General features: G+C 36.8%; 2 protein-coding genes across 2 annotated transcripts; both read left to right on the forward strand.

Moving 5' to 3' along the window:
• Nucleotides 1-17,786: 17,786 nt before the first annotated feature.
• NAP1L2 (nucleosome assembly protein 1 like 2) lies at nucleotides 17,787-20,648 on the forward strand. Its single transcript, XM_022580725.3, has one exon. The coding sequence runs from the start codon at nucleotides 18,491-18,493 to the stop codon at nucleotides 19,877-19,879; it is 1,389 nt and encodes a 462-aa protein (XP_022436433.1). The 5' UTR covers nucleotides 17,787-18,490; the 3' UTR covers nucleotides 19,880-20,648.
• A 24,035-nt stretch (nucleotides 20,649-44,683) lies between these two features.
• LOC111178190 (nucleosome assembly protein 1-like 2) lies at nucleotides 44,684-46,210 on the forward strand. The gene has a single exon (XM_022580726.2). It carries the CDS (start codon nucleotides 44,684-44,686, stop codon nucleotides 45,863-45,865), a length of 1,182 nt encoding a protein of 393 aa, XP_022436434.2. The 3' UTR covers nucleotides 45,866-46,210.
• Nucleotides 46,211-72,089: the final 25,879 nt, after the last annotated feature.

Raw genomic sequence — 72,089 nt, forward strand, 5'->3', positions numbered from 1 at the left:
GAAGATCTGTCCATTGGTGTAAGTGAGGTGTTAAATTCCCCCACTATTATTGTGTTGCTGTCGATTTCGTCTTTTATAGCTGTTAGCAGTTGTCTTATGTAGTGAGGTGCTCCTATGTTGGGTGCATATATATTTGTAATTGTTATATCTTCTTCTTGGATTGATCCCTTGATCATTATGTAGTGTCCTTCTTTGTCTTTTGTAACATTCTTTATTTTAAAGTCTATTTTATCTGATATGACTATTGCTACTCCAGCTTTCTTTTTATGCCCATTTGCATGGAATATCTTTTTCCATCCCCTCACTTTCAGTCTCTGTGTGTCCCTACGTTTGAGTTGGGTCTCTTGGAGACAGCATATATATGGGTCTTGTTTTTGTATCTACTCAGATAGTCTATTTCTTTTGGTTGGCTCATTTAATGCATTTACCTTTAAGGTAATTATTGATATGCATTGTTACTATTTTCATTTTCTTAACTGTTTTGTGTTTGTTTTTGTAGGCCTTTTTCTTCTATTGTGTTTCCAGCCTAGAGAAGTTCCTTTGTATTTGTTGCAAAGCTGGTCAGGTGGTGCTGAATTCTCTTAGCTTTTGCTTGTCTTAAATGCTTTTATCTCTCCATCAAATCTGAATGAGAGCCTTGCTGGTTAGAGTAGTGTTGGTTATAGGGTCTTCCCTTTCATCAGTTTAAAAATATTTACCACTCCCTTCTGGCTTGCAGTGTTTCTGCTGAGAAATCTGCTGATAACCTGATAGGAGTTCCCTTGTATGTTATTTGTCATTTTTCACTTGTTGCTTTTAATAATTTCTCTTTTTCTTTAATTTTTGTCAATTCGATAACTATGTGCCTCAGCATGTTACTCCTTGGGTTTATCCTGCCTGGGACTCTCTGCGCTTCCTGGACTTGGTTGACTGCTTCCTTTCCCATGTTTGGGAAGTTTTCAACTAGTATCTCTTCAAAATTTTTCTTGGGTCCTTTCTCTGTCTCTTCTTCTTCTGGGACCCCTATAATGCAAATGTTGATACGTTTAATGTTGTCCCAGAGGTCTCTCACGTTGTCTTCATTTCTTTTCAGTCGTCTTTCTTTATTCTGTTCCATGGCATTGATTTCCACCATTCTGTCTTCCAGGTCACTTTTCCGTTCTTCTACCTCAGTTATTCTGCTATTGATTCCTTCTAGTGTATTTCATTATTGTATTGTTCAGCTCTGTTTTTGTTCTTTAGTTATTCTATGTCTTTGTTAAACATTTCCTGGATCATCTCAATCTTTGCCTCCATTCTTTTTCTGAGATCCTGGATCATCTTCACTGTCATTATTCTGAAATATTTACTGGAAAGGTGCCTACCTCCTCTTCATGTAATTGTTTTTCTGGGGTTTTATCTTATTCCTTCATTTGGGACAGAACCCTTTGTCTTTTCATTTTGTCTAACTTTCTGTGATTGTGGTTTTCCTTCTACAGGCTTCAGGATTGTAGTTCTTCTTTTTCTGCTCTCTGCCCTCTGGTGGATGATCCTATCCAAGAGGCTTGTGCAAGCTTACTGATGGGAGGGATTGGTGGTAGGTAGAACCTTGTATTGCTCTGGTGGGCAGGGCTGTGCTCAGTAAAACTTTAATCCACTTGTCTGCTGAAGGGTGGGACTATTTTCCCTCCCTGTTAGTTGTTCGGCCTGAGGTGACCCAGCACTACAACCTACAGGCTATATGTTTGGGCTAGTGGCTGCCTCTGGGAGACTCACACCAATGGGTACTTCCAAGAACTACTGCTGCCTGTGCCTTTGTCCCTGTAGTGAGCCACAGCCACCCTCTGCCTCTGCAGGAAACCCTCCAACAGTAGTAGGTATTTCTGGGTCAGTCTCCTATGGGGTCACTGCTCCTTTCCCCAGGTTCTGGTGTGCACAGGACTTTGTGTGTGCCTTCCAAGAGTGGAGTATCTGTTTCCTCCAGTCCTGTGGAAGTCCTGCGGAAGTCCTGCAATCAAAGTCAGATTCACTGGAGATTCTTAGTCCTGATTCTTAGTCCTGTTGCTGGACCCCCAGGCTGGGGAGCCTGACATGGGGCTCAGAACCTTCACTCCAGCGGGAGAACTTCTGTGGTATATTTGTTCTCCAGTTTGTGGGTCACCCACCCAGTGGGTATGGGATTTGATTTTATCATGATTGAGCCCTTCCTATCATCTCATTGCAGCTTCTCCTTTGTCTTTGGATGTGGGGTATCTATTTTTGTGGGTACCATCATCTTCCTGTCAATGGTTGTTCAGCCATTAGTTGTGATTTTGGTGCTCTTGCAAGAGGAGGTGAGCTCACGTTCTTCTACTCTGCCATCTTGAACCAATCTCCTCCTGAATTCTTTATATATTTTTTATATAATCCCTTGTCAGATATATGGTTTGCAAATATTTTTTTCTTGTTCCATAGGTTGCCTTTTCCCTTTTTGATGGTTTCCTAGCTGTACAGATGCTTTTTAGTTTGATGAAGTCTCATTTGTTTATTTTTGCTCTTGTTTCTCTTGCCTGAGGAGAGATATCCAGAAAGGTATTGCTAAGAATGATGTCAAAGAGTGTACTGCCTATGTTTTCTTCTAAGGGTTTTATGGTTTCATGTCTTACATTCAAGTCTTTAATTCATTTTAAGTTGATTTTTGTGTATGGTGTAAGATAGGAGTCCAATTTTTTTCTTTTGCATATGGATATCAGTATTCTTCAACACCATTTATTGAAGAGATTATTCTTTCCCTATTGTGTATTCTTTGTGCCTTTCTCAAAAGTTAATTGATTGTATATACGCATGTATACCTTGTTCTTCTATTCTGTTCCATTGATCTATGTGTCTGTTTTTATGCCTACAGCACTGTTTTTATTAATGTAGTTTGAAATATAGTTTAAATTCCAGAAGTGTGATGCCTCCAGCTTTGCCCATTTTGCTTCAAGATTTCTTTAGCTATTCAGTATCTTTTATGGTTTCATACGAATTTTATGATTGCTTTCTTCTATGTAGGTGAAAAATGCCATTGAATTTTAACATATATAGCATTGAATCTGTAGATCACTTTGGATAGTATGAACATTTTAACCATATTAATTCTAATTCTTCCAGTACATGAACACAGGATATCTTTCCATTTATTCATATTTTCTTCAATTTCTTTCATTACTATTTTATAGTTTTCAGCATATAGACCTTTCACCTCCTTGGTTAAACGTATTCCTAATTAATTTATTTTTTGATGCTATTGTAAATGGGATTATTTTCTTAAATTCTCTTTCAAATAGTTCATCATTAATGTATAGGAACAATACTGATTTATGTATATTGATTTTGTATCCTGCAGCTTTACTGAATTTATTAGTTGTAACAGTTTTGTTTTCTTTTATTTTAGTGGAGTCTTTATTGTTTTCTATATGTATCATATCGTCTTGTAAACAGAGAAAGTTTTACTTTATTTTCTGATTTGGTTACCTTTTGTACCTTTTTCTTGCTAATTTCTCTGTATAGGACTTCTAGTCCTATGCTTAATAGAAGTGGTGAAAGTGGACATCCTTGTCTTGTTTGTGATCGTTGAGGAAAAGCTTTCTGTTTTCCACCGTGAATATGACATCAGCTGTGGGATTGTCATATATGATCTTTACTATGTTCCTCTATATTTTATTTTCTGAGAGTAAATAAATAACGTAAAAAATAAATAAAGTAAGGGGCTTCCCTGGTGGTCCAGTGGTAATGAATCTGCCTCCCAATGCAGGGGACGTGTGTTTGATCCCTGGTCAGGGAACTAAGATCCCATGTGCTGTGGGGCGACTAAGCCTGTGCGCCACAACTACTGAGCTCGTGCACCTCAGTGAGAGAGCCCGTGTGCCACAAACTACAGAGTCCATGCTCTCTGGAGCCTGCGCACCACAACAAAGTGCCCGTGCCACACTGAAAGTCCCTGCACGCCTCAACGAAGACCCAATGTGCCACAACTAAGACCCCTTGAAGCCAAAAAAACAAGCGATTTAGTTATACGTATATATATATATATATATATATTCTTAAAATAAATAAATAAAAATACAGTAAATATTTATTTATTTATAATATTTGCTTTATTTTTATCACAAAAGAGTGTTGAATTTTGTCAAATGCTTTTCCTGCATGTATTGAGGTGATCTTATTTTTTTATCCTTCAATTTTGTTTATGTGGTGGATCACATTTACTAATTTGTGTATGCTGAACCATCCCTGCATCCCAGGGATAAGTACTGCTTGTTTATGTTGTATGATATTTTTAATGTGCTGTTGAATTTGGTTTGTTAATTTGTTATTGAAGATTATATCTTTCGATGAATTGACCACATTTTCATTATGAAGTGACCTTCTTTGACTCTTAACATTTCTGACTTAAAGTCTCTTTTTTGTAATACAAGTATAGCTACCCATGCTTGTTTTCTGTTTTCACTTGCATGGAATATTTTTTCTACCTCTTCATTTTGAGCTTATGCACCTTGTTGAAGCTGAAGTGAGTCTCTGATAGTCAGTGTATTGTTAGGTTTTTTAAAAAAATCTATCTAGTCACTCCATGCCTTTTGATCAGTAAATTCAGTTCATTTACATTTAGAGTAATAATTGATAGGTAAGAACTTACTAATGCAACTTATTGTTTTCTGGCTGTTTTGTAGTTTCCTTGTTCCTTTCTGCCTCTCTTGCTGCAACTCTTATCTAATGTAAGCATTCAGTGCTATAAATTTGGTATTACTTTAGTCATTGCACAGAAGTTGATATGTAGTATTTTTTTTTCATTTAATACCACATGATTATAAATTTCCTTTGAGTCTCCCTTTTAACTGTGATTATTTAGAACTGTGCTGTTTATTTCAAAAGTTGTTGAGGTTTTACTGTTATATTTGTTATTTATTTGTACATTTATTCCATTATTATCAGGAAACATACTATGTATGGGTTCAAAACTTTTAAATTTGTGGAAGTTAATTTTATGACATGATGCATTCTGTACAGTTATTTTTCCACTTACAAAATGTTTTGCCACTTTCTTCTGGTATCCACAGTTTCAAGTTGGAAGTCTGCTACCTTTGTAATTGTTGTTTCCCTTTATGTAATGCATCATGTTTTTCTAGCTGTTTTCCAGAGTTTTTTTTGTCTTTAGTTTTTATAAGTTTGGTTATTATGTGTCTTGGTGTTGCTTTCTTTGGATTTCTTCTATTTGGGATTTGTTAATTTCCCTAAATCAGTATGTTTATGCCTATCATCAAATTTGGGAAATATTCAGCCATTATTTCTTCAAATATTTTTCAGCCTCACAATCTTCTTTCCTTGTGGGATTCTTATTACATGAATGTTATGTATTTTGTTATTTTTCCATGGTTCCTGTGTCTTTGTTTTTAGTTTATTTTTGGTATATTGTCCAGATTGGGTAATCTACTGATCTTTCTTTGAGCCTACTGATTTTTTCATCTGTTGTTTCCATCCTATTTTTTACTCCATTCATTGATCTTTAGTTTAAGTTACTGTATTTTTTCATTTATAGAATTCCCTTTGGTTCTTTTTATATATTGTATTTCTTTCCTGAGATTTTCTATATTTTTACTTGTTTCAAAAATACTCATAATTGCTTGTTGAAACACTTATATTATGGCTGATTTAATGTACCTGTCAGAAAATTCCTTCATCTTAATGATCTAGTTTTGGTATCTGTTTATTTTCTCATCTTATGTAAATTGTGGGGGATTTGGTTTTGTTTTGCTTTTTAGCATGCTGAGTCATTTTTTTATTGTATCCTGAACATTTTAAATTTTATTTTGTGTGACTCTGGTTTCTATTTAGTCTTTTTTAAAAATCATGAAATCACCCTGTTTTAGGTATGGAATACATGTCTAAATAGGGATGGATGTTCAACTCCGTGTTATGCCCCACTGTCATCACTCTTGCAAATGCAGAGTACAGACTCACACACCACCTTTTTGCTGGTGAGTAAAAATAGAACTTCAGCTTTCTTCTGAGCTTTACTTACACCTCCTTGGAAACAATAGATCACTTACTGGAACTGCCTTATTGCAGCTTCATGGGAGTGGAGGTTTAACTCTCTGCTAGGCACCACTGACAACAGATTGGGAGAAAGTACTATGTTGACTAGCACACCTTCTTACTGCCTTGCTTCAGCCATTGTTGTTGGGAGTGGAGAGGTATCTCCTCACTTGTCCTAGCTGACATAAGTGGAGAGGAAGATTAAATGCCAGCTAGTACCACCTCACACCATCTCCTTCTGTCTTGGTGCTGCTATGTGGAAGTGCAAAATCAGAGAAGGGGAAAGCAGCATGTTGTTTAACATTACCTTGTACTGCCTCATTCCACCTCTTTGTGGGCAGGTGGAGGTGGGTCTCATCTTCCTGCTGGTCCCTACTGACACCAGGACTGTGTAAAAGCAAAGTGCCAAGCAGCTCCACATCATACCACCTTGTTGTTTCCATGTGAGGGTGGAAGTTGAACTTTCTACTGAGCTTCACTGACACTACTCCTGTAAAAGAAGGACATCAACACACAGTGCTTTACACTAGCTCATTTTGGCCTCCTTGCCACCTCATTACTACTAAGTCAGGGTGGAAATTCTGCTCCCCACTGGGCTCCACTGACATTGAAGTGGGCGTGTGGACTGCCAACTAGCACCACCTCACACCACCTGGTGTTCCATGGTAAGAGTAGCAATTTAGCTTTCCACTGTGCCCTGCTGAAACCAGGAGTTGGGAAAGCAGTGTGCCAATCAGTGCTACCTGTTTGCTGTTGGTGGGAATGTAAGTTCAGATCCTTGCTGGGACCTGCTGACACTATCTCTGCAATAGCAGAGTTCTAATTCACACTGCCTGTTGCTTCTGGGTGGAAACAAGAGTTTAGCTCCTCACTGGGCCTTGCTGACACCAGGGGTTGCAAAGCAGTGTGTTGACTAGTAGCACTCCTTTGCTGTCTGGTGGGGTTGGAAGTTCAGCTTTCTACTGAGACCCACTGACACTACACTAGTGTGGAAATGAAAGTACTGACTAGCCCTGACCTTCATTGTTCATTCTGCTTTATTGATGCTGGGTGGGCATGGAAACCCAGCTCCTTGCTTGGCCCCACTGATACCACCCAGGTGGGTGAGTCCAAGCATCCTTTACTATTACCAAGAAGGGAGTGAAAGTTCAGTTCCTTGTTGAGACCCCCTAACACCATTTCTTGTGTCTGTCGATAATTCTGAGTTGCAGTTTTCTCCAATGCCCCATTCAGTAAATGGAAGGCAAAATAAAGACGCAGGCAACTCACCAAGTTCCTAAAGTTTCAAGGTACCGAAGCAGTCTATTACCTTCTTTCTACACTTCAGGGCTATTTTATGTTTTATAATATCCATGCTTTTGAATTGTTAAGAGAGGGAACTAGAGAAGATAGGGGCTACTCCATTCTGGCTAGAGCCCAGTAGTATATTTTTCAATTGTGTTTACTTCTTACTGTTAGAATATAAAGATAAAATTAATTTTTGCACACTGATTGTGGTTCAAGGTTCTTCCTAAGTTGACATGAATTTGCATAATTATTTGGACTTTACATGTACACAATTTTGTCATCTGTGAAAAGTAACAGCTTTTTCCCATTTATAACAATCATACCATTTATTACCTTTCACTGCTTATTGCAGTGCCTAAGATCTCCATTGCAATAATGAATTAATGCAGTGATGATGGACATTTCTTCTTTGTGCCGAAATCTAAAGGGAATTTATTAAATATTTCCCAATTAAATTTCTGTCATCTGTACGATTTTTGAATATGTTCTTCTATTAATGGAATCCTCTTCTATTCCAAATTTTCTGAGATTAAAAAAATTATACATCTGTATTGAATTTTATCAAATATATTTTCTCTGTATTTTTTTCCTTCTATGTGATTTACAATGATTTTTGAAGATTAAAGAAATCTTGCATTTTTGGACTGAATACAAGTGAGTTATGAAATATAGTATTTTTCATATATCCCTGCAAGTTATTAGCTTTTATTTTGTAGAATTTTTGGATCTTGCATCTATATAGGCTTGTAATATTCTTTTCTTGTAGTAACTGAGTCATGTCTTCATATCACAGTTATGCTGGTTTTCTAAAACAAGCTGGGAACTGTTTGATATTACATATTCCCTGAAAGATTTTGTATAAAGTTATTAAATAAAGATCTTCTTCTTTAAATATTTGGAAGAATTAACTAGTTAAGCCATCTGTATTAGAAATAATTTTTATGAGATAAAGTACAAAAAAGAATTCAATTTCTTCAAAGAATGTTCAGATTACTATTTTTTCTTTTGTTATTTTTTCCAATAATGCCATCCATTTAATCTTAGAGATATATATATATATAGTTTCATACAGCTATTCATAATATTTTATTTTCAATAAGAGTAGACTCATAAGGTGTTCATTTTTTCATATGTGATTTTGGTAATGTGTATCTACTTTTTCTTTCATCTATCTCTTCAATAAACAAAATTGGCTTTGCTTATTGTCTCTATTATGGGTCTGTTTCTATTTTATTTATTTCTTTTATTATTCTTTTATTCTAAATGTTTGGATTTGTTTTGTTTTTTTTTCCCCTAGCTTCTGAGATGAAAGTTTATGTGACAGGCAGAAAAATGTCCCCATTAAAGATGTCCAAATCCTAATTCCGGGATCCTGTGAGTATGTTGTCTTACATGGCAAAAGATACTTTGCAAAAATTATTAAGTTAAAGATCTTGAGATGGTAATGTTAAGTTACATTATCCAGATGAGCCCCATGTAATCATAAAAGCACTTTTAAGATGGAGGAAGAGGGCCAGAGTCAGAAAAGATGAGAAAATAGAAGCAGAGATCAGAGTGATGCAATAGCTGGTTTTGAAGATAGAGGAAGGTGCCATAAGCTAAGGAATGCAGGCAGTATGTAGAAGATATAAGGGATAAGAAAACAAAGTCTCTGCTGAAGCACTCAGAAAGAATGCAATCCTGATGAGACCTTGACTTTAGCCCAGTGAAACCCATTTCAGATTTCTGATGACCAGAATAACAAACATAATTTTGTCTTGTTTTAGGTCACTAGTTTTATGGTCACTTGCTACGATAGCAATGAAAAACTAATGTGATTTTAATACTATCAGTTTAATAGAAAGTAATATGTTTCTAAAAACTAAAACTAATGGTATATATTTTTAACAGAAAACTAATAATATTTTGGTACCTGGAAGAGAGGTGCTGCTGTAACAAATAATTACAAATGTAGAAGTGACTTTGGAATTAGAGTCTGGAAGACTTTTGAGAAGCATGTTTTAAAAAAAGTCTAGATTGCCTTGAATAGACTATTAGTAGAAATACAGATGTTAATGACTGCTAAAACTCAGAAAAAGTGGAGCATGGTAGAGAAAAATATATCATCTTAGATATACCTGAATCATGAACAGACTGTTTCTAGAAATATGAACTTTAAGGCACTGCTGGTAAACACTCAGATGGAGATGAGCAACATGTTATGGAAATTGGAGGCAAAGAATTTCATATTATATAGTGGCAGAAACTTATCTGAATTGTGTTCTGAAGTTATTCTTTTTGTAAAAAGAACTTGTAAATGATGATTTGGATTTTAGCTGGTGATATCTACAGGTAAAGTGATGAAGCTTCAGCATGATTCTTCTTGCTGCTTACAGTAAGTGCAAGAAAAAAGAAATATACTGAGGGAAAAACTGTTAATTAAAAGAACAAGATGAAGTTAGGAACCAATAACAGGGAGAAACCTGGAAAATTTACAAATATGTGGAAATAAACACTCTTACAAAGCAATAGCCAAGAAAGAAATCAAAAGGGAAATTAGGGCTTCCCTGGTGGTTCAGTGGTTGGGAGTCCACCTGCCGATGCAGGGGACACGGGTTCGTGCCCCAGTCAGAGAGGATCCCACGTGCCACAGAGCAGCTGGGCCCATGAGCCATGGTCGCTGAGCCTGCACGTCCGGAGCCTGTGCTCCGCAATGGGAGAGGCCACAACAGTGAGAGGCCCACGTACTGCAAAAAAAAAAAAAAAAAAAAAAGGGGGAAATTAGAAAACACAGTGACAAATGATTATAAGAACACAGCATATCAAAATTATGAGATGCAGCAAAAGCAGCTCTAAGAGGGAAACATATTGCTGTACATGCTTAAATTTAAAAAGAAGAATGATTTCAAATAAATAACCTAAGTTTTCTCCTCAAGGAACTAGAAACAGAAGAACAAACAAAATCTAAAACTAGAAGAAAGGAGCAGAGCTAAACAAAATAAAGAATATGAAAACAGAGAAGATCAAAGAAAGCAAATGTTGATTCTTTGAAAATATCAATAATACTGACAAACTTTAAGCTAGACTGACAAAGAACAAAAGGAAGAAGATGCAAATATCTAAAATCAGAAGTAAAAATGGGAAGGGATGATTCAAGATGGTGTTGATGAAAATATTCAAAGGGATGATTCAAGATGGTGTTGATGAAAATATTCAAAAAACAATCTATAATAGGAATAAAGAGTTTTATTTGAGCCAAACTGAGGATTACATCCCAGAAGACAGGGTCTCAGATAACTCTGAGGAACTTCTCTGGAGGAGCATGGTTTTAGGCACAGTTTTATATCTTGTCAGAACAAAGAACATTAAACAAGTCAAGAATACATTCCTTCAAGTTTTTTAAAAAATAACACAAACCCACAACAGATCCGCACCTACACAATGAGTCAGCATGGCCTTGGCACCTGGGAAGGGAGTCTTATCATTGAAAGGGTACCAGCATTGGCATCCCAGGAAGGGAAACATTTAATCTTTATTTTTAACATGGACATTCTTTACTTCTGGTTAATGCCCCCTTTTCTTTAATAATTAAAGCAGATGTACAATGTATGTTTGATAGGCCACACACAGGCTGTTTTAGTTAGCATAAAATTCAAGTTAACTCATATATAAGCCAAAACAACTTCCCCATACCTCAGTATGTGAAAAAATTTTTATCAGTGATGAAGTAGGAAGATCCTGAACTTGTCTCCTACCATGGACACAGTGAATCTACAGCTACATATGGAAAAATTTTCTCTGGAAAAGACCTAAAAACTAGCTAACTCCTTCACTTCAGACAAATGAGAAAAAAAGCCACATTAAAGTGGATAAGAGAGGCTGAGACACAGTCTCACCATAAACTCCACCCCTGGTGTGGTGACCCATTATTGGGAGGGAACTAACAGATCCAGAGCTTCTCCCTGAGGCACAAAAAGCTTGTACCCACATCAGGCACCTCAAATTTTAAAACCTGCACCTGAGAAATAAGCCCTCAAAACATCTAGCTTTGAAATCCAATGGAGCTCATGTTCATGAGATATAAAGGGCTTTAGCAAGCTGAGAAATGGCTCTTAAAGGCTTATGAGTGGACTCACCCCAGGACCCAGCACAAAAGCAGCCACTTGAAAAGTGCCCAGACTTTATGTGAAAGAGATTCATTTGCTTATCATAAAGCATTGGCTGAAGGGCAGGCGCCTACTGGGATACTCTCCAGGAACAGAGGCTTGTATGTGCCATTTTCATGCTCTCCCTCTGCCTTCCTAAAGTCAGTGGGCACCATCTTTTCTTTTCTTTCTTTCTTTCTTTTTTTTTTATTTTTACTTTAGACCATCTTTGTTATTGTTGTTCTCAGCAGGCACCATCTTTGTGCAGTCCCTCTATTGCACTTCAGAGCACCTGTAGCTCCCTGATGGGAGTTTTACACACGTCTGGTACCCTGATTTTTACTGTTGGTGTCCAGGGAACACCACTTGATTGCAAGTCTTTAGAGGACAGGGAAGTTTGTGTTTCTGTTTCCCCTGGGAAACAGGAAAGAATCTAGATTTTGTGGAACATAAAGCTTATATAATCTGGGATGAGGGAACTCTTTGAGAAAAATTCTATAAATTTATCATAACCAGACAGAGCTTTAGAAGGGACCTGTGCAAGTGAAGCGCCCTGAATTTGAGTTTGTGGTAAATCCTCCCATCATTATTAATCCATTCCAGACTTGTTCTTCCTTTCCATTGATTTCTCATTATAAATTTACTGGAGGACAAAATGTAACAGAGCTTTGGCTATTGTTATTCGATACCCTATTTTCACCAACTATGAGGCAGTCAATTGTGTAAAGAAGCAGCTGTGAACTTGGTAGAAACTCTAAGAGATAAAATTCTTATCAATGTACACCTGTCTCTGAACAAAATTGGCACTAGATGAGATTGTCACTAGATGGCACTAGTATGTGTGTGTGTGTGTGTGTGTGTATATATATATATATGTATATATATATATATATATATATATTTCCAGCCTTAAAAAGGAATGAAGTTTTGATACATACTACAACGTGCATGAAACTTGAACTCATTATGCTAAGTGAAATAAGCCACATACAAAAGGACAAATATTGTGTGGTTCCACTTATACGAGGTAACTTAAAATAGACAAATTCAAGGAGACACAAAGTGTAATAGAGGTTATCAGAAGCTGGGGGAAATGAGGAATGGAGAGTTAAACCTAAGGGGTACAGAGTTTCAGTTTGGGATGATTAGGTTCTGGAAATGAATACTGATGATGGTTGTACAACATTGTGAATGTACTTAATGCAACTGAATTGTACACTTATAAAATGGTTAAAATTGTAAATTTTATGTTATGTATATTTTAGCACAATAAAAATTCAATTACAGTAACTTTTACAATAAATTAATCATAAAAGAATATATAGGGTTACATTTAACAAAGGAAGTACAAGATTTGTTTACTGAAGATTACAAAACATTGCTGAGAGTAATTAGAGAAGTCAAATAAATGGAGAGAATTTCCCTGTTCATGGGTTGGAAGACTCAGTCTTGTTAAGATACCCAATTCTTCCCAAATTGATCTATAGATTCAAGGCAATCCCAATCAGAATTCCAGGCTTTTTTTTTTTAATAAATTAACAAGCTGATACTAAAATTTATATGGAAATGCAAAATACTCAGAATAGCCAAAACTCTTTTGGAAAAAGAAGAAAAACAATGGAAGACTTTCACTTCTGAATAAAGAAATTAATATAATGCTACATAATCAAGACTGTGGTACTGGCATAAGGATAGACATATAGATTAATGAAACTGAATTGAAAATCCAGAAACAAATCCTTATATTCATGGTTGTGGTGAGTTTGAGGATTTGGAGACTGATCAAGGAAAAGACAAGGAGACAGGGTGATGGTAGTATTGTACAACAAGCTTTATTGAGTGGTGTCTGGACCAGGGTTGCATGAAAGGGTAAGTTTCTCACAGCAGAAGACCTTATACAGACTTTTCAATGGGCCATAACCCAGAGGGTGAAGAGGGTAAGGGAATTCCTGGGAGAGAGGTAAATCAAAGAGGGGGCTTAAGTGTCTAGGCGCTGTCCTTCAGCAGAAAGGTGGGCAGTCTTTGGATCAGAGAGCTCCAAAGGGCCAGTTTAGCATCTTTTATAGCTACAGAGTTTATCTCTAGCTAGCAAATGTTGGGTGCAGTTTTGTAGGGTAACAGACAAGCTCTAAATGACCAAAAATATGCTTATTTAGGTATAATTAAAGCAGTTAGATGTGTGAGAATTTGAGTTTGGTTCTGAAGGGCTTTGAGCTAAGGGTCCTAGCCTGCTATGATGAATAAACAATGTAGGGGCTGATATACAGGGGTCATCTTTGGTCCATTTATATAACAATGGTCAACTGATTTGTGATAAAAGTACCAAGGCAATTTATTGAGGAAAAGATAGCTTTTTAAACAAATGGTGGTGGAACAAATAGATATCCATATGCAGAAAGCTAAACCAGGGCCTTGAACTCACACCATCTGCAAAAATTAACTCAAAATGGATCACAGACCTAAATACAAGAGCTAAAACTATAAAACCTTTAGAAGAAAATATAGGAGAAAATCTAGGACCTTGAGTTAGGCAGAGATTTTTTTAGTTATGACACCAAAACACAGTCCATTAAAAAATGACAAATTGGATCTCATCAAAATTCAAAACTCTTGCTCTTCAAAAACACCATCTTAAGTAGGTGTAAAAGTATGTGCAGCATACTGGTGGAAAATATTGCAAAACACGTATCAGATAAAGGACTTGTATGGAGAAAATGCATAGAACTCTTATACCTCAATAATAAAAAGATAATCATACCAATAAAAATGGGTAAAAGATTTGAAGATGTTATATCAAAATATATGTGAATGGCTAATATGCACATGAAAAAATAATCATTAGGGAAATGCAAATTAAACCACAACAGGATACCTTTTCATACTCACCACAATGGCTAAAATAAAAAACAAAGACTTGCACACAAATGTTCATGGTAGCATAATTCATAGCAGTCAAAGTTGGAAACAGCCTATATGTCTATCAGTTGGTGAAAAAGTAAACTTAGTGTGGTATATCCATGCACTTAATTCCTATTAAGCAATAAAAAGGAACCAACTACGGATACATGCTATGACATGAATCTCAAAATCTTTATTCTCAGGGTAAGAAGCCAGACACACAAGACTACATATTGTATGATTCCACTTATATGAAATATTCAGAAAGATAAAGCTATAAAGACAGAGAGTGTATTAACATTGCCTATAATGGAAGTAGGAAGTATAATGGAAGTAGGAAGTATAATGGAAATTAACAGTAAATGTTCATGAACTATCATATTGGGATGATAAACATGTTCTGAAATTGATCCATGGTGGTGGTTGTACAACTTGGTAAGTTTAAGATCATTGAATTATGCACTTGAAAAGGGTGCATTACATGATATACAAAATATGACCCAATGAGGTTATTTTAAAAATAAAGCTGACATGAACATTTTTAATACCAATTTGTTGGTAGCAATATCTGAGAGTTCTAGTTTCTCTACATACTTGTCAAAGTTTGGAATACTCAGTTTTTTAAAAATTATAGGCATTTCAATTCTCTTTATGTAGTAATCATTTATTTTGTATATATATGTGTGTTATACATATTTTACCTATTTTTGCTTAGTGCTCATTTTACTTATTGTTTATGTTTTTGTCTGTTGGTTTGTTGTTTTCAGCATTTTATGGTAAAATATACATAACATAAAATTTACTATTTTAACCATTTTTAGTTATACAGTTCAGTGGCATTAAGTACATTCACATTACTGTGCAACTATCATCACCATCCAGAATGTTTTCATTTTTCTGAACTAAAACTCTGTACCCATTAAATAAAAATGCCCATTTTCACCTGCCCCTAGGCTCTGGCAACCACCATTCTACCTTCTGTCTCTATGAATTTGACTAGTCTATGTACCTCATGTAAGTGGAATTATACAGTATTTGTCTTTTTGTGTCTGGATCATTTCACTTAGCATAATGTCTTCCAGGTTAATAATCCATGTTGTAGCATGTGTCAGAGTTTCATTCTTTTCAAAGGCTGAATAATATTCCATTGTATAAAAATACTACATTTTGTTTATTCCTCTGTCAAGGGACATGTAAATTGTTTCTAACTTTTGGCTATTGTGAAAAATGCTGCTACGAACATTGGTAGAAAAATATCTGAGACCCTGCTTTCAATTCTTTAGGGTATATACCCAGAAGTGGAATTGCTGGATCATATGGTAGTTCTGTGTATTTTTTTTTGAGGATCCGACATACTGCATTCCACAGCTGCTGCACCATTTTATCTTCCTCAGCAATACACAAAGTTTCCAATTTCTCCAAATCTTTGCTGACACGTTATTTTTTGTTTTCATTATTTTATTATTTTCATAATAGCTAGCCTATTGGATGTGAGGTAGTATCTTATTGTTTTTTCAATTTGCATTTCCCTAATTAATGATGTTGAGCATTTTTTCATGTGTCATTTGTATCTCTTCTTTGTAGAAATGTCTATTCAAGACTCTTGCCAATTTTTTTTTTTTTTTTTTTTTTTTGCAGTACACGGGCCTCTCACTCCTGTGGCCTCTCCCGCTGCGGAGCACAGGCTCCGGACACGCAGGCTCAGTGGCCATGGCTCATGGGCCCAGCCGCTCCACGGCATGTGGGATCTTCCCAGACCGGGGCACGAACCCGTGTCCCCCGCATCGGCAGGCGGACTCTCAACCACTGCGCCACCAGGGAAGCCCTCTTGCCAATTTTTTAATTGAGTTATTTGGGTTTTTGTTGTTGTTGAGTTGTAGGAGTCCTTAATATATTCTCTATGTTAATCCTCTATGAGATATATGACTTGTAAGTATTTTCTCCCATTCCCTGGGTTGCCTTTTAACTCTTTTGATAGTATCCTTTGATACACAAATGTTTCTAATTTGAAGTCCAATTTATCTATTTTTTTTCTTTCATTGTCTATGCTTTTGGTTTCATATACTTTTGTTTCATGTAATGAAATCACGCCATTCCCTTTGTGGTTTCTGTGGCTGCATGTATGACTATGAAGGACTCTTCAATCTTAAAATTAGATGAACATACTTTCTCTTTGCCTTTTAATAGTTTAGTTTACATAGTATATTTAAATAAGTGGATTTTCTTCTAAAATTACATTTTTAGAAACTAAGAACATTGGAATATGTTAACGAGAGGAAAAATTTATGAGCCTATCCCAGTTTTACTTTAAAAAAACCTCTAGCCTAAACACAACACTTATATAAACAGGTCAGAAAGAAAAGGACCGAAATGTTCACATTAGTTCTCTCAGGGTTGTGAGATTAGTAGTGATTTCAGCTATGCTCTAAAAATTTCCTTATTTTCCAAAATTTAAAAAATAAGCATATACTGTATTTATTATCAGAAAACTACAAGGAATGTTGCTACTACAGAACCAGAAAAAGAAAACCGGAAATGCAGGACTCTTAACTATAGAACTACCCAGATTGATACATGAGCCTGAAAATTGAATTTTGTAAATAATGTAATGATAAACAGTACAGAGAGATTAAGTAAAAAGAAAAATTTACCTACATACTGAGAGAATCTGTAAAGAAATACAACAATATGTAAACAGTGTTTATCTCTGTGATAGTCGCATGATAGAAATTAGTGTTCAAATCTGGAAAAGACAGTCAAACATTTTTAATTGTTCAATTAATAAATAATCAGCATTGGAAATATGGACAAAGTAAACATCACCAATGATTCCTACCCAAAGGAAAATTTTAAATGATTGCATAGTATTCCATCCTATGAACACTCTAACATATATCTAACCATGTCTTTAATGCTGAGATTTAGATTATTTCCGATAACATTTGTCAAGTAAATGTTAAGATTTAAATATATATATATATATTAATTTACATTTGAGCATTTCTTTTAAAAATTCCCAATGGCTTTAAACCCAGCATCAAGAAAGAGGAAGAGGCAAGTCAGTATTAGGACTGGGTTACTGACTATAAGCTAGACAACTGGTTTATAGTCTTGTGTGTTCACTTGCTATATAGTGGGATGCAGCATTTTGGCTCTTCATCACAGGCCCTCTTTAACCCAACCTCCATCTAACCATCTAAACTCCATCCTGTCCCCACTCCCTACCCCAGGAAACGGTAAGGAGGATTTTCCAATCTCAAATTATTGCTCACTTATCATACAGCTTGTGGAAAGTACAGAAAACCAGAATATAGAATATTTAAATCACTGGCAGTTACACCACCCTGAGACCAGCATTTGCTAAATTTTTTAGTGTTTTCCCTTCTAACCTCTTTTTATAAGTCCCCCCCCCCTTCCCAGAGCCCAGGGCTAAAATCAAAGGGACAGATTTAGGATGGGTGAATGCCTTGTCTAACATTTTAGTTACTACTTTCTCTTAACTCTTTTGAAATTATAAAAATATAATACTAGTTGAAAACTGAAAGGATAAACTAATAAAACCTGGTTTCTAGAAAACTTGGGTGGTGGTGTGGGACGAGTGGGAGGTGGATGAATCAGCCATATTAGAGAACCTGGGAAAGTGAGCAGAGTTAGAAACTTGATAAATCTATTAATTTATTGGCTCATAGTTTGTCAATCACGTCAGCCCAGCAAATGAAATTAGAATAGAGTCGTGGGGGAGGGAGGGTGTGACGCAGCAAGCTATTTGCAACAAGAAAATCTAGCCGAGAGACAGCTGCATAATCATATTGCGGCACCGTTTTTACTTGCAGCAGCTGCTGCTTGCGGAGGACATCAGCCCGCTGCGGCTCTCTGCAGTCTCTGGCCTGCTCCTGCAGGACCGGTCACTGCGGCCATTGCTACTCTCTGCACCCCAGCCCGGCCACCGCTGCCTCTGTCCGGTTCTCACAGCCTCAGCACCGTGTTCATCCTGGCAGCAGCCTCGACAGTCGCTCCCGCCTCCCAACGCAGTCCGACCACTACCGCACGTTCCACCTCTGCCCCAGCCACCGCCGCTTCTTCTGATATTCCGGTGAGTCTTTCCTTGCGGAGGTCAGGTCTCCTGATCTTGGCGGTAGCCACCTCAGGCGTGTGAGGTCCTTTGAAAAATGGCCGAGTCAGCCGACCACAAGGAACTGTTAGAATCCAGTCAAGAAGAGGCTGGTGATAAGGTAATGATGGAGGGGCCCAGGGAACAGCCGGAGCGCGGTGAAGATGCCGCCGCTGGGCCTGGAGATGATGGGGAGCGCGGTGAAGAAGCCGCCGCGGGGCCTGGGGAAGAAGGGGGAAGAGGTGAAGAGGCTGCTGCTGGGTCCGGGGATGGCGGGGAAAAAGGTGAAGATGCTGATGAGGACTCAGACCCAGACCGTCCAAAAGGACTTATCGGTTATCTTTTAGATACAGACTTTGTTGAAAGTCTACCTGTGAAAGTTAAATACCGTGTGTTAGCCCTCAAAAAGCTTCAAACTAGAGTGGCCAATCTAGAATCCAAATTCCTAAGGGAATTTCATGGTATTGAAAGAAAGTTTGCTGAAATGTATCAACCTTTATTGGAAAAAAGACGTCAGATAATCAATGCAATCTATGAACCTACAAAAGAGGAATGTGAATATAAATCAGACTTTGAGGACTATGATGATGAGATGTATGATGAGGAAGAGATGTGTGGTATTGAGCAGGGTCTGCTACATGACTACATAGATGAGGATGACGGTTGTGAAGAAGATTATTATGATTATGCTATTGAAGAGGATGATGATGATGATGACGACGACAATGATGACGACGACACCGAGGCAGCTAGAGATGAGAATAAAGAAGAGGATCCTAAAGGAATTCCTGATTTTTGGCTGACTGTCTTAAAAAACGTTGACATACTCACTCCTTTGATTAAGAAATATGATGAGCCTATTCTGAAGCTCCTGACAGATATTAAAGTGAAGCTTTCAGATCCTGGTGAACCTCTCAGTTTCACGCTAGAATTTCACTTCAAACCAAATGAATATTTCAAAAATGAGCTGTTGACAAAGACCTATGTGCTGAAGTCCAGGCTAGCATATTATGATCCCCATCCCTATAGGGGAACCGCGATTGAGTATTGCATAGGCTGTAAAATAGATTGGAATGAAGGAAAGAATGTCACTTTGAAAACAGTCAAGAAAAAGCAGAAACACCGGATCTGGGGAACAATCCGAACTGTGAGTGAAGATTTCCCCAAGGATTCATTCTTCAATTTCTTTACTCAAGGAATCAACTCAAAGGGAAAGGATGGAAATGATGATTTTCTACTTGGTCACAATTTACGTACTTACATAATCCCAAGATCAGTATTATTTTTCTCAGGTGATGCACTTGAATCTCAGCAGGAGGGGGTAGTTAGGGAAGTTAATGATGAAATTTATGACAAAATTATTTACGATAATTGGATGGCTGCAATTGAGGAAGTTAAAGCCTGTTGCAAAAATCTTGAAGCAATAGTAGAAGACATTGATCGCTAAAGCAGAGTGTACATGGCCCTGAAATTAATTGCCCTAGATCTAGTTACTCAAGTTATAAGAAGTTAATTACATTCTTGTGTTCTTAATTTTTCTTGTAGTGTCAGTTAAAATGTATGTCTCAGAAATATGAGAAGTTCAAATACTAATTCATTTGACCTTGCATTTTAGTAGTAGAATATCTTCAAGAAAGTATTTACTGTGGTAAATGATTTAAGACATATTAATATAATGTGTAGTTTAATCCTTCTGAAGTCCTTTTGTCATGTAGGTATTAATCTGTCGCTGTGAATATTATCAGAAATGCTAAATGAGATCAATATTTATTCCAAAAGAAAATCTTGGGGAACCAACCCAAGGTTCTTTTCCTGTTGTTTGTTTCTTGCATTTGTGTTTTCTTAGGACTTTAGCTAGTGGGTTTAATTTTATTGTGCCTGCTTCAATTTGCAATAAAAATGCAATAGAATTTAAAACTTGAATGCTTAAGAAAAAGCCTGTATATAGTTAAGAATTTCAGGCAAAACCACATTTATTGTTAATAACAGCTTGTTCATAAGTTCTTGTATTTTATGTGACCATGATAAATAATGAAACTTAGTCATATTGAGGTTATCAGTGAAGTGTTGATCACAGTATTCTCCAAAGATTGCCACATATTGCTCTGTGTAATTGTGTAAACTGTAATTACAGTGTATAATTTCTCTTTTCCTATAGTACTTAATCATTCATTGAAAGTGATCACTTTATCATTCTGAAAATATTTTTCATGTTCCTTCACCACAAAATAAAATGAATAAAAATTTCAGTGATTTATGTTATAAAAGTGATCTTTTTTTATTGTAAAAGTAATATGTTTATTGGAGTACCGAAAACCATATACCCATTCTCCAAAGATAAGCATTGCTTATGTTTTGATTAATTTTCTACTCTTCTTTTTCTGTGTGTTTATATATGCCTGCAAATTTACTAAAACTCTGCTTAGAGGGGCAAAGAAAGTGTATCTTTTTTTATTGTTTACAACTGAATTAGTCTTAATCATGAGTCCACCTCCACCTCCCAGGGCTGCAGGGAAACAAAAATCTCAATTTTAATCAATCCAGTAAATTCATTGCCATTTAATAATTAAAACACTCCAAAAATAACAGGCTCATGTGTGTTAGTCTATATTTCAGATTTACCTACTCTTCCACAAGGTCATCTGGATGTATAGGGGCTTATATTGCTTTATGACATTGGTTGGGGGTGCACTGACTGGGGACAATGGGATGTGGTTGGTCAGAGAGCTGACTTTGTCCCAGAGCTGATTTTGCCTTCCTCAAGTGTGGAAACCCAGAAATGTGGCTGCCCCCTTTGGCAAACTCTGTGAAGGACACATCTATCCCTCTGGGATAACAGCAAACTTCTTTTTTTTTTTTTTTTTTTTGCGGTATGCGGGCCTCTCACTGTTGTGGCCTCTCCCGTTGCGGAGCACAGGCTCCAGACTTGCAGGCTCAGCGGCCATGGCTCACGGGCCCAGCTGCTCCACAGCATGTGGGATATTCCCAGACCGGTGCACGAACCCGTGTCCCCTGCATCGGCAGGCGGACTCTCAACCACTGCGCCACCAGGGAAGCCCAACAGCAAACTTCTTAATCTCTTCCATGCCATGTGAGAGCTGAGAGTGGCTAGGAAGTGCTAACTCTATCTCGTTATTGCTGCCTATCCACTCTTCCATCCCAGGTGGTTGTGATGTGATCCCACAGAATTATAAAATGAAAATGGAACAAAATCTCCTCTGCTCGTGACTTATTCTTCCACTCTCGTGACTTATTCTTCCACTCTTCCTTCGGATTTTGGCTCAAAGACGTAAGTTTATAACATTGCCTGCATTTCTTACCACTGTCTCATCTCTACAATCAACTGGGGAGGAAGGTATGGGATTTTTTCTCTCCTTTTCCTGTTTGGAAAGACCTTCCTCTAATATCGTATCTTTCTCCCAGGGTTAGGGGTAGATGCTCACTTGCTTTTCTCTGGGGTTGCAATAGTTGACAGGATATTGGGAAACAGACAACTTACGATTATAGGGGAACCTAAATCAGGAAACATTTACAGTGTATACTTGATAAATGTAGACTTTTTCACACTTTTCACCACCATTAATCTTGACCTCTATTAAATTCTTGACTCCCTCTAAACCCCTCCCACACACAAAAATTGGGCCCCTTTTAATAGTGGTTGCTGTTACTATGCATTAAAAAGTCAGGAACATGGGTGTATCTTTCTTGCTATTTCAGGGAGGAATATCAGACATTTTGAAGTCCCTCCTGTCCCTTTATCTTGCCTTCATGAAATAGAGCAGTAAAGCTGCTTCTGGGCTTTCTGTAAGGGCAGGCCAGTCCCATTTGCTGTATCTGTTATGTCAGTGGCCTCCAGCCAAAGACCACCAGGGACATACCAGTAGTTGAACAAGTTGGGTTTATTCATCATTGCTGTGACAGAGAACCGTTGTATGTTATCAGTAAGTGGGTGTTAGAAAACATACTTCAGGATTTGGGCTTTGGTTGCATGATTTGGTATATGGTCTAAGGAAGTGGGGGTATTGGTAGCTCAATAAATCTTATCTATAGGGGGGAGAAAATAGAACAAAGATAAGGCAGTACTTGATAAAGAGGTTTAGCTACTCATTTTAGCTAGAATGACAAGGGTGTTTGGTATTTTGTGGATGTCAAAGTGACCTTGTTTTTGTCTGTGCTTAGACAAAATTAAGAGACCTTGCTTTGTCTCATTTTATTGTGGTCCCAGAGTAACCTTTTCTGAGGTTGGTATTCTGTGAGTTGGTTTATCTACACTAGAATAACATGGCCTAGTTGTGAGTACCAGGCCAGCTTCCTGATGTCAGGGACTGCTTTTTATATTTCTCTTTCATCTCTTCTCAGGAATGCAATTTGATACTATAATCACTCCCATAGCTTGTGGTGGGATGGAGGTTCATTTGATTTGGGTTTAGCCTAGTGTAGAGGTCCTTTAGGCCTTGAGGATAGGCCATCAGCTTTTGCCCACATGCCAGAGAGATCTGTATTAGGGTTTAGGGCTCAAGTGTAACTAAAAATAGAATTTTACCTTAATTCTTTTTGTAACTATTCTTAAAAAGTATGTCATTAATATGGTCCTAGAGGGATTGTTGAGCTGGCTGTTGGGCATTGTTAGAATTTTGGTATTCTGAGGGAAAATACTGAAATACATAAATACAACAAAATTTCATTTTGGGGTACATAATAATTTATAGTGTAAATTATAGTATTTAGTATTATATATCATATGGCAGAGTGGTTAGCCTTTGAAGCCAGGCTGCTTGGATTCAAATTAGTTGGGTGACCTTGTGCAAGTTACTTTATGTGTCTCAGTTTTCATACCTGTAAAAATATGGTAATAATTGTACAATTACCTCATAGATTATTATGAAGATTTAACTGGTTTATGTAAAGTTCTTGAAATATACATGGCACATAATAAGTGCTATATAGGTATGTCTATCTTTATTATTTTTATTATCAAGTTTATATCTTAAACACTCAAAGCTGGTATACAGTTAGGGTGCAGTAAATTCTTATTAAATTATTAATAATTGTCCCCCTAATTTGTTTCTAATTTACAAAAAGTGAAATCATATACTTTGCATTTTAATAACAGAATCTCCAAGACTTCTCCAAGTATTAAGGAGGGCTAAGTGGCAAGTTTACCAGCAATACTTACGTTAGTGGCAAGCCTGGTTAATGAAGAAGAAAATAAAGTGACTCTGACTCTGGTGTTCCATACTGCTGAGTGCATTCATTAGCCTTGTAGCTGTGTACACCAGGCTCAATGCTCATCACAGGCCATTTTGTTCACTGGCCAATAAATGTGTCATTAAATTAAAATATTTGGAAAACAGAAATAAATACAGAAGATGAAAATCACATGAAATTATATATCATTCATAAGTATATAACAGATTTGATTTTTCAGTTACCACACAGCTATGTGCAGCATGTAGCTAACTATTTGAAAGCAGATAATCTTTTAAAAAGGAATATAAATTACAGCTTTATATGGAACACTTTAACATGTGTGAATGTGTCTTCACTCCCAGCCTCCTTCAAAGCTGCTTATGGCACCTGACCCCTGTGTGCCTCAGCCAGAATTGCCTTTCTTTTTACAGGCCACAGGTACTCTTACACATAGAATATGGTTTCATAAAGCACCGGAACCTGAACACTATTCATCCACTCCTTTTGACCAGCGTGCTTGCACAAAGGCCAAAGAGGAGACTTACACTAGGGGCTTCCATGATGATTCAACCCTATCTCTCCTCCCACCCTGCCATCCATGTATGCTCGTACATGCCCTAGGAAAGAAGTTTTATCAGGGCTGGGGTCCTTTATGACCCCTAGTTGTAATTCACTGCCTCTGTAAAATAGAGAATTCGTGTATTGATTTAAACCTCATACAAAAGGTTCTGCATTCCAATGGAGTGTATCACTGGGCCATGAGAAAAAAAGCTTTCCCAGTAGTCTTATTTGCTAAGATTGGTGCTGAAATAAAAATTTCCCAAGGCAACTTCATGAAAATGGTAAAAAATGATTATTTTTATTAAATTTTCTATTTCACACTTAACATGCTCTCAGACTCTCTCTCTCTCTCTCTTTCTCTCTCTCTCTCTCTCTCTCTCTCTCACACACACACACACACACACACACACACACACACTGGATGATCAAGGATGAGAGGAAGCTCATGGTCAGAGAGATTGACAGCAGGTGGAACCAATATGGAGTGCTTTATCATTTGTTATTTCTCCATCAGCTATCAAGGTGAAAGGAGGTAATAAAAATTGATATTGTGTGCATGCTTACATCTGTGCGTAAATATACATGTTTTAATGCAAAATATGCTAGTAACAAGTGGAAATGATACTTAGACAATAATCTTTGTTGTCCAAAATGCCAGGAATCCTATGGATAAGGAAAGAGCGAGTGGTTTTCGATGAGTTTTCCTCACTATGATGAGGTATGTTTCTCTTTACAACTTAGAGGAATTGAAAAGGTGCTTTTACCTGCTGAGACCCATATTATGCAATTTCAGACATTTACATTTCTTGGTCAAGTATTAAACTTACATACTCTTACTGTATGGTGTTTGCAGAACACTCCAGCATTAAAGTCCTCAGTAGTGTTTGGGTAAGAGTGGTTATCTCAGTTTTTCAGTTGAGAAATCTGAGATCTGATCTCATCGCTTGCGCTCTTTTCATCGCATCATGCTGCCTTCAGTGAAACTGAATGATGCTGCTAGTTTACTTATGTTAAAATATCTCTACCCATATTAAAGCTGCTTGGTACTAGTACTGGAATAGATATTAACCTAAGTTCCTTTGTCAGATTTGTTACTTGATTGACTTAGAGTATATGGTAACAGCTAGGCTGCAGGTTTTTAAGAAAACTTCCTAATGCAGCTTAGCAATGTAAAAGTATTACAGGAATTAAATCTCATTTCCTCTTAAATATTCTATAATTTACACTTTGGTAATGTGACCTAATTCTCACTTAGTCATAGATTTAATTTAAATTTATTGCTTTTTTGAAAACTCATTTTTTAAAAAAATCTGGGTTCTTGTCCCTATTGTGAAACTTGTGTATGATGTGACCTGGGTCAAACTAATAAATTCCACTTGTCAGCAGTTTCCTTATCTGTACAATGGAGATAATTAGTAGTGTCTAGGTCATAAGACTGTTTTGATAACTCATTGCGATAAAGACTGTCAAGTACTTAGCACAATGCCTGGCACATAACAAGCCCTAAAACATTAGGTTATTATTATTATAATCATCATCATCACTTCTTAGGATTCTTAGGATCACATTATAATATAATCGGCTTTGTACATAATAGGGACTTAAATTATAGCTACTCTTTTATAGCTTTATATCCCTGAGGTAATCACAAACAGAAGAGGATTTAAGGTGATTAAATGCCTTTTCTTCTCTTTTTATTTGAAATAATTATAGACTCACAGGCAGGTGCAAAAATAGAACATAAAATCATGTGAACCCTGTAAGCTTATGCTTTTTGCCAGATTTTGGGGTTTTTCAGCTTTTATTTACTTGAATATTTTTTCAGCGCCACACTCCTGCTCCTTTCTTTCTGGGACCCAGATGACGTACATGTTAGATCTTTTATTATTGTCACAAGTGTTGTGGCTTTGCTCATTTTTTTCAGTCTATTTTCTTTTTGTTCAGACTGGGTCAATTCTATTTGTCTGTGTTCGAGCTCACTGATTCTTTCCTGCCATTTGCATTCTGCAGTTGAACCCAGCCAGTGAGTTTTTAATTTTGGTTGTTTTATTTTTTCAATGTTATTATCTCTATTTGATTCATTGTTATAACTTCTATTTCTTTGCTGAGATTTTCTATTATTCATTTGTTTCAGTAGTGTTCATAACTGCTTCTTGAAGCATTTAATTATGGCTGCTTTATTAAAATCCTTATCATATAATTCCAACATGTGAGTGATGTTGGTGTTGGCATCTGTTGATTGGTTTTGCTCATTCAGGTTGTGATCTTCTGGTTCTTGATATGTTGAGTGATTTTTGATTATATCTTGGACATTGTTAGTATTATAAGACACTGGGTCCTATTTAAATCTTATAAAATATCAGGCTGTCACCCTGGTTAGGTTTAATGTGCAAGTGTTTTTGTTTTTGATGACCTTGACAGTTTTGAGGAGAATCAGTCAGGTACTTTGTAGAATGCTCCTCAATTCAGATTTGTTTGATGTTTCTCTCATACTTAGACTAGGTTTATGGATTTTGGGGAGGAAGACTATAAGAGGTGAAGTGCCTTTCTCATCACATCGTATTGATGAAAAGTGCCATCAAAATGATATAACTGATGATGTTAACCTTGATCACCTGACTAAGATAGTGTTTGCTAGGTTTCTCCACTGTGAAGTTACACTCCCTCTCCCCCTCCACTTTCCATAATGTTACTCTTTGGAAGCAAGTTAATAAACATAGTCTACACTTAAGTGTTGGGGATTTATGCTACATCAGGAGTATCTACATAAACTATTTAGAATTCTTCTTTGCAAGAGAATATCTCTTCTTCCATTTATGTATATATGTATGTATGTATGTTTTCATAGACATGTATTTTATGGCTTGGGTTATAATCTAATAGTACATTATTTCCTTTGTTACACAGATTATTCCAGCTTTGGCCATTTGTAGCTCTTTGAGTTGGTTCCTATGTCTCTAGGCATACCCACATCTTTGTATGTACCTGGCATTACAAGATGCTACAGACTAATTTTGTATATTCCTATTTCAGTCCTAGAATCAGCCATTTCTCCAAGGATACCTTATTCCTTTTATTGGAGAATGGTGTCAGAAATCAAGATCTTAGCACTTGGTGGGTTCAGTGCTACTGGGATGTCATTGCTTCTACACCTTTTCAGTAAACAGAGCTAGGAAATTTACGTATATATGCTAACCTTTGTATACACATGTCTCTATAATTATTTCTATTACTATCCATCAGTATCTATATTAAACTAAACATGCCTTCATATTGATTTCTCTGACCCTAATCTGTTACCACATGGATCATTCTAGACCCATCCCCTTGATTCTCTGTAACCTCTCACTCCAACAGTGAAAAATCTGATTCTCACCATCCACTATCTATTTACTTATTTGCTTAATCCCATTATAAATGTTTCAGAATTGTTAACCCATATCCCCAAGAGAAACAACTTAACCAATTACAGTATATTGCTTATGTACAGTCTCAGAAATAATATTTCAATAAAAACTATTCATGTAATTTGAGCAATCTGTGTGCAATCCAAAGTTATGTCATGGGTTTTCCAGAACTTGAGTGTATATTTGTAAAACTGGTACTTCTATCTTTTCCAAATCACAATCCATTTATATGTTTTACCTTTAGATAGTTTATTCATTCATTCAGACTTAGGATGTGTCTACTGTGTTCTTAGTGTGATCTTATATATAACGAGGAATGAAATTGTATTTCTGTCATTAGGAACTCATAGATAAAGGAATTAAAGGGACTGATCTATGGAGTGCAAATCCCAAGAATCTCATAGGTACTGGGAAATCTAAAATGTGAAAAACAAAATACAGGGAGTAGAATCTGATAGTCATTGAGAGTACTACTGTCATTGATTTTTTGGGGGGGGGATAAGATTGTCCTTGGGGCATCTAAACTATAGGAGATTTTTAAAGAATTTATAGCCTATTTTTTGTATTAATAGACTATTTTTAGAACAGTTGAAGATATACATTAAAATTGAGCAGATAGTATAGGAAGTTCCCATATTACCCCCCCCCACATACACAGTTTCCTCTATTTTTTTTATATTGGTAAAATATACATAATATAAAATTTATAATTTTAACCACTTTAAGTGTGCAGTTCAGTGATATTAAGTACATTCACATTATTGTGAGACAATCACAACCATTCATTCCAGAGCCTTTTATCTTCCCAAGCTGAAACTCTGTATTCATTATACAATAACTCCCCATTCCTCCAGCCCCCAGCCTCTGGAAGCTACCATTTTACTATCTGTATCCATGAATTTGACTACTCCAAGTAACTCGTATGAGTGGAATCATACAATATTTGTCCTTTTGTGTCTGAATTATTTCACTTAGCACAGTGTCTTCAAGAATCATCCATATTGTAGCATATATTAGAGTTTCCTTCTTTTTAAAGGCTGAATAATATTAGATTGTACATGTAAAATACATTTTGTTTATCTGTTCAACCATCGATAGACATTTGTTTTTTCCCCCCACCATTTGGCTATTGTCAGTAATGCTGCTATGAACATGGGTGTACAAATATGTTTGAGACCCTGCTTTTGGGTATATATCCAGAAGTGGAATTGCTGGATTATATGATAATTCAATGTTTAATTTTTTGAGGACCTGCCATACTGTTTTCCACTATGGCTGTGCCATTTTACAAGGGTTCAAATTGCTCCACATCTTTGCCAATACATACTATCTTCTGTGGTTTTCTTCAATAACAGACGTCATATTGGATGTAAAGGGGTATTTCATTGTGGTTTTGATGTGAATTTCCCCAGTGATTAGTGATGTTGAGCATCTTTACTTGTGCTTCATGGCCTTTTGTATATCTTCTTTGGAGAAATGTCTGTTCAAGTCCTTTATCCATTTTCGAATTGGCTTTTTTTGGTTGTTGTTGAATCATAAAAATTCTTTGTATATTCTGTATGTTAATGCCTTATCAGATATATTATTTGCAAATATTTTCTCCCATCCTAGGGTTGCCTTTTAGCTCTGTTGATAGTATCCTTGATGCAAAAAACTTTTTGATTTTGATGAAATCCAATTTATATTTTCTTTTGTTGCCTGTACTTTTGGTGTCATATCCAAAAAATCATTACCAATGCCAATGTCATGGTGCTTTGCCCCTATGTTTTCTTCTAAGAGTTTTATGGTTGCAACTCTTACATTTAGGTGTTTGATCCATTTTGTGTCAATTTTTGTATATGGTGGAAGGTAAGGGTCCAAATTCATTCTTTTGCATGTGGATATCCAATTTTTACAACACCATTTGTTGAAGACTCTCCTTTCCCCATTGAATTATTTTAGCAACCTTGTCAAAAATCATTTGACCATATATGCGAGGATGTATTTCTGGAGAGTCTGTTCTATTCCATTGGTCCATTCTATTCTTATAGTAGGTCTGTCTTTATGCCATTTGCACACCGTTTTGATTAGTGTAGCCTTGTAGTAAGTTTTTTTTTTTACATCTTTATTGGAGTATAATTGCTTTACAATGTTGTGTTAGTTTCTGCTTTATAACAGAGTGAATCAGTTACACATATACATATGTTCCTATATCTCTTCTCTCTTGCATCTCCCTCCCTCCCACCCTCCCTATCCCACCCCTCTAGGTGGTCACAATTTTGATAACAGGAAATATGAATCATCCAACAGTGTTCTTCCTTTTCAAGATTGCTTGGGCTATTCAAGGTCCCTTGAGATTCCATATGAATTTTAGGATGGATTTTTCTATTTTCAGAAAGTTATAATTGGGATTTTTTTTTTTTTGCGGTATGCGGGCCTCTCACTGTTGTGGCCTCTCCCGTTGTGGAGCACAGGCTCTGGACGCGCAGGCTCAGCGGCCATGGCTCATGGGCCCAGCCGCTCTGCGGCATGTGGGATCTTTCCGGACTGGGGCACGAACCCGTGTCCCCTGCATTGGCAGGCGGACTCTCAACCACTGCGCCACCAGGGAAGCCCTATAATTGGGATTTTGATAGGGATTGCATTAAATTTGTAGATTGCTTTGGGTAGTATTGACATCTTAACAATATTGATTCTTCCAATCCATGAATATGGGATGTCCTTATGTTTATTTCTGTCTTTCAGCAATATTTCATAGTTTACAGTGTCCAAATCTCTCACCTCCTTGGTTAGGTTTATTCTTAAATATTTTATTCTTTTTGATGCTATTATAAATGGAGTTATGGAATGCTCTCTTAACTTTTCTTTTGATTTCTTCATTGCTAGTGCATGAAAATGTAACTGTTTTGTGTATTGATTTTGTATCCTGGAACTTTGCTGAATTTGATTATTAGTTCTAACAAAATTGTGGAATTTTTTTTTTTTTTTTTTTTTGCGGTACGCGGGCCTCTCACTGTTGTGGCCTCTCCCGTTGCGGAGCACAGGCTCCAGATGTGCAGGCCCAGCGGCCATGACTCACGGGCCCAGCTTCTCTGAGGCATGTGGGATCTTCCCGGACCGGGGCACAAACCTGTGTCCCCTGCATCGGCAGGCGGACTCTCAACCACTGCGCCACCAGGGAAGCCCAAAATTGTGGAATCTTTAGGGGTTTCTGCAAATATGATCGTGTCATCTGTAAACAGAGGTGATTTTACTTCTTTCTAATTTGAATGCCATTTTGTTTTCATTTTCTTGCCTAATTGAACTGAATAAAACTTTCAATAATATGTTGAATTGAAGAGGTGAAAGTGAGCATCCTTATCTTGTTCCTGATGTTAAAAGAAAAGCTTTCAGTCTTCCAACACTATGATGTTTGCTGTGGGCTTTTCATTATACCCATAATATATATTCCAGTAATTGCTTTCTATTCCTAGTTTGTTGAGTGTTTTTTTTGTAACATGAAAGTGTATTGAATTTTGTCAAATGCTTTTTCTTTATAAATTGAGATCATGTGGGTTTTTTCCTCATTCTGTTAGTGTAGTGTATAACACTGATTATTTTCATATGTTGAACCATCCTGGTGTGAAAAATTAATGAACAGAAACCTAAATTAAATAGATTCGGGAGACCAGAAGGGGCGTTCTCATGCCTTGTGACAATAACTGAGTTCAACAGGAAGAAGAAAGACTCCTTTTTTTTTCTGGCAAGGTGTCAGACAATGAAAAGCCATGGACTCTTTGTTTACTGTAGCCCTCCCAACCTTCTTTTTTCTCCTTATTAAAGCCTTCTCCTTTCCTTGCCGTGTGTGGACTTGCATGTGGCTCACCATGGTTGCAGATGCTGAATTGCAATTCTCTGCTGATCCTGAATAAATCCATATTTCCTGGAGAAATATCTGGTAGTCTGTTTCAGGCCAACACTTGCGTTTTAAGGAATAAATCCCACTGGGTCATGGTATATAATCCTTTTAACATTGCTGAATTCACTTTGCTAGTACTTTGTTGAGGCTTTTTGCGTCAATATTTATTAGGGATAATGGTCTGTAGTTTTCTCTTCTTGTAGTGTTTTTGTCTTTCTTTGGTATCAGAGTGAAGATGTCCTGCTAAAATGAGTTAGTAAGTGTTTCCTCCTCTTCAATATTTTAGCAGAGTTTGAGAAGGATTGGTATTATTTTTTTAAATGTTTGGTAGAATTCACCAGTGAAGATATCTGGTCCTAGACTTTTCTTCATTGGGAAGATTTTGATTACTGATTCAATCTCCTTTCTGGTTATAGGTCTATTCATATTTTCTAGTACTTCATGATTCAGTCTTTGTATGTTATATAGCCCTAAGCATTTGTCCATTTCATCTGGGTTATCTAATTGGTTGATGTATCATTGCTCATAGAATTCTCTTATAATCTTGTTAATTTCTATAAAATTGGTAGTCAAAAGTCCTCTCTTTCATTTTTGTTATAATTTTAGTAATGTGAGTATTGTCTCTCTTCTTTCTTATTAAGCCTACCTGAAGTTTTGTCAATTTTATTGATTTTTTTTAAAGTGCAACTTTTGGTTTCATTGATTTTCTCTGTTGTTTTTTCCTTCAGTACTTTATCTCTGCACTAATCTTTATTTCCTTCTACTAGTTTTAGTTAGTTCTTTTTCAAATTCCTTTAGATGTAATGTTAAGTTATTGATTTGAGATAGCTCTTCTTTTTGTAAAGTAAGCATTTAAAGCAATAAATTCCCTCTTAGCACTGCTTTTATCCATCCCATAAATTTTGGAATGTCTTTTCATTTTCATTTGTCTCAAGATATTTTCTAATTTCCCTTATGATTTCTTCTTTGACCCATTTTTTACAGAATATATTGTTTAATATCCACATATTTGTGTATTTCCCTTTTCATTCTCCTATTGGTTTTATTTTTTGTTTCATTCTGTTGTGATTGGAAAAGATAGTTTGTGTGATTTCTATCTCTTTAAATTTACTAAGACTTGTTTTGTGCCCTTACAAAATGATCTATACCAGAGACTCTTCCATGTGCACTTAAGAAAAAGTATGTTCTGCTTCTTGTTGGGTGAAGTGTTCTATATAAGCTTATTACATGCAATTGGTTTATAGTGTTGTTCAAGTCCTCTATTTCTTTATTAATCTTCTGTCTGGTGTTATTATTGAAGGTAGGGTTTTAAGACGATTCCTACTATTACTATAGAACTATCTATTTCTTCAATGACACCACTGTCATTTATTTATGAGTTCTGGTTATATATATGTTTGTTTTATCTTCGTGGTGAATTGACCCTTTTATTGATATATAAGACCCTTCCTTTTGTGTCTCTTGAAACATTTTTTAAATTAATGTCTCTTTTATCTGATATTAATATAGGTACCCTGCTTTCTTTTAGTTATTATATGCATGGAATATTTTTTAGACTATTTTACTTTCAACCTAAGTATGTCTTTAGATATAAAAAGAGTCTTTACAGTCAGCATATAGTGGGATCATTTTTTTTATATCCATTCTGCCAAACTGTGCTTCTTTCATTGAGGAGTTTAATCCATTTACATGAAATAATTACTGTTAGGAAAATGTCATACTTTTTTGTCTCTAACTTTCTCCCTTACCACCTTATTTTGTTTTTAGTTGTATAAGTCCTCATGTATTTTGGATATTAATCCCTTACCAGATGTATGGTTTGCAAATACTGTCTTCCATTCAGTAGGTTGTATTTTCACTCAGTTGATTGTTTCCTTTGTTGTGCACAGGTTTTTTGGTTTGATGCAATCCCATTTGTTGATTTTTGCTTTTGCCTGTGCTTGTGGTATCATATCCTGTGGCAAAGAAATCACTTCCAAGACGAATGTCAAAAAGCTTTTCTCCTATGTTTTCTTCAATGAGTTTTTACAGTTCCTGGTTTTCTGTTTAAGTCTTTAATCCATTTCGAGTTGTATTTTGTGTATCATGTAAGGTAGGGTTCCAATACAATTTTTCTCCAAGTAGATATCAGTTTTCCCAACGTTGTTGAAGAAACTAGTCTTTCCGTATTGTGTATTTTTGGGATCCTTTGTTGAAGATCAGTTGACTATATCTGTGGGTTTATTTCTGTGCTTTCTATTCTGTTTCATTGGTCTGTATGTCTGTTTTTATTCCAGTACACACTGTCTTAACTACTGTGGCTTTGTAGCATATTTTGAAATGAAGAAGTGTGATACGTCCAGCCTTGTTTTCCTTGTTCAAAATTGCTTTAGCTATTTAGGGTCTTTTTTGGTTCCATATGAATCATAGGTGAAAAACCTCCCAACAAAGAAAAGTCCAAGACCAGATGGCTTCACTTGTGAATTCTAACAAACATTTAAATAATTAATGCCAATCCTTCTCAAATTATTCCAGAAATTGAAAATGAGGGAACATTTTCAAGCTCATTTTACAAGGCTAGCATTGCCCTGACACCAAAGCCAGACAAAGACATTACAAGAAAATAAAACTACAGACCAATAACTGTGATGAACATAGATGTACAAATCCTCAACAGAGTACTAGCAAACCAAATTCAGTAGCACATTAAAAGGATCACACACCACAGTCAAGTAGGATTTATCTCTGGGATGCAAGGAGGGTTCAACATAAGGAAATCAGTTAATACAATACACAACATTAACAAAATGAAGGATAAAAATCACATGATATCTCAACAAATGCAGAAAAAGTATTTGGCAAAATTCAATATCCATTCATAATAAAAACTCTCAACAAACTGGGTATAGAGAAAAAGTATCTCAACATAATAAAAGCCATATATAACAAGCCCACAGCTAATATCAAACTCAACAGGGAAAAACTTAAAAGTTTTTCCTCTGAGATCTGGTACAAGGAAAGAGTGCTCCTTTTCTCATCACTCCTATTCAAAATAGTATTGGAAGTTCTAGCCCAAGCAATTAGACAAGAAAAAGAAAGAAAAGGCAACCAAATTGCAAAGGAGGAAGTAAAAATTATGTTTGCAGATGATGTGATTTTATGTAGAAAACCCTAGACTCCACAAAAAAATTGATAAAACTAATAAAATGTTTAGCAAAGTTGAAGATGCAAAATTAACATAAAATTGGTTGTGTTTCTATGCACTAATAAGAAACTTTCTGAAAAGGAAATTGAGACAACAATCTCATTTACAGTAGCACCAAAAGGAATAAAATACTTAGAAATAAACTTAACAAAGGAGGAGAAAATGTGTATGCTGAAAATTATAAAACAGTACTGAAAGTAATTAAAGAAGACACAAAGAAATGGAAATACATCCTGTGTTCATGGAATGGAAGACTTAATATTGTTTAAGTGTCTATACAACCCAAAGCAATCTACAGATTCAGTATAATCCCCATCAAAATCTCAATGGCATTTTTTACAGAAATTGTTACCTGTAGCTTTATCTCATATTTTAAAGATGGGCAATATCCATTATCCAACTTTGTTCTTTTTCAGCATTGTGTTGTCTATTTTGTCATTTCATATCAATATTAGAATAAGTTTGTCAATATCCACAATATAACTTGCTGGGATTTTGTTTGGTATTGCAGAGCCCTCATGAATTAAATTAGTGCCCTTATAAAGGTGGTCTGAGAAAAGTCAGTTGTCCCTTCCACCACATGAGGTTACAGTGAAAAGATGTCCACCTATGGACCAGGAAGCATGCTCTCGCCAGACACCAAATCTTCCAGCATGATCTTGGAATTACAGCCCCCACAACTGTGAGAAATAAATGTTTGTTTTTGTAATCCACCCAGTTTATGGTACTTTTCTCTTTTTTTTGTTAAGATTGAATTAAGAACTATCAATGGGTGTTTTTAAAAAAATATATTTATTTTTTTGGCTGCTTTGGGTCTTAGTTGCAGCACGTGGGATCTTTGCTGAGGCATGTGAGACCTTTCATTGTGGCGTGCAGGCTTCTCTTTAGTTGTGGTGTGTGGGTTTCTCTCTCTAGTTGTGGCATGTGGGCTCCAGAGTGTGTGGGCTCTGTAGTTTGTGCCATGCCGGCTCTCTCATTGAGGCGCACAACCTCAGTAGTTGTAGCACGTGGGCTTAGTTGCCCCACTGAGTGTGGGATCTCAGTTCCCTGACCAGGTATTGAACCCACGTTCCTTGCATTGGAAGGCGGATTCTTTACCATTGGACCACCAGGGAAGTCCCTACTTTTCTTATAGTAACCCAAAAAGACTAAGAGAGTGTTTTTAAACAATTCATATATAAAGTGGTTATTGATATAGTTGAAATAATATGTACCATACGTGTAGCTGCTTTCTATTCACTCTCCTTGTTCTTTGTTTCTTTTTTTTTCTTTGTCTTCCACTCACCTTTAACCTTATGTGGTTTAATTGGGCTTTTAATGTGATTCCATATTCTCTCCTTTCAACATATCTATTATAATTCTATTTATTTTAATTTAGTGTTTGCCATAGAGTTTACAATATACATTTACAACTAATTTAGGTCTATGTTCAAATAACATTATACTGTTTCATAGATAGTTCAGGTACTATGTAACAGTGTTCCAATTCTTCCCTATCATTCTTTATTATGCTGTTATTCATTTCACTTTTTCATAAGCTATAATCACCCAATATATTATAGCTATTATTATTTTAAACAAACTGTTATCTGTTAAATCAATTAATAACAAGAAAAACAAATGGTTTTATTTCACCTTTATTTATTCCTTCTTGAACACTCTATCTTTATATAGGACAGGTTACTGAGCTATATCATTTTCATTCTCTCTGGAGAATGTTTTCTAGCTTTTATTGCAAGGCAAGTTTACTCGTGACAAAGTCCCTCCATTTTTGTTTGCCTGAGAAAAGTATTTCTTCTTCATTTATGAATGTTAATTTTGCTAACAAAGTTCTAGGTTGGTGGATTTGGGGTGACTTTTTTCTTTCAACAATTTATATATCTCACTCTACTTTCTTCTTATTTTAACGGTTTTTGAAGAGATGTTTCAATGTCACTCTTATCCTTGTTCCTCTATATTTTTCTAAAAATGAGTTTTTAGTCAGCTAATAAGCCCTTGTGGAAATCAAATGTCTGACCATTAGAGTCTGTTGAAATTTTGTCCTGATGTGTGCACTTTTGAGGTCAATTTGGATTCTAAGCCTGACAAGATAAAAAGGGCTTCTTTGCAAAGCTTTGCTTGACCCTTGAACTTGGAACACAACTCTATGGTCCTGCAACACAGCTTGTTTTCTGATGCTGAAGAAAAGTCTCTTGCTTGGTTGGAATCCTGAATTCACAAATGCTAATTGCCTGTACTTAACTCTATATCTGAAACCTAATATTTTTTGGTGTGAACTGCTTCAGTCTCAGCATTAACTATGATGAACTAAAACTGGATGAAATTGCTCCACTCAAAAAGGAGAGCACAGACTCTGATACTGTTGCAGATTTAGAACACCCCTCTGTGGGACCATCAACTATTAAAATATCCTGGATGTTGGGTGGACCATTTGGGTAATATAAAAATGCCCATAGAAAAGGGCTTATCGTCTAATGTGACCTCCTAAAATTGAGCTATTGAATGACTCTTCATTTCTTACACAGAGACTAGTTGCATTTTTAAAAGAAACCACTTTATTGAGGTATGTTCTTATCACACACACACAAATAATTGCATTCTTAACTTGTTATTAAAGTTGAAAGCTGCAAGTTGGAGGAATGCATAGCACAGGACTGTGACTCCTCTACCTACTCATGACAGATCGGACATTTGACCCTTTAGTGGAGATGGTTGTGTCGACTGAAAAGATGCATAACCTAAAAATTGAGAATTATGGGGGTTTTTTGGCAGACAAAACTGAGGGCTTAAGCCCAGAAGACAGCCTCTCAGATAGCTCTGAGGGACTGCTCTGAAAAGGTAAGGGAGGAGCCAGGATGTATAGGGGTTTTTGCAACAAAACCAGGTAGTCGGAACATCAACAGATGACTGTTAATTAAAGAAAACCAGACATCTCAAGTTAATGAATTTAGTGCTCTTCTATATATGGGAAGATGCAGGAGTTTGGGCTCATTGAAATCATTCCTTTGCTATGCGTCTTAACTACCTAGGGCCAGTATCCTGCTTTTCTCCGTCCTGAATCCCCTCTGGGTATAGTAGGTGGCTGCAGTGCTGATGGCTTGATGGCTGCAACATCTTTTGTTTACTTATATGGTAGGCAACATTTTTAATCCACAGCTGGATGTTGATGGCTTGCAGTGTTTGACTTTCTGGATTAGTTGCACTTTGCAACAGTCGACTGGTAGCCTGACTCTACTTCCCTCACCTTTCTCTTGGTACTCACACCTTAATAAAGTACTTTGTTTATTCAATACAGATGTCTCCAGAATGGCATTCTCTTTTTGTGGCTCCTCACTGGATAAATGATCAGGACAAATTGATCAAACATTATATAAACACACTTTGAAATTTTTTGAAAATTAGGGATTTGGTCAGAACATGATCTGGTTAAGTCATGTAAAATTGTTTTTCTGTGAAAATGTTTTGGTCCTTCTTTCATAAAACTCATCCAGGTGAAATGGTTTGGATGAGACGAAAATATGGGAGAAATGTAAATTATGATTACTGAATAAGACACACTGACTTTATAATAACTAAGAAAAAAAAATCAGGTACCCAGGGAAACATGAGAGTGGGATTGGGGATGGGTGGATGGATAAGAAATTAGAGACCTTTGTTTTTCAGAGCTGTACCTGAAACCTTCCCTCCCATCAATAAAAGCACCAATGTTATCTTCTAAGTTGCTCAGAGCGTTTTGAATTCAAACTGACTATGAAGCCTAAGTTCACACCTGACCATGCTGACTATGAGACAGCAGGGAGTATTCTGCTGCATTTTCCATGCAGAGCACCTCCAGATGTCCTTCACACTCACAAAGCAGATGATCTGGTGTCATGGACAAGCAAAACTGTTTGGAACTGATCACCTTCAGACAGTCTTCTTAAAAAACCAAGGACTAAACTGAATTAATTGGACCAGACTGGGGCAGAAAGTCCCCTTATGGGAGGCCACATTAGGGGCCTACATGACAAACCTCCAATAAAAACCTTGGTCACTCAGTCTCTAGTGAGCTTCCCAGCTCACTGCTGGAGAAATTCATTACTGGAGAAATTAAGTGCGTATGGTGAGACATCTCTCAAAAAAGACTCTTGGAAGCTCTTGGTCTCCTCTAGCCTTTGACCCATAGGCCTATTCCCTTTGCTGATTTTGATTTGTATCCTTTACTATAATACATTTTGGCTGTCACTATGACTATATGCTGAGTCCTATGATCAGTAGCGAAAGTCTGAGTTGTCTTGAACAACCCCATACAGTGGATGTTCAAAAGGATTTATTATAGGATTTGCATTTGTTTTAGGTGATTAGGCAGAAGATTTAAGCAAGCTAGACTTTACTCTGGATTGGGTGATGTCAAGAGGTGGAGGCAATTCTATGACTTCATACTTTTAAAATGTGTTATCTAAAAATAAGGGCGATTAAAATGAGGCAAAAACTAATTGGTAAAGTAGCATCATTTACTCATGTTGGCCAGGATAGGGGCATGTTTGGTCATTTTTGTACTTTGGAAAATGTCCATGTGTCCATGTATTTTTCTGTGTTCTGACACTATTACTAAGTCGTGTCCTTTTTATCTTGGTACATTATGGTCACAGAGTAGTGTTCTCTTATGCTGGTGGTGTAAGATTATTTATATTCAACAGGAGAGCACCAAGAACTACTTGTGTGCCAGACCAGCTCCTGGTGTCACTAGCTGCTTTTCTTTTCTCAGATTTATGCTATGTAGCAATTTTTCCTGTTGTTGGAATTATTTTGATAAATTTTCCTAGATGATTTTTATAAATTTAACTTGTCTAGATAGAACATAGGAAGGAACTCAGGAGATCAGTGATTTATTTCCAATATTACTACTGATTGACCTTATGACCCAAGGCATCATTTTCCAGGTGGAGAAGCTAGAGGAGAAAATATGCTGTGAAGATTTTACAATAAAATTCTCAAGCTCCAAACAAAATGGCATTTATAAAACACACTTTGTAAAAGATTGGGGGTGCTTTTGGAAAAATAAGTAGTTTCTATCTGTAAGTTAGAAATAAATGGTCTTTTATTTTCGAAAAGTTCATTTTGACTTTAAATGATAGTAAGGCCATAAAAGACAGGGAAGTTATAACATGAAAAATTAGCTAAATTTGTAAGTAATAGAGTTTTCATTTTTTATTCGTATGTGTTTAATAATAGGAACATCCATTAAACATAATCTATGTAAGATGTAAGACTGGTGTGACTTTGTGGAAACAAATGTCCATTTATTTATTTTATACAGGATTTTATTGGGAGGTCAATTAGTGGGATAGTTGTTTTTGGTGGTGAGGTGGTATGAGTATACTGGGGATTTAAAAGCCCAGTGAAAGCACTTGACATCTATGCATAAAGAAGTCAAACCTAGGGCCTTACTGACTTTCCATTTCCTTCATTCTCTTATGCAGATTCCAAGGGGGGCATATTGGTTTTTCTTTTCTTTTTTTTTTTTTTTTCGCGGTACGCAGGCCTCTCACTGTTGTGGCCTCTCCCGTTGCAGAGCACAGGCCCCGGACGCGCAGGCTCAGCGGCCATGGCTCACGGGCCCAGCCGCTCCACGGCATGTGGGATCTTCCTGGACCGGGGCACGAACCCACGTCCCCTGCATCGGCAGGCGGACTCTCAAGCACTGCGCCACCAGGGAAGCCCCAAGGGGGGCATATTTGTATCAGCTATGTTGTCATCAGAAGGCAATTTAGTCAATTCACTAGAGATTTTGTTTTTTTTGGAAACCCATGGATTAATTTCTCTAAACTTAATATCTTGAAATAGATCCATGTGATTTAATTTGCCCCGTGTTTGGAGTATCTGCTTTCATGTGCCACACAGCTAAAGGGTGTGTCTAGATAGATAGATAGACAGACAGACATAAATAGATAGATAAAAAATAAACTGCCAGAAAGTGTGCATCCAATACTTGTCAACCAGTTTTTCTGATTTTATTCCATTCTTTTAAAATTAGAAATATTATAGGGCTATGTAGGACTTTTATTGTCAGCTAATTAAAGTTCCATGATATTTATAAAAGAGGCATAATTTTCCATAGTTAAATGAAAGATAAGCTAAAGCAACCTGCACTCTTTGAGGATTGGTAATTTATATTTGTCCTTATGGAAATTTAGGGGAAAAAACTTTTTCAGGGAAAGAGCAGTAGTTATTGAATTGTTACTTCATGCCAAATAAAAAATTTTCTTAGTCATTGCAACTAGAACTGTAAGTTTAAACAGAAATAATTCAATAGTGTCATTTATGTTTCTGTCATTGCATTTGGATATCATGAGAATATATGTCTTAGCCTTCTTAATTCTCTGAAAACTAGTTTCCTTTCTCAAAGTTGAAGCCAGCTGGTAACATTTCTAGGATGATAGACGTCCAAAAATTTTAGTCTACTTGTTATCTAGAAATTAGATGATGGGCAGCGAGTGTTTTGAAATTCTTAGGGTGTGCAAGATACTTAAGCCATATATTCAAAGAAAAAGTGTAAGCTAACTGGGGCCTGCTATGAACAGAAGACACTGAAAGTAGCAGATTATTTTACTGTGGCCAAACTACCTGAATCTCTCTGGTGAGCTGAGCTCTTTCTGCAGGGAGATGAGTTGTTTACTATTGGAAAGACTTGGGCTTCTTCTTTATTCTCCTCTAATTCATTCATTTATTCATGTCTCTAATTATGCAAATTGAGTATGAATTGTGAAAATATAGTTAGGAAATACTAATAAACGATTAGAAAGACAAAGCATTGAAATTACTCCAAATTCCACAACTCCAGGTGTAGCAACTATTGGCTCTGTGTTATTTAACCTTTGTTAAAGAAAAATTAATCTGACACTCATTAAAATGGTAAGGAAGACTTTATTCAGGACTATTGTGATAGGTATTAAGACTGTTACAATAGGGGAGAGAGATCTGGCTCAATTCCAAGTACAAGAAAGAGTGAGGATTTATAGCCAAGGAGCAGGTTGGAGGGATAAGTGGATGGAAAATTACTAACAGAAGACATCAAGGATAAGGGTAATTCTTGCTAAACTGATCTAAAAGGATTCTTGCTGAAGACAGGCCAGGGTGATCAGCTATCACCTGGGGGATGGTGGGGGGGTGAGGAATTTGATCAGATATCAAGGGTAGGGGGGTTCTCTTTAAACTGGCTTAGCAGGATTCTTAACTAAAATCAAACCAGGTAAGCTTGAGGAAATTTTTGAAAAGGGCTAGTCAAAAGAGGGCTTAGAGGAAACTGTCTAAAGTTTGGTCAAAGAGAGTCTTTGTCACCTTTTACACTTTGTCTATGCAAGTTAAGAGGTGTGTGTGTGTGGTGTGTGTGTGTACATAGATAGCTAGATCAAAGGAGAGATTAGGAAAAAGAAAACAAATTTGGGTTCCTAGTATATATTGGATACTTCATGGCAATGTTTAATTTTGTGTAATGTAATCAGGTATTTTCCTTTTGGTTTGAAGACTTCTTATATGGCTATAAAGCAAAATTTGCAAACAAGTCACATGAATGAATCTATCTTTTTATTCATTTATTATTATTAAATTATTCAAATCACTTAAATATCAGTGAATAATCTTTAAAATGGTAATTCTGAAGACTATTTATTGACATGGGAAGATCCTTTTGATAGGAACCTAAAAGGGGAAAAAAGGCAGGTATGGAAGAGTCAATACTATGTGATCTCAATTTTTCAAAATCTCTATTTGTTATTAACACCCAAAGAGGAAAAGAAGGGAAGGCATCAATATATTCACATTAGTTCTCTCAGAATGGTGAGATTGCTAGTGGTTTTATTACCTACCACAAGTTTCTTTCCAAATTTTCTAAAATGAGCTTGCATTATATTTATCAGAAGAGGAAAAATAATTTTCTAATTATATAATTAAAAACAGAAACAAGCAATGTAGTATTCATAATTATAGAACTATGGGACTGACACATGAGACTGAAACTTCATGTTATTTGAGCCTTCTACCTTCAGTCTATTTTAAATGAAATATGTTTTAATCAAACACAGGCACACAGACAAATTGTAGTAGTTAAATATTTACATAATATTTACTGAGGGAAGGAACATCTTTTCTTTACTTTCTACTTAAGCTCCTTGCTCCATCCTCTACACAAAGCACCTTCTGGGACCTTCCAATTTTTGTGACTCTCTACCATAGGTCTTTTAGCCCAATGAGAAGAATTTCTTCCCTGTTTTCTTTCTCCTCCTTCTACTCCCATTTCTTCTCCTCTTCCCATCCTCTATTTTTCCCTCATTATTATCAAGAAAGATTTTTAAATGGAAATTTGGAGTGGAAAGTAGCACAGGCACCACATCAACTATAAAACAACCAGTCATCCATCCTTAGAAACCTATCATCTAAAAGGGAGGTTGTGTGGTAGAGTGAGAAGAAGCACTGCAATAATACAGTGTTTACAGTTTTCTAAATTAAAACACACACACACATCTAAAAACCTGGAAAGAAATACACTAACACTCTATGATTATTTCTGTGATTATGACACAAAAAACAGTTAACTGTTAAATTTGGAATATAATAACAAACACTTTAAAAATCAAAATTTTTAAATTATATGTGGTCAGTATTGAAGTATGGACAAGAAAAAACTAGTTGGTTTCCCTACCGTAGGAAATTTATTCCATCTTGTTAATACATTTTCATGTCTTTAGCTTTTTCCCTAGTGCCAAGTCGTTGAATATTTCCAATTTATTCAGAATTTCAAGGCAAATGTTTTGCTTTTAGGAATATTACTTCACATTTGAGTATCTTTTTGTTTTACCTCCAAAACAGCCAGCATGGAGGGAGGGAAATTTGCAATTCAGCAGCAGTATTCTGGGATATTGATAATTCAGGTGTTAAGTGTTAACTAGTCATACACATAATTGTGGGCACTGGTCACCATAGGCCCTCCTTTACCCCCATTCCATCTCATCTCACTCTTCCCTAGTAAATGTTATCAGAGTTGATACAACTTTACAAGAATGTACACTCTTCATAGAGATTCTGAAAATCCAAAATTAGAAAATAAAAGAAATCTCTGGGGAGTCAACATTGCTTCAACATTGCTTCAACAAGATCTTCATTGTTAATATTTTAATGTTTTACCCCCTTCTCTCTTCTTCGTGTATTTGAATATAAAAGACTCTCCCCCGTCCCGCCCTGCACATGTGTCCTTACAGTAGGAGATAAAATAATGTAATAATCTCAATGGGCTAAAGACATTCCTATTGTTTGTTTGTTTTTGTAATCAGTTGACATTATAGCTGCAACCTTGAGCTCTTTTGGAATTTTTTTAACTGTAATACTCGTTAAACATGGGATAAAAAGAAAGCATGTACATTTTAGAAAAGATTATTGAACAACAGTCAATTAGTGGTCATCCGTATTAGATCTATTAATTTTCCATATAAGAGAGACTTGGAAGTCACGTTTCAGGACTCTAACAACTCCCCTAGCCTGTACTTTTTGGTTTTCTAAGATAAAGTTTTCTCAGGTTTACTTAAGATCTAGGTTAGTCTCAATCTGCTCCTCCTCTACTAGATTGTCCTCAACCCCTCCAGTCTAGAAATTTTGGAGCCTTACCGCTGGGAAGCGGGGGGTGGCGCTGGAAATGTGATGGATCTAATCATTCATTGGACAAGAGCTTGTCAATCACAGCTACCTAGCAAATAAGGTGAGCTTTGAAGCAAAACAAGTTTAGAGGGTCATCCTCTGAGAAATCGGCTTGAGGCACCTCCTCCTTTTGCTTAGGAAGCTAGTGAGAAAGGTAATTTAGTGGGCTGCTCTGGCTGCAGCCTTAGGCTTGCTCCAGTATTGCACCCGCCTGCCCCTCTTCTGCTTCCTCCCCCTCAGTCCAGCTTCCCAGCAGCCTCAACCGCTTCCGTTTCTGCCTCCATCTTAGCCCCCACCGGTGCCCACGTCTCAACCAACTGCCGTCTACTCCACTTTGGTGAGTCTTTTCCTGTGAAAAAGCTAATGATGGAAGGGCTTGGGGAACAGGGTGCAGCCGGTGAAGAAGGCCCATTAATCGGCGCGGTGGCAGCCGAATCCTCTCCACAGGCCTTGATGGGGTACTCCTTAGACAAGGGCTTTACTGAGAGGCTGCCTCTGGCAGTTAAGCACCGAGTGTACGCTCTCAAAAATCTTCAGGCCAAATCCGCAGGCCTAGATGCCAAGTACCTGAGGGAATTTCATTCCATCGAGAGGAAATTTGCCGGCATCTATTGGCCCTTATTGGAAAAGAGACACCAGATCATCAATGCGCTCTACAAGCCCATGAAAGAGGAGTGTGCGGTGAAGTCCAAGGCCGAGGACAATGATTATAATGAGGTGGAAGATTATTCTAATGCTCAGATGCAGGGTCTGGAGGAGAATCCAGAGTATGAGGACTTGGAGGAATATTGCGAGGAAGATTTCAAGGATGTGGAGGAGGTGTTTGGGGAGTATGGAGGAATTGAGGGACATAATGTGGATGAAGAGAAAGAGGAGCCTACAGGGATCCCTGATTTCTGGCTCACAGTTTTAAAGAACGTCGAGGAGATGTCTCCATTGATTCAGAAATATGACGAGCCCATTCTGAAGCTCTTGCGAGACGTGAAAGTCAAGTTTTCAAAACCCGACAAGCCGCTCGCCTTCACTCTGGAATTTCACTTTGAACCCAACGACTACTTCACAAATGAGGTGCTGACCAAAACTTATACGCTCAAGTCTAAGCTCCATTACTCTGACCCCCACCCGTTTAGGGGATCTGCGGTGGAGCATTGCATAGACTGCAAGATAGTCTGGAATGAGGGAAGGAACGTCACTGTGCAAACGGTCCTGAAGAAGCAGAGGCACAGGTTTTGGGGACTGTTGCGCACAGTGACCCAGGAATTTCCCCGAGAGTCCTTCTTCAACTTCTTCAGTGCTCTCCGGTGGGGTATGGATGCCGATGAAGATGAGGAAGACGTCTTCATTGCTCACAGTTTGCGCACGTTTGTCATCCCTAGAGCTGTGCTGTACTTCACAGGAGAAGCACTTGAGACCGAGCAAGAGGGAGTGATCAGGGAATGTAATGAGCTGGCTTATGACAAAGTCATTCATGAGAACGGGTTGGCTGCTGTTGAGGGTGCTAAAGGCCAAAGCCTGGACCCCCAGGAAGAAGATATTGATAGCTGAAGCAGGGAGGTTGGTGTGTGTCGGCCCCCAGGTTAAGAGTCTGCCTGTGTTTACAGTAACCAAAACTTAACCATAAGTTACTTACAGTCTTAAAGTGTTGTCTCTTCCTGGTACTCTCAGTATAAAACTATGTCCAAATATATATTTAATTTATTTTATAATGTTTTTTTTGTCCAAATATATTTAACAACGCATTCCATCTAGCACTCCAGTAGTGTAAACTTTTTAAAGAAATGTAGAAGGCAGTGAATTCTCTAAGCATATGTAAACCTTGGTATTGTGAATTCATGGCTTTTGTCAGGTTGCTGTTAGTTTCTAGCCATGAAAAATTAACAGAACTGGTAACTGAGATATATGTGTTTGGAGATTTTTTTTTTCCTGGAAAAAGAAAAGCGAGATTGCCTCTGTTCCCCAGCCTTCTTGGTGAATGGGCTTTATTCTGTTTGCACTAACTGTGCCTTCAACTCTTTGTTATAGAAATGCAGCAAGTTATACTAAAATGCACTTGATTTGTAATTTGAGAAACTACTAGCGTAAGAATAAAACATTTGTAGCAAAACTACATTTATTGCTATTGACTGTTAAGTTGTTTATAGGCTCCTGTATTTTATGTGATATAGTGATCTACTCAGAAACCCAGCTGTATTATTTTTTATCAGTGAGGTATAGTTAAAACAATTTTCCCTAAATCCATAAATTGTGCCATGTACTTCAGCAAAGTGGGGTTAAAGTATGCATTTTCTTTTCTGGAATGTTCCTCTCTTTTATGGAAATTACATGATTAGTTAAGCTTTTTCCTTATGTTTGTTCATTCTAAAATAAAGTTAATACAAATGTTAAACACTGTGTTTCTTCTGAGGGTATTGGAGTTAAGGATATGGCCTTGTCCCTTCAAGTACCAGGTGGAGGATTTGGTTGGGAGTTATTAGCAGATCAGGTTTATCCTTTGGGTATAGTATGCACTGTTCCTAGGGCCCACTACACTTTTTTTTTTTTTTTTTTTTGCGATATGCGGGCATCTCACTGTTGTGGCCTCTCCCGTTGCGGAGCACAGGCTTCGGATGCGCAGACTCAGCGGCCATGGCTCACGGGCCCAGCCGCTCCGTGGCACGTGGGATCTTCCCGGACCAAGGCATGAACCCGTGTCCCCTGCTTCGGCAGGCAGACTCTCAACCACTGCGCCACCAGGGAAGCCCCCACTACACTTTTAAGAGTCTACAATGATGTTCTGATTTGTTTTAAAATCAGAAGAAAATGAATATTATAATAATAATGTATACATAATAATCTGTCCTAGATTATTTTTGTCTTATACCAAAAGAGATGTAAAATAATATTCGTTTATGTATATATGAATATCATAGAGAAAAAGGTACCAAGAAGGTAAAACTACCTAGACTCCATGAAAATCACAGTGAGGCCCTGGTTTCCACCATTAGAAATAAGTGAAGGAGGGAGTTCATGGAGTGGTTGAGAGGGGTGGTAATGTGACAAAGGAGAAAAGAGGGAGGGGAAGAAGGAAAGAGAGGGACAACCAGTGATGTGTTCTTCAAGGAAAGGGGAATAGAGGTCTTCCAGGCTCATGGAGCAGTGAATGTCCTGACTAGCTGGAGGGGAGAGGGTTAACAGAATGCTGGAGAGGGAGAGGTGGGGCCAGAGCCCTGTTTGGACAAGGCCAGGGACAAATTGGAGTGGGCTTGGCAAGGGAGAAGGAAAAGGACTGGAGAGGACATAGGAGGGGGAAAGGAAGGTAAGGACAATGAATGAGAGGTCTGGAGGACAGAAAAGCAGAGGATGAAAGGGTGAAGCTTATTAGAGATGAAAAAGCATTCCTTGCCATGAGGTTGCTGAAGTTCAGGTGTTATGGTTTTGGTATATTTTGCAAAAACTTTGGTACCCTGTCCAGGAAGAGGGACCCGAAGGGGAACTAGAGGAACATCGGTCTGTTGTAAGTAACCTTTAATCATGCTCTTTCATTGCCAAAATACATACACATATGAATTAACTAATTTTTAGTAAACACCTTATATTGTACTATTTCTGTGTGCCAGACACTGTTCTAAGCACTTTACAAGTATTATCCTCTGTAATATTTATTTTATAAATGAAAAAGTAGTAAATGTAGCAGAGAAGAATTAATTATAATACCAATTAATACTTTCTTCCAAACCCCACTTTAACTGTTAACAAGCATACAATTTTGTATCCTGCTTTAAAAAAAAAAACAAAACTTACCATTATAGCATTAGTGTTTTCCTGAACTTTAATTTACATTTTAAAGCTTAATTATTAATGATCCTGCAGTATTCCAATGTATGAGAACACAATTTAACTATTATTTTAATGTTGGTTATTGGTTTCTAATTTACATAGTGAAGTAGGCAAATGTTCTATTTTCTAAAATTAAGACTTTTTATTCAAGTTTCTTTTTTTAATTTTGCCTTCTAAGGCTTTTGAAAACTCTCTGAGAGCTAAATGGCAAATCAGAAGCAGGAGTCAAATCAAATCATTGATTAGCCAGAAGTTCAATGAGAAATATAGTCACTAGACTGTAACTTGATCTTTCACATGTATAGTCACAAACCTTTCCTACTCAACATATATAACAAATCCTTTTCCTGCTCCCTGCACCAAAAAGTTTTCACACATATTTTGAACATGCAAGAACTTGAGAAATAGAGTTCTCTTGAGGCTTTTTAGGAGAATGATAAACTTTAGGCCACCAAAAAAAAAAAAATGAATGGAGGATCTAATGCAAAAGCACCGATGGTGAGCATGAAATCAACTTAACTATAGGACTAATATTACAAACATATATGGTTAAACAGAAAACAATTTAAATTTTATGAGCACTATCAATGTGAACATAATATAACTAGCAAAAGTTGGGACTAGAAGGGGAATTTCTTTTATAGCTGGGGATCAAAAAATCTGGCAAGGTAAGTAACAGACATAAGTATATATTTAAATAATGCCCTACGAAAAACAGTATAATCAACAAAAATTAGATACTGATTTTTTTCCTATCATTGCTCATGATAACAAGTCAATAGATACTTTTTAAAGAAATCAGTAATTAAACATTAAATAAAATTGTGTTCATAAATGTAACAACTAGAAAAAAGGCAAATTTTCCAAATTATCAAAAGAAAGATTCAAAACTAAACTAAGAAAATAAGTACTGTATAATAAATAAGGAGAAAAAAGAAAAACAGAAAACCTAAAACAGATGTGGTTAGTGAAATAAGATATAACATTTGACTCTCCTTGTCTGGAAAATGCTTCTTTGGATAGTCTCATGAATATCTCTCACCTCTTTCAAATATCACAGTCTCAATAAGGCCTACCTTGACCACCCTACTTTAAATTGTATGTGCTTCCTACATGTACTCACAATTTTCCCTTATACAGCTTTGACTTTCCCCCATAGAAAACAGCACCTTCTAACTCACTATATGATTTACTTATTTGTTATTTATGGTGTTGATTGTCCTTTCACAGGAGAATATAAGCCTTGTGAGAGCAAGGATTTTTGTTCATTGATGTTCATTGATTTTTGATCCTGGTTCATCGATGTATCCCAAGCACTTATAATGGTGCCTGGCACAAGATAGCTGCTCAATAAATATTTGTTAATTATATTATTCAATATCTGTCTTACTAAATGTGAATGGGATAACTCATCTAGGAATTTATCCTACAAATACACTTTTGCAAAAGTACATGCTCAAGGATATTTACTGTAGCACTGTTACAATGAAATAATGGGAAAATGTTCAAGTCCATTGGTAAGGTCTATTTACATAATTACAGTCCATCTCTACAGTAGACATTCTTTTTTTTGTCACTTTATACTTTTATTTTATTTTATTTTTTACATCTTTATTGGAGTATAATGGCTTTACAATGGGTGTTAGTTTCTGCTTTATAACAAAGTGAATCAGTTATACATATACATATGTTCCCATAGCTCTTCCCTCTTGCATCTCCCTCCCTCCCACACTCCCTATCCCACCCCTCTAGGTGGTCACAAACCACCGAGCTGATCTCCCTATGCTATGGGGCTGCTTCCCACTAGCTATCTATTTTACGTTTGGTAGTGTATATATGTCCATGCCACTCTCTCACTTTGTCACAGCTTACCCTTCCCCCTCCCCATATCCTCAAGTCCATTCTCTAGTAGATCTGTGTCTTTATTCCTGTCTTATCCCTAGGTTTTTCATGATATTTTTTTCTTAAATTCCATATACATGTGTTAGCATATGGTATTTGTCTTTCTCTTCCTGACTTACTTCACTCTGTATGACAGACTCTAGGTCCATCCACCTCACTACAAATAACTCAATTTCATTTCTTTTTATGGCTGAGTAATATTCCATTGTATATATGTGCCACATCTTCTTTATCCATTCATCCAATGATGGACACTTAGGTTGCTTTCATCTCCTGGCTATTGTAAATAGAGCTGCAATGAACATTTTGGTAAATGACTCTTTTTGAATTATGGTTTTCTCAGGGTATATGCCCAGTAGTGGGATTGCTGGGTCATATGGTAGTTCTATTTGTAGTTTTTTAAGGAACCTCCATACTGTTCTCCATAGTAGCTGTACCAATTCATATTCCCACCAGCAGTGCCAGAGTGTTCTGTTTTTTCCACACCCTCTCCAGCATTTAGTGTTTCTAGATTTTTTGATGATGGCCATTCTGACCGGTGTGAAATGATATCTCATTGTAGTTTTGATTTGCATTTCTCTAATGATTAATGATGTTGAGCATTCTTTCATGTGTTTGTTGGCAATCTGTATATTTTCTTTAGTAAAGTAGCAGGACACAAAATTAATGCACAGAAATCTCTGGCATTCCTATACACTAATCATGACAAATCTGAAAGTGAAATTAAGAAACCATTCCCATTTACCATTGCAGAAAAAGGATAAAATATCTAGGAATAAACCTACCTAAGGAGACAAAAGACCTGTATGCAGAAAATTATAAGACACTGATGAAAGAAATTAAAGATGATACAAATAGATGGAGAGATATACCATGTTCTTGGATTGGAAGAATCAACATTGTGAAAATGACTCTACTACCCAAAGCAATCTACAGATTCCGTGCAATCCCTATCAAACTACCACTGGCATTTTTTGCAGAACTAGAACAAAAAATTTCACAATTTGTATGGAAACACAAAAGGACAGCCTCTTTAATAAGTTGTGCTGGGAAAATTGCACGGGTACATGTAAAAGTATGAGATTAGAACACTCCCTAACACCATACACCAAAGTAAGCTCAAAATGGATTAAAAACCTAAATGTAAGGCCAGAAACTATCAAACTCTTAGAGGAAAACATAGGCAGAACACTCTATGACATAAATCACAGCAAGATCCTTTTTGACACACCTCCTAGAGAAATGGAAATAAAAACAAAAATAAACAAATGGGATCTAATGAAACTTCAAAGTTTTTGCACAGCAAAGGAAGCCATAAACAAGACCAAAAGACAACCCTCAGAATGGGAGAAAATATTTGCAAATGAAGCAACAAAGGATTAATCTCCAAAATTTACAAGCAGCTCATGCAGCTCAATAACAGAAAAACAATCAACCCAATCCAAAAATGGGCAGAAGACCTAAATACAGTAGACATTCTTAAACATTATGAGACAGCTATATACACCAATGAAGAATAACCTCTAAGGTAAAATGTTAAGTGAAGATAGCAAGATGTTGAAAACTATATTATACTATCATTTTTGTAAAATTAAATAAATATATAAAAGGATTTGATCACATATTGATTGTGTATTGATTCTGTATTCTGGAAAGGTACATGAGACCATAGTAATGGTGGTTGCCTTTGTGGAAGGGAATAAGGACATAATGATGGGAGGGAGACTTCCTCTTAATCTGTGCTTTTATCACGTGTGTAGATCTCATGGACATAAAAACTGGGCCTCTGGGAAGGCTTTGTAAGGAGAGCTTAATCAATAGGAGAGCTATTTATAGAGCTTAATAAAATCCTCTTAATAAAGAGGATTGGATTATTCTACCTAAAATATTGGGAGGAATGTGTTTCTGCTCTAGTTGCTTTTTTATAACTATTTGCATCTTTAATGGCTTGCTTGATTTCAAGAGAGAAATGAGAAACAGGGCCCATTAAAATGTAAAGAGACTGGAGCCTGAGGTGGCAGAAATGTATAAGGGACTTTTTAAAAAGAGGAATGTGGGCTTCCCTGATGGCGCAGTGGTTGAGAGTCCGCCTGCCGATGGGTTCGTGCCCCGGTCTGGGAAGATCCCACATGCTGCAGAGCGGTGCGTGTCCGGAGCCTGTGCTCCACAACGGGAGAGGCCACAACAGTGAGAGGCCCGCGTACCACAAAAAAAAAAAAAAAGGAATGTGTATTAATTTTAAATTTTTATTACTGCAGTGTACACTTACCTCCCCCATCTCATATATTTGCCAAAATCTGTAATATATACAAAAAACTTATGTGTATGGTCCCAGATGTAAATCAAGTAAATGGGTTTTGTTCATATCTGAGTCCATATAGCTTGTAGAGATGATGGGATAACAATAGTGTCTACCAATCTAACTTATTCAGCAAAAAGTATACCTAGGAGCCATGAGTGAAAGGATATTGCAAAAGCCATTTTCCTTCACAATTAGTTCTCTTTAAAATTGATTGGTCTAGTCTGATTCTTTGATTCTCAAAGGATCTAGTACACCAAACTGGTATACTGGAGTATTGGAGTGTGTGTGTGTATTCCTTTAAAATCCAGTAGTAGATATATAATTTATTTAACTCCTTTTTCCCTGCCAGAATTCCATGAGTTTTACAGTGAGAAAACAACTGTGCTTTATTCTTACCTTACTCCATGACTTAGTAGTTGTGTGATTTATTTGGCAATGATTTAACTTACTAAGTTCCGATTTTCTCATGTGTAAAGTATCTATCCCTATGTATATATATTGTGTATTCCTAGGATATCTCCCCCTTCTGGCAAATATCCCTTTCTTTTTGGAAAATTTCTCCTCTTTCCACTCCTAGAATTTTGGTTCTAGTGGAGGTTGTATCTCTGGCCACAGAAGTGCTCATGTGATTCAAGTCAGTTCCATCTGGGTCCATCCCTAGAATTTTTCCAATTGAATCTAAGGAAGACAATCTTTTTGTCTCAAGTGGCAGGGCTAGGATAAAATTAGTCCAATCCATGCAGCTAACCACAGTTCCATCTTCGTGAAACCTGAAGTTCACATTCCTTCCCTAGTTTCTGCTTTCCTAGAGCTTTCAAATTCACCTGTTCAGCTCTTTCTTTGATTCAGTAAGTATTTTTTCAACATATATATTTTTCCTACATAGAGCTTGCTTTCTATCATGGGTATGTAAATTACGTCTACCTCACTAAATTACATCTATGCTCACCAAGTTGTCAAATGCTAGTAAATTGTATGGTAAATGCTTATCCTAATGCACTACACGTAAACACTCAGTGATACTGTAGCACATATAAGAGGAATAAAGAAATAATTATTGCTACTTATAATCTCAAACTACTCTCTAGGTATGGAATTGGTAACCAGAGGGCCTTTTGTTTACTGGTAAAATTGAATACGCACATTTGAAGAAATTAGGACCTAAATTACTCTGCAAGTGAATAGAGGAGATAATTTAGAACCAGGGGAGGGCAAGGAAGAACTCTGGTTTAAGGTACAAGGGAGAAGAGATACATTAAATGAGCAATATTATCTCCAAAGATAATTTCATGTGTGGACAAACTATAAACATAAATACAATATATTCAAAATATTGACTTGACATATAGTTTACTAATTGATTATAATTAAATTAATTACAGTTTCTTAACTTAGGACTGTGAAAATTCATGACATACTTGGATCAGCAAAGTATATTTGTGTATATGTGGGCAAAGTCTCATTTTACTGCATTATAAAAGAGTGATATCTTACACCAGTCAGCTTATTTCATTTTTAATTACCTAAAATTAATAGTCAAGAAAACAAAGTTTCTAAAATTATTTTAAGGAGAAATGGATAAAAGATAAAGAAGACATAAAAAAATTTTATCAAACATACTTTGTCCTACCATGAATAAAACTTTTTCAGTTCAACATTTTTTTTCTTATTACTTGTTCTCATCTGCCGTTTCAGTGTTATTTCTACCTATTGTCAATACTTATGTCAAGTTGTTTTAGTGGTTACCTGATTAACTCTAAAAAATGCATTTATAACTGTATTACTTGAATTATCAATATCAGTTCTGCTTATTCCACTGATTCTCCACTGTGAAAGATGAGCAATTTAGCTCTCATTTCTTGCTTTCATCTATAAGTCTCAGTACCTTAAATTTTTTTAATGCTCATATTAGTAACATTTATAACATTACATACACTATAGCTTTCTTTCTTTTTTCTTTTTCTTAAACACCTTTATTGGAGAATAATTTCTTTACAATGGTGTGTTAGTTTCTGCTTTATAACAAAGTGAATCAGCTATACATATACATATATCCCCATATCTGCTCCCTCTTGTGTCTCCCTCCCACCCTCCCTTTACCACCCCTGTAGGTGGTCAAAAAACACCTAGCTGATCTACCTGTGCTATGCGGCTGCTTCCAACTAGCTATCTATTTTACATTTGGTAGTATAAGTCCACGCCACTCTCTCACATCATCCCAGCTTACCCTTGCCCTTCCTGGTGTCGTCAAGCTCATTCTCTATGTCTGTGTCTTTATTCCTTTCCTGTCCTGCCCTTGGGTTCTTCAAAACATTTTTTTTTTTAGATTCCATATATATGTGTTAGCATATGGTATTTATTTTTCTCTTTCTGACTTACTTCACTCTGTGTGACAGTCTTTAGATCCGTCCACCTCACTACAACAAACTCAATTTCATTTCTTTTTATGGCTGAGTAATATTCCATTGTATACATGTGCCACATGTTCTTTATCCATTCATCTGTTGATGGACACTTAGGTTGCTTGATGTCCTGGCTATTGTAAACAGAGCTGCAATGAACATTATGGTACCTGACTCTTTTTGAATTATGGTTTTCTCAGGGTATGTGCCAAATAGTGGGATTGCTGGGTCATATGGTAGTTCTATTTTAGATTTTTAAGGAACCTCAATACTGTTCTCCATAGTGGCTGTATCAATTTACATTCCCACCAACAGTGCAAGAGGATTCCCTTTTCTCCACACCCTTTCCAGCATTTTTGTTTGTAGATATTTTGATGATGGCCATTCTGACCGGTGTGAGGTGATACCTCATTGTAGTTTGGATTTCCATATCTCTAATGATTAGTGATGAGCATCCTTTCATGTGTTTGTTGGCAATCTGTATATCTTCTTTGGAGAAATGTCTATTTAGGTCTTATGCCCATTTTTGGATTGGGTTGTTTTTTTTTTTTCATATTAAGCTGAATTAGCTGCTTGTAAATTTTGGAGACTAACCCTTTGTCAGTTGCTTCATTTGCAAATATTTCTCCCATTCTGACTGTTGTCTTTTCGTCTTGTTTATGGTTTTCTTAGCTGTGCAAAAGCTTTTAAGTTTCATTAGGTCCCATTTGTTTGTTTTCATTTTTATTTCAATTTCTCTAGGAGGTGAGTCAAAAAGGATCTTGCTGTGATTTATGTTATAGAGTGTTCTGCCTATGTTTCCCTCTAAGAGTTTTATAGAGTCTGGCGTTACATTTAGGTCTTTAATCCATTTTGAGTTTATTTTTGTGTATGGTGTTAGGGAGTGTTCTAATTTCATTCTTTCACATGTAGCTGTCCAGTTCTCCCAGCACAACTTATTGAAGAGACTGTCTTTTCTCCATTGTATATTAATTCCTCCATTATCAAAAATAAGGTGTCCATACGTGTATGGGTTTATCGTTGGGCTTTCTATCCTGTTGCATTGATCTATATTTCTGTTTTTGTACCAGTACCATACTGTCTTGATTACTGTAGCTTTGTAGTATAGTCTGAAGTCATGGAGCCTGATTCTTCCACATCCGTTTTTCTCTCTCAAGATTGCTTTGGCTATTTGGGGTCTTTTGTGTTTCCATACAAATTGTGAAATTTTTTGTTCTAGTTCTCTGAAAACTGCCATTGGTAGTTTGATAGGAATTGCATTGAATCTGTAGATTGCATTGGGTAGTAGAGTCATTTTCACAATGCTGATTCTTCAAATCCAAAAACATGGTATATCTCTTCATCTGTTTGTATCATCTTTAGTTTCTTTCACCAGTGTCTCATAGTTTTCTGCATACAACTCTTTTGTCTCCTTAAGTAGTTTTATTCCTAGGCGTTTTATTCTTTTTGTTGCAATGGTAAATGGGAGTGATTCCATAATTTCTTTTTTCGATTTTCCATCCTTAGTGTATAGGAATGCAAGAGATTTTTGTTCATTAATGTTGTATCCTGCTACTTTACCAAATTCATTGATTAGCTCTAGTAGGTTTCTGGTAGTGTCTTTAGGATTCTCTACGTATAGCATCATGTCATCTGCAAACAGTGATAGCTTTACTTCTTTTCCAAATTTCATTCCTTTTATTTCTTTTTCTTTTCTGACTGCTGTGGCTAAAACTTCCAAAACTATGTTGAGTAATAGTGGTGAGAGTGGACAACCTTGTCTTAATCCTGATCTTAGAGGAAATGGTTTCAGTTTTTCACCATTGAGAACGATGTTGGCTGTGGGTTTGTCATTTATGGCCTTTATTATGTTTAGGTAAGTTCCCTCTATGCCTACTTTCTGAAAGTTGTTTATCATAAATGGGTGTTGAATTTTGTCAAAAGCTTTCTCTGCATCTATTGAGATGATTATACTGTTTTTCTCATTCAGTTTGTTAATGTGGTTTATCACATTGGTTGATTTGCATATATTGAAGAATCCTTGCATTCCTGGAATAAATCCCTCTTGGCCATGGTGTATGTACCTTTTAATGTGCTGTTGGATTCTGTTTGCTCGTATTTTGTTGAGGATTTCTGCATCTATGTTCATCAGTGATATTGACCCTTAGTTTTCTTTCTTTGTGACATCTTTTTCTGGTTTTGGTATCAGGGTGATGGTGGCCTTGTAGAATGAGTTTGGGAGTTTTCCTCCCTCTGCTCTATTTTTGAAGAGTTTGAGAAGGATAGGTGTTAGCTCTTCTCTAAATGTTTGATAGAATTCACCTGTGAAGCCATCTGGTCCTGGGCTTTTGTTTGTTGGAAGATTTTTAATCACAGTCTCAATTTCAGTGCTTATGTTTGGTGTGTTAAAGTGTCAATTTTGTCCTGGTTCAGTCTCAGAAGATTGTGCTTTTCTAAGAATTTCTCCATTTCTTCCAGGTTGTCCATTTTATTGGTATATAGTTGCTTGTGGTTATCTCTCATGATCCTTTGTATTTCTGCAGTGTCAGTTTTTACTTCCTTTTCGTTTCTGATTCTATTGATTTGAGTCGTCTCCCTTTTTTGCTTGATGAGTCTGGCTAATGGTTTATCAATTTTGTTTATCTTCTCCAAGAACCAGCTTTTAGTTTTATTGATCTTTGTTATTGTTTCCTTCATTTCTTTTTCATTTATTTCTGTTCCAATCTTCATTATTCCTTTCCTTGTCGTAACTTAGGGTTTTCTTTTGTTCTTCTTTCTCTACTTGCTTTAGGTGTAAGGTTAGGTTGTTTATTTGAGATGTGTTTTGTTTCTTGTGGTAGGATTGTATTGCTATAAACTTCCCTTAGAACTGCTTTTGCTGCATCCTATAGATTTTGGGTTGTCGCGTTTTCATTGTCATTTGTTTATACGTAGTTTTGCTTTCCTCTTTGATTTCTTCAGTGATCTCTTGGTTATTTTGTTGTGTATTGTTTAGCCTCCATTTGTTTGTATTTTTTACAGATGTTTTCCTGTAATTGATATCTAGTCTCATAGCATTGGGGTCAGAAAAGATAGTTGATACAATTTCAATTTTCTTAAATTTACCAAGGCCTTATTTGTGACACAAGATATGATCTATCCTGGAGAATGTTCCATGAGCACTTGAGAAGAAAGTGTATTTTGTTGCTTTAGGATGGAATGTCCTATAAATATCAGTTAAGACCACCTTGTTTAATGTATCATTTAAAGCTTCTGTTTTCTTATTTATCTTCATTTTGGATGATCTGTGCATTGGTGAAAGTGAAGTGTTAAAGTCCCTTACTGTGATTGTGTTACTGTCGATTTCCTCTTTTACGGCTGTTAGCCTTTGCCTTATGTGTTTAGGTGCTCTTATGTTGGGGGCATAAATATTTACAATTGTTATATCTTCTTCTTGGATTGATCCCTTGATCACTATGTAGTGTCCTTCTTTGTCTCTTGTAATAATCTTTATTTTAAAGTCTATTTTGTCTGATATGAGAATTGCTACTCCAGCTTTCTTTTGATTTACATTTGCATGGAATCTCTTTTTCCATCCCCTCACTTTCAGTCTGTAAGTGTACCTAGCTCTGAAGTGGATCTTTTGTAGACAGCATATATATGGGTCTTGTTTTTGTATCCATTCAGCCAGTCTATGTCTTTTAGTTGGAGCATTTAATCCATTTATATTTAAAGTAATTATCAATATGTATGTTCCTATTACCATTTTCTTAATTTTGGGGGGTTTGTAATTGTAGGTCTTTTCCTTTTCTTGTGTTTCCTGCCTAGAGAAGTTCCTTTAGCATTTGTTGTAAAGCTGGCTTGGTGGTCCTGAATTCTCTTAGTGTTTGCTTGTCTGTAAAGATTTTAATTTCTCCATTGAATCTGAATGAGATCTTTGCTGGGTAGAATAATCTTCATTGTAGGTTTTTCCCTTTCATCACTTTAAATATGTCTTGCCACTCCCTTCTGACTTGCAAAGTTTCTGCTGAAAGATCAGCTGTTAACCTTATGGCGATTCTCTTGTATGTTACTTGTTGTTTTCCCTTGCTGCTTTTCATAGTTTTTCTTTTTATTTATTTTTTGTTAGTTTGTATAATATGTGTCTTTTCATGTTTCCCCATTGTATGTGTCTTTTATGGGACTCTCCGCGCTTCCTGGACTTAATTGAATATTTTCTTTCCCATATTAGAGACGTTTTCAACTATAATCTCTTTAAACATATTCTCAGTCCCTTTCTTTTTCTCTTCTTTTTCTGGGACCCCTATAATTCGAATGTTGGGGCATTTAATTTTGTCCCAGAGGTCTCTCAGACTTTCCTGAATTCTGTTCATTCTGTTTTCTTTATTCTGCTCTGCAGTAGTTATTTCCACTGTTTTATATTCCAGGTCACTTATTCATTCTTCTGCCTCATTTATTCTTCTATTGATCCCTTCTAGAGAATTTTTAATTTCAGTTTTGTGCTGTTCATCATTGTTTGTTTGCTCTTTAGTTCTGGGAGTCCTTGTTAAATATTTCTTGTATTTTCTCCATTCTATTTCTAAGATTTTCGATCATCTTTACTATCATTACTCTGAATTGTTTTTCAGGTAGACTGCCTATTTCCTCTTCATTTGTTTGGTCTGGTGGGTTTTTACCTTGCTCTTTCACCTGCTGTGTGTTTCTCTGTCTCCTCATTTTGCTTAACTTACTGTGTTTCGGGTCTTCTGTTTGCAGACTTCAGGTTCATAGTTCCCATTGTTTTTGGCGTTTGCCCACAGGGCTAAGGCTGGTTTCGCAGGTTGTGTTGGCTTCCTGGTGGAGGAGACTCGTGCCTGTGTTCTGGTGGATGAGGCTGGATCTTGTATTTCTGTTTGGCAGGACTGCATCTGGTGGTGTGCTTTCGGGTGTCTGTGACGTTATTATGATTTTAGGCAGCCTCTCTGTTAATGGGTGGGGTTGTGTTCCTGTCTTGCTCGTTGTTTGGCATAGGGTATCCAGCGCTGTAGCTTGCTGGTTTTGGAGTTGGGCTGCGTCTTAGCATTGAAATGGAGATCTCTGGGAGAGCTTTCACCACTTAATATTACATGGAGCTGGGAGGTGTCTGGTGGACCAATGTCATGAACTGAGCTCTCCCACCTCAGAGGCACAGGCCTGACACCTGGCCAGAGCACACTGTCAGCCACACAGCTCAGAAGAGAAGGGAGAAGAAAAGAAAGAAAAAATAATAATAAAGTAAAAAGAAATAAAGTAACTAAAAGAAATAAAATTAAATTATTAAAAATAAGAAAATTTAAAAAGTAATAATAAAAAGGAAAAAGCAGGTAAGAAATAAGAGAGCCACCAAACCAAAAACTAAATCCACCAAGGATAACTAGTGCTAAAAAGAATATTAAAAAAAAAAAAGAGGGCTTTCCTGGTGGCGCAGTGGTTGAGAGTCTGCCTGCCGATGCAGGGGACACGAGTTCATGCCTCACTCCGGGAAGATCCCACATGCCATGGAGCAGCTGGGCCCATGAGCCATGGCCACTGAGCCTGCACGTCCAGAGCCTGTGCTCCGCAACGGGAGAGGCCACAACAGTGAGAGGCCCACGTACTGCAAAAAAAAAAAGAAAAGAAACTGGGCAGACAGAACCCTAGAACAAATGGTAAAAGCAAAGCTATACAGAGAAAATCACACTAAGAAGCATACACATTCACCAAAAGATATAAAAGAAATATATCTATAAATTTAAAAAGGAAGAGAGCAACCAAATCAATAAACAAGTCTACCAATGATAATAAACTCTAAATACTAAACTAATACAAACATAAAACCAGAAACCAGTCTGTCACATACAGCAAACCCCAAGTCTACGCTCCCAAAGTCCACTGCCTCAGTTTGGGGATGATTCATTGTCTATTCAGGTATTCCACAGTTGCAGAGTACATCAAGTTGATTGTGGAGATTTAATCTGCTGCTCCTGAGGCTGCTGGGAGAGATTTCCCTTTCTCTTCTTTGTTCGCACAGCTCCTGGAGTTCACCTTTGGATTGGCCCTGCCTCTTGGGTGTATGTCACCCAAGGGCGTCTGTTCCTGCCCAGATAGGACGGGGTTAAAGGAGCAGCTGATTAGGGGCTCTGGCTCACTCAGGCAGGGGGGAGGGAGGGGAATGGAATGAGGGGCGAGCCTGTGGCGGCAGAAGCCATTGCAACAGCCTGAGGTGTGCCATGTGTTCTCCTGGGGAAATTGTCTCTGGATCACGGGACCCTGGCAGTGGCAGGCTGCACAGGCTCATGGGACGGGAGGTGTGGATAGTGACCTGTGCTTGCACACAAGCTTCTTGGTGGCTCCAGCAGCAGCCTTAGCGTTTCATGCCCGTCTCTCGTGTCTGCCCTGATAGACGCAGCTCGAGCTGTCTCTGGAGCTTGTTTAGGCGGTGCTCTGAATCGCCTCTCCTCGTGCACCCCAAAACAATGGTCTCTTGCTTCTTAGGCTGGTCCAGACTTTATCCCAGACTCCCTCCTGGCTAGCTGTGGTGCACTAGCCCCCTTAAGGCTGTGTTCATGCAGCCAACCCCAGTCCTCTCCCTGGGATGTGACTTCCGAAGAAGCCAGAGCCTCAGGTCCCAGCCCCCACCCGCCCTTGCGGGTGAGCACACAAGCCTCTCGGGCTGATGAGTACTGGTTGGCAGTGATCCTCTGTGCAGGAATCTCTCCGCTTTGCCCTCTGCACCCCTGTTGCTGTGCTCTGCTCCGTGGTTTCAAAGCTTCCCCCCCGCCACCCCCCACCCCGTTCTCTGCCGGTGAAGGGGCTTCCTAGTGTGTGGAAACTTTTCTTCCTTCACATCTCCCTCCCTGAAGTGCAGGTCCCATCCCTATTCTTTTGTGTCTGTCTGTTTTTTCTTTTTTCTTTTGCTCTACCCAGGTACGTGGGGAGTTTCTTGCCTTTTGGGAAGTCTCAGGTCTTCTGCCAGCGTTCAATAGATGTTCTGTAGAAGTTGTTCCACATGTAGATGTATTTCTAGAGCTTTATTTCTTGAATAATAACTTTAGACAGTATTTCTTGTTTTCCCACTTTGTAAGATATAAATTTTCTCTATTTCTTTCCATTTTACCTTTGAATTCCATGGACTATATAATACATTTTACATTTATAGTTACTGCAGTAACTTTCCACTTTGTATTCAGCAGTATGTCCAGATAAGTACAGAGTTATAATAAAATATTTTGTAATACTAGAGGACATTTTTCTGTATTTTTTTCAGAGAGATTCTATGTAATTAAACTTTCTGAGTCCTTGCTTATTTGAAAATATCGGTTTTATTCACACGTTATTGATACCTTAGTAGTGTAGAATTCTAGCTCCTTCCTCTGAATCTGGACTTGCTCTACAGTAAAATGTCTATTCATGTTTTTGCACATTTTATAATTGGATTTTTTATTGGATAAAACATATATGACAGAAAATTTACCATTTTAACAATGTTAACTGTAGAATTCAGTGGTATTAAGTATAATACAGTGTTGTGCAACCTTTACCACTATCCTTTTTCAGAATTTTTTTCATTATCCCAAACAGAAACTCTGTACCCATTAAACAAGTCCCCATTACCTCTCTCTGCAGTCCCTGGAAACCTCTATTATACCTTTTGCCTCTGCGAATTTGCCTATTCTAGGTACCACATATAAGTGGAATCATAAAATATTTGTCTTTTTGTGTTTGGCTTATTTCACTTAGTATAATATTTTCAAGGTTCATCCATGTTGTAGAATGTTTCAGAATTTAATCCCTTTTTAAGACTGAATAATGTTCCTTTGTATGTATATACTACATATTGTTTACTCATTTATTTATTGATGGACTCGGGTTGTTTTCACCTTTGATGATTTTGAATAATTCTGCTAAGAACATTAGTGTTCAAGCATCTGAGTCCATATATTTAATTCTATCGGGTATATAACTAGAAGTGGAATTCTGTGTTTAATTCTTAATGGAATTGCCATGTTGTTTTCCACAATGACTGCACTGTATTACATTCTCACCAGCAATGCACCAGAGTTACAATTTTTTCACATCTTCACCAAAACTAATTTTCAATTTTTTAATAATAGCCACCGTAATGGGTGTGAAGTAGTACCTCATAGAGGTTTTGACTTTTCATTTTTCTAATGTGACTAGTGATATTGAACATGTTTTCATGTGCTTCTTGGCCATTTGTATATCTTCTTTGGAAAAGAGTTTATTCATATACTTTGTATATTTTTGAACTGTATTGTTTGATCTTTGGTTGTTGTGGAGTTGTAACAGTGTTTGTATGTTAAGGATACTAATCCTTTAACAGATATATTATTTGCAAATATTTTCTCCCATTCTTCAGGTTTTCTTTTCAGTAGTGAGTGACCTTTGATGCATGAAAGTTTTTAATTTTGATGAAGCCCAATTTGTCTATTTTTTTCCTTTTTTCACCTGTGCTTTTGGTGTCATCTAACAAATAATCATAAAATCTAAAAGCTATAAAGCCTTTCTACTGTGTTTTCTTCTAAGAGTTTCATAGTTTCAGCATTTATGTTTAGGTCTTTAGTCTATTTTCAGTTAGTTTTTGTATATTACATAAAGGGTCCAACTTCATTTGTTTGCATGTGGATATTGAGTTTTCTCAGCACCTGATGTTGAGAAGACTGTCCTTTCTACATTGAATGGTCTTGGCACCCTTTTCAAAAGTCAGTGCAGGTCTTCCCTGGTGGCACAGTGGTTAGGAGTCCACCTGCTGATGCAGGTGACACGGGTTCATGCCCCAGTCCGGGAGGATCCCACATGCTGTGGGGCGGCTGGGCCTGTGAGCCATGGCCGCTGGTCCTGCGCGTCCGGAGCCTGTGCTCCACAATGGGAGAGGCCACAGCAGTGAGAGGCCCACATACTGCAAAAAAAAAAAAAAAGTCAATGCAAAAGTCTATTTCCAGGCTTTCTGTTCTGTTCCATTGTTCCATATGACTGTGTTTATGCCAGTACCATACTCGATTGATTACTGCAGCTTTGTAATAAATTTCAAAATCAGAAAATGTGAGACCTCCAACTTTATTTTTCTTTTTCAAGATTGTCTTTCTTTTTCAAGATTTGGGTCCCCTTGAGGGTATGTGTGAATTTTGGAATGGGTTTTTCTATTTCTAAAAAATAATATTGTAAGAATTTTGATAGGGGTTGAATTGAATCTATAGATTGCTTTGGGTAGTATTGTTATTTTAAGAATTTTCAGGAGATAAGCTGTATCACCAGATAAGTGTTATTCAAAATTTAGGAACCAAGATGGCAGAGTAGAAGGATGTGCTCTCACTCCCTCTTGCGAGAACACCAGAATCACAACTAGCTTCTGGACAATCATCGACAGGAAGACACTGGAACTCACCAAAAAAGATACCCCACATCCAAAGACAAAGGAGAAGCCACAATGAGACGGTAGGAGGGGCGCATTCACAGTAAAATCAAATCCCATAACTGATGGGTGGGTGACTCACAGACTGGAGAACACTTATACCACAGAAGTTCACCCACTGGAGTGAAGGTTATGAGCCGCAAGTCAGGCTTCCCAACCTGGGGGTCTGGCAACGGGAGGAGGAATTCCTAGAGAATCAGACTTTGAAGCCTACTGGGATTTGATTGCAGGACTTCAACAGGAATGGGGGGCTCCTCTCTTGGAGGGCACACACAAAGTAGTGTGCACATCAGGACCCAGGGGAAGGAGCAGTGACCCCAGAGGAGACTGAACCAGACATACCTGCTAGTGTTGGAGGGTCTTCTGCAGAGGTGGGCAGTGGCTGTGGCTCACCGTGGGGACAAGGACATTGGCAGCAGAAGTTCTGGGGAGTACTTCTTGGCATAAGACCTCCCAGAGTATGCCATTAGCCCCACCAAAGAGCCCAGGTAGGCTACAGTGCTGGGTTCCCTCAGGACAAACAACCAACAGGGAGGGAAGCCAGCCCCACCCATTAGCAGTCAAGCAGATTAAAGTTTTACTGAGCTCTGCCCACCAGAGCAGCAGTCAGCTCTACCCACCACCAGTCCCTCCCATCAGGAAACTTGCACAAGCCTCTCAGATAGCCTCATCCACCAGAAAGCAGACAGTAGAAGCAAGAAGAGCTACAATCCTGCAGCCTGTGGAGCAAAAACCACATTCATAGAAAGTCAAGATGAAAAGGCAGAGGGCTATGTACAAGATGAAGGAGCAAGATAAAACTCCAGAAAAACAACTGGAGTTTGAAGTGGAGATAGGCAACCTTCCAGAAAAAGAATTCAGAATAATTATAGTGTAGATGATCTAGGACCTCGGAAAAGCAGTGGAGGAAAAGATTGAGAAGATGCAAGAAATGTTGAACAAAGACCTAGAAGAATTAAAGAACAAACAAACAGAGATGAACAATACAATAACTGAAATGAAAACTACACTAGAAGGAATCAATAGCAGAATAACTGCGGCAGAAGAACGGATAAGTGACCTGGAAGACAGAATGGTGGAATTCACTGCTGCAGAACAGAATAAAGAAAAAAGAATGAAAAGAAATGAAGGCAGCCTAAGAGACCTCTGAGACAACAATAAATGCAACAAAATTCGCATTATAGGGGTCCCAGAAGGAGAAGAGAGAGAGAAAGCCCGCAAGAAAATATTTGAAGAGATTATAGTTGAAAAGTTCCCTAACATGGGAAAGGAAATAGCCTCCCAAGTCCAGGAAGCACAGAGAGTCCCATACAGGATAAACCCAAGGAGAAACATGCCGAGACACATAGTCAAACTGGCAAAAATTAAAGACGAAGAAAAATTATTGAAAGCAGCAAGGGAAAAATGACAAATAACATACTAGGGAACTCCCATAAGGTGAAAGTTGATTTCTCAGCAGAAACTCTACAAGCCAGAAGGCAGTGGAATGCTATACTTAAAGTGATGAAAGGGAAGAACCTAAAACCAAGATTACTGTACACAGCAAGGATCGCATTCAGATTCGATGGAGAAATCAAAAGCTTTATAGACAAGCAAAAGCTAAGAGAATTCAGCACCACCAAACCAGCTCTACAACAAATGTTAAAGGAACTTCTCTAAGTGGGAAACACAAGAGTAGAAAAGGACCTACTAAAACAAACCCAAAACAATTAAGAAAATGGTCAAAGGAACACACATATTGATAATTACCTTAAACGTGAATGGATTAAATGCTCCAACCAAAGACACAGGCTTGCTGAATGGATACAAAAACAAGACCAATCTATATGCTGTCTACAAGAGACCCACTTCAGACCTAGGAAAACATAGAGACTGAAAGTGAGGGGATGGAAGAAGATATTCCATACAAATGGAAATCAAAAGAAAGCTGGAGTAGCAATACTCAGATAAAATAGACTTTAAAATAAAGACTGTTACGAGAGAAAAGGAAGGACACTACATAATGATCAAGGGATCAATCCAAGAAGAAGATATAACAATTATAAATATATATGCACCCAACATTGGAGCACCTCAGTACATAAGGCAACTGCTAACAGCTATAAAAGAGGAAATCAAGAGTAACACAATAATAGTGGGTAATTTAACACCTCACATACACCAATAGACAGAGCATCCAAAATGAAAATAAATAAGGAAAAAGAAACTTTAAATGACACAATACACAAGATAGATTTAATTGATATATAGGACATTCCATCCAAAAACAGCAGATTACACTTTCTTCTCAAGTGCGCATGGAACATTCTCCAGGATAGATCACATCTTAGGTCACAAATCAAGCCACAGTAAATTTAAGAAAATTGAAATCATATCAAGCATCTTTTCTGACCACAGCGCTATGAGATTAGAAATGAAATAGAGGGAAGAAGTCGGAAAAAACACAAACACATGGAGGCTAAAAAATACATTACTAAATAACCAAGATATCACTGAAGAAATCAAAAAATACCTAGAGATAAATGACAATGAAAACATGATGATTCACAACCTATGGGAGGCAGCAAAAGCAGTTCTATGAGGGAACTTTATAGCTATACAAGCCTACCTCAAGAAACAAGAAAAATCTCAAATAAACAATCTAACATTACACCTAAAGGAACTAGAGAAAGAAGAACAAACAAAACCCAAAGTTAGCAGAAGGAAAGAAATCGTAAAGCTCAGAGCAGAAATAAATGAAATAGAAACAAAACAATAGCAAAGATCAATAAAACTAATAGCTGGTGATTTGAGAAGATAAATAAAATTGATAAACCATTAGACAGACTCATCAAAAAAAAGACGGAGAGGACTCAAATCAATAAAATTAGAAATGAAAAAGGAGAAATTACAACAAATACCACAGAAATAGAAAGCATCCTAAGAGACTACTACAAGCAACTCTATGCCAATAAAATGGACAACCTGGAAGAAATGGTCAAATTCTTAAAAGGTATAACCTTCCAAGACTGAACCAGGATGAAATAGAAAATATGAACAGACAAATCACAAGTAATGAAATTGAAACTGTGACAAAAAATCTTCCTACAAACAAAAGTCCTGTACCGGCTGGCTTCACAGGTGAATTCTATCAAACATTTAGAGAAAAGCTAACACCCATCCTTCTCAAACTCTTCCAAAAACTTGCAGAGGAAGGAAAACTCCCAAGCTCATTCTACGTTGCCGCCATCACCCTGATACCAAAACCAGACAAAGGTACTACAAAGAAATAAAATTACAGACCAATATCACTGTTGAATATAGATGCAAAAATCCTCAACAAAAATACTACCAAACAAATTCCAACAACACATTAAAAGAATCATGCACCATGAGCAAGTGGGATTTATCCCAGGGATGCAAGGATTCTTCAATACACATAAATCAATCAATGTGACAAACCATATTAACAAATTGAAGAATAAAAACCATATGATCATCTCAGTAGATGCAGAAAAAGCTTTTGACAAAATTCAACACCGATTAATGATAAAAACTCTCCAGAAAGTGGGCATAGACAGAACATACCTCAACATAATAAAGGCCATATATTACAAAACCACAGCAAACATCATTCTCAATGGTGAAAAACTGAAAGCATTTCCTCTAAGATCAGGAACAAGACAAGGATGTCCACTCTTACCACTATTATTCAACATAGTTTTGGAAGTCCTAGCCATGGCAATCAGAGAAGAAAAAGTAATAAAATGGAGTACAAATTGGAAAAGAAGAAATGAAACTGTCACTGTTTGCAGATGACGTGTTACTATACATAGAGAATCCTAAAGATATCACCAGAGAACTACTAGAGCTAATCAATTAATTTGGTAAAGTTGCAGGATACAAAATTAATGCACAGAAATCTCTGGCATTCCTATACACTAATGATGAAAAATCTGAAAGAAAAATTAAGGAAACACTCTCATTTATCATTGCAACAAAAAAAATAAAATACCTAGGAATAAACCTACCTAGGGAGACAAAAGACCTGTATGCAGAAAACTGTAAGACACTGATGAAAGAAATTAAAGATGATAACAACAGATGGAGAGATATACCATGTTCTTGGGTTGGAAGAATCAATATTGTGAAAACGACTATACTACCCAAAGCAATCTACAGATTCAATGCAATCCCTATCAAATTACCAATGGCATTTGTTACAGAACTAGAACAAAATATCTTAAAATTTGTATGGAGACACAAAAGACCCCAAATAGCCAAAGCATTCTTGAGGGAAAAAATACAGAGCTGGAGGAATCAGACTCCCTGACTTCAGACTATACTACAAAGCTACAGTAATCAAGACAATATGGTACTGGCAAAAAAACCAGAAACATAGATCAAAGGAAAAAGATAGAAATCCCAGAGATAAACCCATGCACCTGTGGTCAACTAATCTGTGACAAAGGAGGCAAGGATATACAGTGGAGAAAAGACAGTCTCTTCAATAAGTGGTGCTGGGAAAACTGGGCCGCTACATGTAAAAGAATGAAATTAGAACACTCCCTAACACCATACACAAAAATAAACTCAAAATGGATTAGAGACCTAAATGTAAGAGTGGACACTATAAAACTCTTAGAGGAAAACATAGGAAGGGCACTCTATGACATAAATCACAGCAACATGTTTTTTGATCCACCTCCTAGAGCAATGGAAATAAAAACAAAAATAAACAAATGGGACCTAATGAAACTTCAAAGCTTTTGCAGAGCAAAGGAAACCATAAACAAGATGAAAAGACAACCCTCAGAATGGGAGAAAATATTTGCAAAGGAATCAATGGACAAAGGATTAATCTCCAAAATATATAAACAGCTCATGCAGCTCAATATCAAAAAAATAAAGAACCCAATCCAAAAATGCGCAGAAGCCCTAAATAGACATTTCTCCACAGAAGACATACAGATGGCCAAGAAGCACATGAAAAGCTGCTCAACACCGCTAATTATTAGAGAAATGCAATTCAAAACTACAATGAGGTATTACCTCACACCAGTTAAAATGGGCATCATCAGAACATGTACAAAGAACAAATGCTGGAGAGGGTGTGGAGAAAAGGGAATCCTGTTGTACTGTTGGTGGGAATGTAAATTGATATAGCCACTATGGAGAACAGTATAGAGGTTCCTTAAAAAACTAAATATAGAATTACCATATGATCCAGCAATCCCACTCCTGGGCATATACCCAGAGAAAACCATAATTCTAAAAGACACATGTGCCCCAATGTTCATTGCAGCACTATTTACAATAGCCAGGTCTTGGAAGCATCCTAAATGCCCATCGACAGATGAATGGATAAAGAAGAAGTGGTCCATATATGCAATGGAATATTACTCAGCCATAAAAGGGAACGAAATTGGGTCATTTGTAGAGATGTGGATGGACCTAGAGACTGTCATACAGAGTGCAGTAAGTAAGAAAGAGAAAAACAAATATCGTATATTAACGCATATATGTGGAACCTAGAAAAATGGTACAGATGAACTGGTGTGCAGGGCAGAAATTGAGACACAGATGTAGAGAAAAAACGTATGGACACCAAGGGTGGAAACCGGCGGGGTGGTGGTGGTGGTGGTATGATGAATTGGGCGATTGGGATTGACATGTATACACTGATGTGTATAAAATTGATGACTAATAAGGATGTGCTGCATTAAAAAAATAAAATAAAATTTAAAAGAAAAGTGTTAATCAAGTACACTAGCAAAACCCAAACTCTGTAGGATGGTTCTGCAGCCATGCATTTTTAATTAAAAAAAAAAAGGAATTTTCAGTCTTCCAGTCTAGGAACAAGTGATGCATTTCCATTTATTTATGTCTTTTAAAATTTGTTTCAGCAATGTTTTGTAAGTTTCACTGTACAAGGTGTTTTCTGTTTTTGGCCTCCTTAATTAAATTTATTCCCATTTTCATCTGATGCCATTGTAAATGGAATTGTTTTCTGAAATTTCTTTTGTGGTCATTCATTTTAGAAGAAAGAAAAACAACTGATTTTTTGTGTTGATTTTGTATCCTGTAATAATTGCTGAATTCATTTATTATCTCTAAGAGTTCTTTCATGGAGTATCTAGAATTTGCTACATATAGTATAAGTCATCTGTTAACTGGATAATTTTATTTCTTTAATTCTTGTTTTGATATATTTTATTTATTTTTCTTGCTGAATATGTCCGCCTAGAATGTCTATCACTATGTTCAGTAGAAGTGGCAAAAACAGACATCCTTTTCTTGTTCCTGTCTTAGGGGACTTTTTCATTGTCTTCATAGTTTTGATTTTTCTAGTTGCAATATTATAGTATATAGCCTTCTCAACTGGGCTTCTTTCACTTAGTAATATGCATTTAATGTTCCTCTGTGTATTCATGGCTTCATAGCTCAATTTATTTTAGCGCCGAATAATATTCCACTGTCTGGATATACTCCACATTTTCTATCCATTTAACTACTGAAGGACAATTTGGTTGCTTTCAAGTTTTAGAAAATATAAATTAAGCTGCTATAAACATCTGTGTTCAGGTTTTTGCGTGGACATAACTTTTCAAATCCTTTGGCTAAATACCAAGGATTGTGATTCCTTGATCTATGGTAAGAGTATGTTTAGTTTTGTAAGAAACTGCCAAACTGTTTCAATGTGGCTGTACCATTTTACATTCCCACTTGATTGAATGAGAGTTCTTATTGCAATACATAGTCACCAGCATTTGGTGTCATCAGCGTTCCAAATATTGGACATTCTAATAGATGTATAATGGTATCTGACTGTTGTTTAATTTGCATTTTTATGATGACATATGATTTGGAGCATCTAAATTTCCCAAATCAAGAGAGATAAATGAACATCCAGAACTAGGAAGCTCCCTAAAACCCAAATAAACTATATATAAAGAGATCTTCACCAAGACATTATGATCAAATTGTCAAAAGTCAAAGACAGAGAGATTTTTGAAAGCAGCAAGAGAAAAAAAATTATCTCATACAAAGAACTCCTATAAGACTGTTAAGGGATTACTCAGCAGAAACCTTGTAGGCTAGGAGAGACTGAAATGATATATTCAAAGTGTTGAAAGGAAAAAAAAACTGTCATCCAGGAACACTGTACCTGGAAAAGATGTCCTTCAGAAATGGAGAGATGACTTTCCCAGACAAACAAAAGATGGGGAAGTACATGACCACTAAACCTGCTTTACAAGAAATGCTAAAGGGAGTTCTACAAGTTGAAACAAACAGATGTTAAAAACTTGAAATCGTATGAAAGTATAAATTCACTGTAAAGGTGAGAGTATAGTAAAATTCAGAATATTCTGATACTGTAATAATGGCATATAAATCATTTTAAACTCTAGTATAAAAATTAATACACAAAAGTATTAAAAATACTTATAACTACAATAATACCTAACCTAACCTAACTTAACCGAGAAAGTAAAAGACCTGTACTGGTAAAATTATAAGATAATTTTAAAAGAAATTGAAGATCACACAAACAAATGGAAAGATATACCATGCTCATGAATTGCAAGAATTAATATTGTTAAAATGACCCTATTAATCAAGGTAATCTACAGATGAATGCAATCCCTATCATAATACCAATGTCATTTATCACAGGATGAGAATAAATAATTTAAAATATTATATGGAAACACAAAAAACCCTGAATAGCAAAAACAGTCTTGAGAAAGCACAATTAAGGTAGAGGCATTTCTTTCTCTAATTTCAAAGTATACTACAAAGATACAGGACTCAAAACAGAATGGTAAGGGGCAGCTTCAAGATGGTGGAGGAGTGAGACGTGGAGATCACCTTACTCCCACAAATACAACAGAAACACATCTACATTTGGAACAACTCCTACAGAACACCTACTGAACATTAGCAGAAGACCTCAGACTTCCCAAAAGGCAAGAAACT

This window comes from Delphinapterus leucas, chromosome X (assembly GCF_059928025.1).
Source record: "Delphinapterus leucas isolate spDelLeu-1000000601 "Yukka" chromosome X, BTC_Dleu_Yukka2, whole genome shotgun sequence".
Taxonomy (NCBI): domain Eukaryota; kingdom Metazoa; phylum Chordata; class Mammalia; order Artiodactyla; family Monodontidae; genus Delphinapterus; species Delphinapterus leucas.

Coding starts and splice junctions, on each gene's coding strand:
- NAP1L2 (XM_022580725.3), top strand. CDS start 18,491: ATGGCCGAGTCAGCCGACCACAAGGAACTGTTAGAATCCAGTCAAGAA.
- LOC111178190 (XM_022580726.2), top strand. CDS start 44,684: ATGATGGAAGGGCTTGGGGAACAGGGTGCAGCCGGTGAAGAAGGCCCA.